Here is a 72089-nt window from a genome sequence, read left to right as displayed (position 1 = left end):
ATATCCGCAGTCATTATTGTACTTACTTAAAGAAAAATGAAGAATAACAGCATTTTTACTGCTCTATTTTATTCAATATAATTCAATTTTTGAGTCTTATTTTAAATATACGTACTTCAAAACTCGTCGTCTTACAGCAAGCAACAAAATTTTAAAGAAGCTTAACCGATTCTATATTTAAAAAAATACGTTAAGCCGAGCGTGAAACTGTAAAACCGCTTAATGCGCTCGAGCTGTGAGTCGCATGAAAAGTTGTCAATCCTGCATAAAGGTGTCACCCCAGTGTGATATGAACAGGTAGTTTTATTCGACAAACAAAGTTTCAACAATGAAATGATATGTTTTTTTTTATTTAGACGACCTCCGTGATCGAATAGTGGGTACACCTTTTTTTTATATATATTATCCGGATGTGACTCCATTCCACCTGATGGTAAGTGGAAATAGAGTCCAAACGCGAAGACACACACAGCAAGAATGAGCTGCACTAGTTTTCAATGGTTTTCATGGGTACGCTACTCCGAAGTCCTTGGTTCGATTCCCGGTCGAGTCGATATATAAAAAGATCATTAGTTTTCTATGTTGTGTTGGTTCTGGGTGTTTCTGGTACCGCTGTTATTTCTGATTTTCCATAACATAAGTGCCTTAGATACCAATGTAAGTATATTGGGATCGGAGTAATGTATGTGATGTTGTCTTTTTATTATTAGTATTTATCTGCCAATTTATTTTAATGTTAGTTATTAACTTTGTCTGTGTAATTTGCGATTAGTTTTAATGAAACAACACTTTATGACATATAATGGAGATATTATGAGTTCAGTGAAAAGATTGATATTTATTACATTTTAAAGTGACGAGGTTCCAATTGGTGGATCTTTTGTTCGTAATAAATCTAAATATCCCAAGATTTCGTTTGTCAAAATTTTATCCAAAATTATGAACAACATGTGATTATTTTTTATAGCTAATGCTTGTCACGTAGTAGTGTGACATAAACCTTACTTTTAGTGTGTTTAAAAAAAGGAGGTCTACATAACTTTAGTTTTGTTTGAAAGTATCACAAGAAAGAAAGTTAGAATAAAGTGAGATTCCTTGTCTTCTTAATTTTTTTACGAAAACTATACAAAAAAAATCTACTTTAAAAACAATTACGAATAGATTAAAGGTTAATGGGCTCACCTTAAGTTTTTGGGCCTTTAAATCATGACAGCAAAAGCCATGAGGCTCTATTTAGGCTTATACCATTTCTTTCTCGTTCTCCCTTGTGTGTTATTATACATTCAATACTTTGGTGGTATGTAATATATCAATATTTAATTCATAACATATATTACAATATGATAATGAAATTTATGCAATGTATCGCTCACGTTTATTTTGTATTAAATATAATTAAACAATTTAATTCATCACATTATTTTTAATGTGTAAAATATGTATTGAAAAATTTGTAGACCGATTTTATTGTATCATATTTATATTAAGACAAAATATATTAGCTACAATACCATCGAATATAGAGAGCATAAACTTATAAGCTACTATTTCTTCAGTCGTAACTACACAAGGAACAAAATAACGTAGCACCCAAGGTTGGTGGCGCATTGGTCTTAGGAATGGCTTTTACTTCTTACAGCCCCAATGTGGGCGGTGGTGGTGGTGGTATTTAATTTCTTCCGAAATTCGAGACATCATGCCGATGTTTTCCCCACTGTGAGTTCATTTAGATTCACCATCATTTAAAATCCTAAAGGCTCTTGACCGATCCGACATTACTCGGTCAAGATAATACGGACGGTACAAAAGGGTCCGAAAGCATATGAATTTATAATAAATTGGATGCTAAGCCTCTCTCAGGGGGTTTCAGTGGCAGATTTTATTCGCTAATACATAACCTGTACGAGGGATTTACAGAGATAAACAACAAACTAGATGAGACCGCGTAACTATCACAATTTTTTTTAAAAACAAAGTTACCCAACCGTTTGTCTGTATGTTCGCAATTAACTCCAAAACTACTGAATGGATTTTCATGAGATTTTCATTTATAGACAGAGGTATTCATAGCGAAGGTTTATATATATAATTTATTAAGGTTTTTTTATGAAATAGTAGGCGGACGAGCATGTGGGCCACCTGATGGTAAGTGGTCACCATCACCCATAGACAATGACGCTGTAAGAAATATTACAAATCCTTACATCGTCAATGTACCACGAACCTTGGGAACTAAGATGTCATGTCCCTTGTGCCTGTAGTTACACTGGCTCACTCACCCTTCAAACCGGAACACAACAATACTGAGTACTGTTATTTGGCGGTAGAATAACTGATGAGTGGGTGGACCCAGACGGGCTTGCACAAAGCCCTAGCACCAAGTAAAGTAGGTGTTCGTATGAGTTTAAATAGAATTACAAATATTAAACATGTCGGAATAAAGCAACATGAAAGTATATAAATAAAAAAATAAACTTCTGTCCACCCGTGTAAACGCAGTGTGGGCGGTCTTTTTTCTATAAAGTTTTATAGAATAACTGATAACAAAAATTTATGATCAGAATTTTCTTAATGACTCTCCATTCAACTCAAATTGTCTTAGTGTTCTTGAAATTTTATTTAAGTGTCATTCGACTATTTCCATTGGTGATTTTAGTTTTGAAATCGTTAACAGAACAGATACATTCAGTATTTATTTATTTATTTATTTGAACAGTATATTATAATTGAAGATTTGTTCCAACAACTAAATTATTTTATCGTTATATAAATTAATTAGAAAAAATTTTGTAGGCATCTATGAAAGGTTCTCGGTGTACAAAAAACAATGGTCTCACATAAAACGGATTCATTAGGTAAAATATGAGCTGAGATGGCCCAGTGGTTAGAACGCGTGCATCTTAACCAATGATTTCGGGTTCAAACCCAGGCAAGCACCGCTATATATATGTGCTTAATTTGTGTTTATAATTCATCTTGTGCTCGGCGGTAAAGGAAAACATCATGAGGAAACCTGCATGTGTCTAATTTGCATTCCACCAACCCGCATTGGAACAGTGTGGTGGAATATGTTCCAAACCCGCTCCTTAATAGGAGAGGAGGCCTTAGCCCAACTGTGGGTAATATACGGGCTGTTACTTTACTTTACTAGGTAAAGTATATTTAATTGTGTGCATTTAAGTCGAATGTATTGACAAAAATCATAATGTATATCACGTTATGATTTTGGTACAGTCTCGCGTAACCGTACATGCTTACGTACTCTTTTCTTTCAGAATTTGAAGTGACTACAAGCGGCTTATAAATAAGCTCTCAACTTATATATTATATATACTAGTGGGTAGCAAGCAAGCTTTTATTCAACAAATTTTTATAAGTTTCCATACCTATGATATTATATTGTTTTGATTTAATTTAATTGTAAACTAAAAACGTCTGTTTGCACGTTTTACTTTTGTTTTTTTTATTTTTTATTTTGTATACAGCCAGCGTCGCTCTCTGAGCATCCAGTAAATTGTTTCTCTTTAAAATGTTTCAGATTGCAACATTACAGGTTGCGTACTGTATACTCAGTTATGTTATCATCTAAAGTTCGAATCTAAACTATTCACTGTGGCTTAAACGTAAAAGTTTATAAAATAAGAAAGATTATTATATGTAAAGCCATATCTATTAATATTTATATCTTTGAATTTTATGTATCCCATCGTTAACGAGAAAACAATGCAGGTAGGGCCCCGTAAAGTTGCAGCACCACTTACGAGTGGCTCGTAAAAACTCGACCACAGAGATAATGGATTTCATCGCTCAATGGACGATTCCTTGCCACGATGGGACACGATCTCAATCGGCTTTTGAAATTAATAATTCTTTATTTAATTTATTATACTCGTATTTTAATTTAGTTTTACAAAAATCGTTAATTAAATATTGTCAATTGTAATCATCATCATCATCATTTCAGCCGAAGAACGTCCACTGCTGGAAATAAGCCTCCCCCCAAGGATCGCCACAACGCCCGGTCTTGTGCAGACCCCAAATAGTGGCTTCCCGCGAGCTTCACCAGGTGGTCACCTTGTGTGGGGGCCTACCTACGCTGCGTCTTCCGGTCCGTGGTCGCCACTCGAGAACTCTTCGGCTCCATCGGCTGTCGGTTCTTCGAGCAGCGTGCCCCGCCCACTGCCACTTGAGTGTGGCAATTCTTCGGGCTGTGTCGGTGACCTTAGTTCTTCTGCGGATCTCCTCATTTCTAATTCGTTCTCACAGAGAAATTCCGAGCATAGCCCTGCCCTTTTGGTGACACTAAGCCTATTAGGCCCATTGTGAAGGACCACGTAGCAGGGAAATTTTGCAATAATTATTTATTACTGTTGATTTTGAATCGGAAACAATATTTAACTCACAGTATATAAATTTAAATAATCATTTTTTGAAATGAAATAAGAAGCTACATTATAAAGACCCGCCATTTTAAATTTAATAAATGTTAATTCAAATCAAATCAAAATAAACTTTATTCAAGTGGGCTTTTACAAGCACTTTTGAATCATCATTTTACAATTAAGTGAAGCTACCACCGGTTCGGAAAGTAGATTCTACCGAGAAGAACCTGCAAGAAACACAATAGTTATTCTTTTTTAGCATTTAAAGTTGATTAAATATATACATTTTTTATATAAAAAATGCTATAAAAAAAAAACTTGATATTGTTAGTCTTAATCATATGAGAGTTTTCGCTACTGAAACTCGTTCAAAGTTTAAACTCGTGTAAAATTAATTTCACGTTGCCCCAGGGACCAGATAAGTGGTTTTAACGCTTAATGATAGGCGACGACATTCGCAGGATTAAATTTCGGCTGCCATAATAGTGTTTGTCAGGTTTCGACGAGAGTTAGAACGATTACCCCACCTTAACGGCTTTGAATCAATGTTTATATCATTAATCTGAGATCTTTCGCTTAGCCCTTAATGTTATAATAGTTGTTTTTAGTATTTAGCAACAGATGAGATAGTCTATCTACCGTTAAACTGTGTATATGTTGAAAGTTTCGACGATTTTAGGTCTCTTATACGCCAACGTAGAACACGCATTAATATAATTATATATTCAATAGCTAATATATTGCAGTCACGTTATTATTTTCATAAGTAAATATAATTTAATTAGAATTATTAGCAAAAATGTCGTAAATATGAATTAAAAATAGTGTATAGATCTTGACCGCGTGGAATGGTGGCAAGATCGACGCTATCAGGATTTTTCCGTTACATCGCAATTCCGTCCTTTAGGCTAAAACCAAACCAACCCTCCTATACAATAACTTCAAGTTCCAAATGTTTCAACGGCAATTAAATTAAATTAATTAATAATATTATTGTTATTTAATGAAATCAAAAAGGTTTGATATAAATCTCTTTGGAGAAACATACGAACATATTTAAAAAAGAAACAAGTACAAATACAAAATACGGCATCTAAGATACTAGCTTTATTGTTGTTCAATGTATTTTTATTTTTCATCCTGAAAAATACACAGAGGCAGCCGCCTCTCAGGGGCTGCCGCTGGTGAGTCGCGGTTGAATGCCCTGGGCGATCCCGTTGCCTCACATTCGGCGGCATGGGGGAAACCCGACGATTTTTTTAGCGCGTAGGACAGGGTATTAGATCCTGGCGAGGGGCTCATGGCCGCGATTGAGTCCCACATATCCGGTAACTTCCGACTGGACGGCATGCGTAAACACTTTTCCTCCTAGTAAAACAAAAAAAGGGCGCACCAGCTGTTAGCTTGACTTGAACCCTAGCCCGGGAATCTGCATTTCCTGTTTCGGACATGTATCGAGCTGGTCTATTTACGAGCCATATTTATGATTAAACAATATGAATGATTTTACACATATATTTAATGTACAATATCCAAACGTCTATTTAAGAAAAGCGGATACTAGAATTATAAATAAATCGAGTTTCATAGACTGTCAGTTAAAGATCGCGCATCACGAATTCAATACGCGTCTCTTCTATCTGATCAGGCAATAATACAAGCTTGTAGTTGAACCATCCGCACAAAGGGAGTCAAATTGAAAATATATATGCAATTTCCTTTAGAACATTTGTCTAACTTAAATGGTATGGTTTCGCTGTGTCTCGTAATGGCTGGCTTTTGTCTTGAGAATTGCAGCTAAACGTTTTAAGTATTTTTGAAAAGTCAACGTTAAAATTTTGTTCTCTTTGTAACATCTAAGCTTGGAATTGAATTTCGATATGTACGTAAAGAGTTATGGGCTGAAATTTAATAAAATGTATTGTCTTTTATTGAGACTCCTTGGACTGGGTTTGTCATAAGTTTTATAAGTTCTGTCGAGATTTGATCTTACTGTTAAAAAATAATCTTGTTAAAACTTATTTAAAAACACTATCTCAAAATAATAATAATATTTTTGGAAGTGAAAACAAACGTACAAACTTCATACATATTCAATTTTGCTACTAATATGTTACTATGTCAGTAAATTAATATTATTTATAAATACATTTATTAGGAATTGGTATGATTTCATTTAAATTGATGATGCAATTTTGCATGGTGGTAGTTCTTATGTAAGTCGGTCTGGTTATCATTCATTCATCAAATACTGAACCATCAAACAGTAATACTTTCTTGTATTCCAAGTTCAAAATGCGAATGACAGTCAGTGTAACTACAGGCATATCTTAACATCCAAGATACATTTGCGATATAAGGAATAATTATTATTTCTTACCACAACAAAGTCCACCTACTTTAACATATAAAAAAAAACCTATGAAGGTGTCGTTGCTTGGCTATAACCTTTCCTTTTTCTAGTGAATACATATTTCAAGAACTAGATAACTATAAACACAAAACAAGTACGTTAAAATGCAGTGGTGGTTGCCCGGGCTTGCACACGTAATCCTCTGTTTACATTCAGATTTTTACCTACAAGGTCGCCTCAGCAAGTCGTTAAATATGTATCGTGTCCTAAAAACACACCATCTGGTTCCCAGGTTACGTGGGAACATAACAAGTGTACAAAAGATACAGTGAAATACGAATTATTCAACCGTAATAAATAAAAGTGTAATAATTTAAAAATATGAGTCTGTGTTTCGCCTAACTTGCTATAAATTGTCATAACTCTAAGTATTTAAAAATATTTTGTTGAAAATCGTTCTTTATAGAACAGAAGATGTTTTGGGGCTCTGTGCAAAACGAAATTAGTTTCACCCACTCATTATGTATGGGCCTTATAAAAAATGATATCTTTTAAAAAAAATGATAAATAATGACTGTCTATAAGAACATTTTCGATAAAATCTTCATTCCGAATAGTCCGCTTTAGATTAAATTTTATACGGTAAATGAAAATTAAAAAATGATGAGCTGATGTTGAATAAATATTTTGATAGCGATTGGACTCTGCAGCTCAAGAACTTAAATGTTTAAAAACTATAGTCGTCTGCGATCGAGAAAAACATTGTAAAACTTGAAAGAAACTTCGTGTCTGATTTGACTAAAGTTGTCCCATCCACCAGCCCGCATGATATCTTAGGTGAATGACCTCCAAAATCTTCACCCCAATTGGAGAGGAGGCTTTATTTTAGCATTGGGACAACCATATCCTTTTTCTTTTTTTACATAACTTTACAGGCCACCTCGTATTAATCGTTACTATTCTAACGCCTCAGGCCATAGCGTGATGTTATATTACAATTAATAACCTTTGAAATAAATGAGCTATCTAAAGTAAAAATCTATACTAGAATCGGACTGATAAAGCCTGTTAAAGGAATCAAACAAACTTTTCAATTTAATATTCTTTAGTTTACTTTATTAATTTAAAAACATTTTTAACATAGTTTCTTATTTTTTTATAAATAATTATAAGTTTAAATTCATACTTAACATTTAGGGACATTTAAGTACTTAAGTAGGCAGCGGTGATTCTGAAACAATAGGAGTTACTCCATTTAAACTCGCAACATACTTAACGTCATTATTGTTGATTGAATTTTGATCCTTATTACAATTATCTAAAGTTTTATTTAGGATGGAGGTTGAAAAATTTACGCTCTTTTAATGTTCAGCGAGGGAATGTTTTGTCTAAAGCCACCGTTCGTCCCAAGAACGCTTTTCAGTTTGTCTGTCCCCATTTGTGTGTTTGTCGTGCGCTAGACCACCTTCAACTGTTTACACAGCTTCTTAGCGCGCAGCTGTTTTGAATGAAATTACTTAGTCCTGTAACTGGTTTAACGAGTTCCTCATTTTTCCATGCTGTTTTCGACTTTAGTATATAAAGTTATTTGGATTAATTTGCGAATATGACTTTCTGTCTGTGATATTCTGAAAAGTGGTAACGCAAACATTCCTCATCAACAACCAAAAGATTGATCTTTAAACGATATCTATGCTGTAGGTATATTTCTTTTAACTATTTATATCTATATTTCCTCTAATCTCAATAATTAATATGGATATTCATTGTATTTTCACACTGATCGATATAGACCAGAAAAATCTTCGTATATTCTTAAGGAACATTATGTGCAAATTGCTATGTAAATATTCCAAAAAAAAAATTGCTGTTTACGATTCAAGGGAATATAACTAATTATTTTATGGTATTTTTTTTTTTGGTAAACGAAATACAACTATTCGCCTAACAAATGAGCCACCTGATAAGAGACACGTTTCCTTTCTGTAATAAATATTAAATTTACGTTTCCATTCATCATCAATGATCTACACTTGATATGTAAGATCTTATCTCTATAGACGGAGTTAATAATTATCCATCGGACAATCCATTTGTGACCAGCTGATGAAATTTAGACCCACCTGCCCAATAAAATACAGGAACATTAGACTAACCTAATAAAGATTAATATAATATAGTTAGAATAGCACGTGCAGGTTATCAAAGAAGTTACAATCCACACTAATATTATAATGCGAAAGTAACTCTGTCTATCTGTCTGTCTTTCATGCCAAAACTACTAGACCAATTTGAAATAAATTTGGTATGCAAATAGTCTAGAGTCTGAGAAAAGACATAGGCTATCGATGTAATATTTTCAGTTAATTTGTAAATATAGTAATATTTTCTAGCGAGCAAAGCCGCGGGCTAACAGCTAGTAAATAATAGAAAAGTATAATACTGCTATATTGCCATATATATGCCACGTATTAACAAGGGTTCAGAGAGCGGCGGTGGAAAGAGGGTATGATGTACTAAGACGAGACTTTATGCCGTTTGCCGTCATAACACATCAAAAGTCACAAATGAATTTAATACTTAGTAAAATTACAGTATTAAGTATTTAGATTTATCACGTAATATATTAGAAACAGCCTGTAATTTTCCTACTACTGGCTTAAGGCCTCCTCTCCATTTTAGGAGAAGATTAGGAGTACATTTCAGCACGATGTTCCAATGCGGGTCATTGGGTTCACATGCGACAGGATATCGTTGAAATTAGACACATGAAGGTTATCGTACCATGCTTCTCTTCAAGACAGAGCTCGAGAGGAATTATAAATAGTGCAGTTAAGCTCATGAAAATTCAGTGGGGTTTAACAGGATTTGAACGCGCAATCATCGAATAAAAAGTTCGTTCTAACCACTGGGCCATCTCGGCTCTTGATAAATTATATATTAAACATGAATTCAGGAAGTAATAACCTCCGCGGCAGAGAAGGATGGTTATTTGAATCTGTACAAGCATCTCTAAGTATTTGAGACTGAGAATCTAATTAGTGTACATAATTCATTTCATGTTTTGTAACAGATATGTATTTCGAGGAAACCTGACGACATGCAGCTGGAGCCAGCGTGTCTGCTTAAATACACTCATATTTAAATTATATATAACTTCAACTTTGAACTATTATTTTCTAAATAAAATCTTTTTTTTTATGTGATAGGTGGCAAACGAGCAGGAGGCTCACCTGATGGAAAATGACTACCACCGCCCATGGACATCTGCAACACCAGGGGGTTAGCAGGTGCGTTGCCGGCCTTTGAGGAAGGAGTACGCTCTTTTCTTGAAGGTACCCATGTCGTATCGGTTCGGAAAAACCGCCGGCGAAAGCTTGTTCCATAAACAGGTTGTGCGAGGCAGAAAATGTCTTAGAAATCGCGCTGTTATGGATTTTCGGACATCGAGGTGGTACGGGTGAAACTTCGAATTTCGACGAGATGTCCAAAGGTGAAATTCAGCAGAAGCTTTACATTCACTTATTGGTTGTCATATTAAGTACTACTAATGGTTGAAAAGAAAATCCTCTGACCTGAGAACAACCGGTGAAAGAAACTCAGCGGGTCTTTTACTTGTCTTAATTAAATAATTGAATTGTTCCGTTACTGTAATAGCCAGAACCGTTTTAAATTGATAATATCTGATGTCTTTGATAGTGGTCTCGGTAATTACTTAATTACTATCGTCCACTAGTGTGTGCATTAACATAAACTGCAGAAAGTTCGGAAAAAAAGGCATTTATCAAGGAAAGTACTACGAACTGAATAATTCCGAATTGATAGTTTACTTGGTGGTAGGGCTTTGTGCAAGCCCGCCTGGGTAGGTACCACCCACTCATCAAATATTCTACCGCTAAACAACAGTACGCAGTATTGTTGTGTTCCGGTTTGAAGGGTGAGTGAGCCAGTATAAACATCTTAGTTCCCAAGGTTTGTGGAGCATTGACGATGTAAGGAATAGTTAATATTTCTTACAGCGTCATTGTCTATGGGTAATGGTTACCACTTACCATGAGATGGCCCATATGCTCGTCCGCAACCCTATACCATAAAAAAAATATTGATTGAAATCCTCAATGTTATTTTATTAGTTAGATGCCGGCTTTAAGTCTAAAACTAAATAAAAATTAAAATTAAAATGGAACACTCAACAAGTTTTGGGAAGACATACACATGATGCTGTAGCGTGGGCATTACATTGCCAATATTTACAACGTTACGATATATAACGTAAGAGAATAATAGACTATTATTCACTATGAACATGAATAACATAATTGTACTCAATTAACAAACGTTCCTTATTTAAATATTTTCAATTCAAATATAAAATCTCGAACACAAATTCTTACATAGTAACAATATGTTTCATCCTATCATAAAACGTAACGGTTACAATTCCCATAACCGTCCCCATTTTAGTCTGTAACACGAGAACAACCGACTTTACGTATCGTCTCACGTTTAAAATCGCAATAAAAGAAAACAGCTTGGGAGCAAAACGTAAACGCGAGTTCCCGTGTCTGCCTCGCTTCGGCCTAGCCCGTTAGAATTCGTCTAAACATTTACCTTTTAACCAGACCATAGGAATCTAAGCTCTATTATAAAATGTATAAAGTCTTTTATTAAAAAAATTCATACAAGTGCAAATGTATGAATATTGAATGAAGTTATTCGTACCTACAGTGAATTTCGTATGCCGTTTGTATTGCAGCGAGTCCTGACGTCCTATTGTGCTTAGTGCACACAGGAGGTAAAAGATTGCATTCTTTTTTACTTAAACTAGCCAAACAGGAGTTTGAAATGTAGTACTGGAAAAGTATCTTTAAATTTTAAACTAAATTTATTTGAAGACATGGAGTTGACTCAACGTACGTATTTCGAGTAACTTGTATATTTCTGGTATAAATTTAGTTTTGCGACGAACGACCCGCTCTAAACTCGCGAATGCAATTTATTGAAAAAAAAAATTACATGACGTAACATTAATTTACATATACCTTATAACACAGGAATAATATTTCTATCTATAACAACATTTTTAGAATAGGATGAAAATTTTTGAGATTAGCCCCCACAATTTGCTTTAATCTCTATAACATTAGTATAGATGTACCCACAGTTTGTTTCTCATATATTTCATCACCGTCAAATATTTATTGGTAATAAAATGTTGTAAGGCACTTGCTCAACCCGTCAACAATCTCCATCTCAAAACTCAGAAATCCGTGGCAAAAAATAGACCGACCACAAACAGCTCCGGAAATTCTGAGTCAAACCCAGCCCGGGGATTGGGGTTTCCTCTCGAGAAAGTCTTACAGACAGCTTGAAGTCTTGAAGTTGAAAGTGTGTATACTCCCGAACCAAAAACGCAGTCAGCCTATAGCATATGTTTAAATAATGACGATAATTTTTGAACGAAATTCTTTATGCGAACTTTCCCTCTTATTTCTTTTTCTAATGTGTAATATTTTATACAATATTATTATGATTTTTTAATACACATGGCATTTTTATTAATCATATTGTTATTGTCATTAAATGTTTTTTAATAATTTACTTTATTATCTCTGTAATTTGATACATAATATAAAGTGAAAGTAACTTTCCAGCTAGGTGTCCTATCATATCGCATCGTATCTTGATTTGATTTGTTATTATAATAATTTAAAATAACTTAATTTGAAAAGGATAACAGTAATTTCAAATCATCTCCGTACGTCAGAGAAAATTATAACTTAAGTTTAATCGGCTCTTTATCTCTAAATTTGTACACAAAGCAAACAAGGGTTTAATCAAGAGATAATATTCAAGAAAACAAAGACAATTCCACAGAACAATATTATGGGAATACGAACGGACAAAAACCGTAACGAGAAACTCATTTTGTGCTTCGGGAAAGGAGCAACGTGAAGCCGCAACGTAACTTTGTAACTATGACGGCGCGTTTGATATGGGGCAAGCACTTGAAAGTGTTAAAGTTACTTGCCTACATCCACATGTCTTGAAAAGCCCATATGCAAGCGTGTTTATAAATATTGCGAATAACATAATGTGACAAATGCCAAAACATTTTTCAAAATCATTTGTCATATTTGTATGTATAATGTGTATACGCGAAGTGCATTTTATAACATACAAATAATATTATAGTTATTTATTAGGGGATACTTACCATGTATTTTTATATGTTGATCGAAAGATCTCCCCCAACATATAAAAAACAAGTATTGTTTTTCAACAATATTTGATATTGATTAAATGTACAAATAAAAGTAACCATGTTAATTTAAAAAAAAAAGAAACAAAAAGATAAATGCAATACATATATTATTAAAAACAGCTAAAACCCAAATATAATAAAGTAAAATACAGTATATTATACTTTAGAATAATTATATTATACTTTAAAATAGACGAAATAGGTATACAAGGGAATGCACAAAAAAGATTAAAAGGTCGTCCCTTACATTTCGACAAAAAATTTAAAAAAAAACAGGGCTTAATGTATTTAAAGCACGTGTACTCATTTAAGATTAACGTAACCCTTTTGGTTCTGAAATGTTTTATAAAAACGTCACAAAGGTTCATCTCAAAATGACAGTCATTATTTGCTATATTTGGTTCGAATAAAATACTTTTAAATAAGATTTATTGACTATTACGATGAGATGGCCCAGCGGTTATAACGCGTGCATCTTAACCGATGATTTCGGGTTCAAACCCAGACAAGCACTATTATATATTATGTATATGTGCTTAATTTGTGTTATAATAATTCATCTCACGCTCAGCGGTGAAGGAAAACATCGTGCGGAGAAAGCATGTGTCTAATTTCGTCGAAATTCTGCATGTGCTTTCCACCAACCCGCATTGGAACAGCGTTGCGGAATATGTTCCAAACCCTCTCTTTAGTGGAAGAGAATTTATCCAGCAGTGAGAAATTTAAAGGCTGTTACTTGTTACTTGACTATTATTTGTGATATAAAAATATTTATTTGACCCAGGCAAGTGCAATGTAAATCAAGCATGGCAATGCAAGTATTGCTTCTACATATAATTTCCTTTACTTTGGTAATATTGCGTACTGAGAGTATTTCTTGTTCTCGTTTTAAATATGTATTTACAATAACTTTTATTCTGAAATAACTTGTTTAAAAATCCCTACAGCTGACTTCGAGCAAAAGGTTTGACTGCAGGAACTGACTCCGCATTTTGGACGTATGTATTATAATTCGATAAAATGTGACCCGATTTTTGAATCAATTGTTTATTTTGATTTTGTATTACAATAATACTAAGTTTTGTACTTGGGTATGTTATATAAGGAACAGGATTATTTTGTAGTAAAAGGGTAAAATATTGTTTTATACAACACACCATCTGTCATATCACACATTCTATTTCGTGCTAGGGCTATGTGCAAGCCCGTCTGGGTAGGTACCACCCACTCATCAGTTATTCTACCACCAAACAACAGTACTCAGTATTGTTGTGTTCCGGTTTGAAGGGTGAGTGAGCCAGTGTAACTACAGGCACAAGGGACATAGCATCTTAGTTTCGAAGGTTGGTGGCGCATTGATGATTTAAGGAATAGTTTATATTTCTTACAGCGTCATACTCTATGGGTAATGGTGACTTACCATCAGGTGGCCCATATGCTCGTCCGCCAACTTATAAAAAAAAGAAAATATCGTGCTAAATTATTAATAACGTAATAAAATCAAACTATTCATGTCATTGTTCTTATATTATACAAGTAGTCACTCGAGGCTTGTCTCGCTTTTAAGGGTGTTGTCATGTTTTAGGATAAAAGTAGTCTATGTCCTCTCTTGTTCTTCAAGTTTGCTTCATATCAAATTTTACCAAATTCGTTTCAGGGCTTTGGAATTGAAAGAGCGACAGACAAACAGAGTTACTTTCAGATTTATAATATTAATGTAGTCCAATTAGGCCCTTCCTGACTTTACAAGGTTAAACTAAGATTTATATCCTGCACTATCTTTTAAACCAACAATAACAACAACAGCCTGTTGATTCGCACTGCTGGGCTTAAGGCCTCCTCTCCCTTTGAGGAGAAGGTTTGGAACATATTCCACCACGCTGTTCCAATGCGGGTTGGTGGAATACACATGTGGCAGAATTATAAGACTAATATTTTGTTGGTTTTATTTATTTATTTATTTGTCAACAGCAAAAAGAAGTATAATAAAAATACACAATAAATCAAAGCGATCATGAGTAAATGTCAAATTTTTTGGGTGCTGTAGTTCTAAGATTTGGAAATTAAAATAATTGGTTTAAAAGACGAGTCAAGATGGCCCAGTGGGAATTTATAGGCTGTTCTTGTTGTTGTACATAACTACCGATATATTTTTTTTTATATTTAAATGTTTTATTATTTATTCCAAGAATGGGTACAAAATCTTTTAACCAAGTTATTGTATAACAACAACAACAAGTTATTGTATACACGGCGGTATATCCAAAAGCCTCTTTTTGATTTAATTGAAATTATTAAAAATAATACTATCATTTACATAGCTTTATATTACTAAAAAGCTTTCGTAGCGGAATTCTTTGATACTACGAGTATTTGATTTTCAATTTTCATACGAAAACCAACGGCATATTTTTTTAAGACTAACTTAATTGAATTATTCCTGTTATTAGAAATAAAGTATTGGAAATATGAAAACGCAAATATATAACGAAAGTATTTTACTTTGTATCTCGAATCTCAAACTAGACTTTGGAATCCAATATTTTTATGTCAACAATTCGCTGCGTGAAAAAACACCACGGTGAATTTGTTTTCAATATCAAAACGTGGATGTGTTGCTTTGTTTGATGGTAAAAGAAATCCCCAATTGTTTGCCCGCGATAGCATACATCGTATCGTTGCTAAATATTTGCGTTAATGGTTCAGTTGAGTGTGTTCCACCAGACTTCGATGTTTTGTAGAAAAACAATTGTTTTTACGAAATTTTCAAAAATAGAATTCATTTTTCGGTTGGCGGTTTATATTTGTTTTATATGTTTCACATGTTTTATTTTTTTATGTAAATGTAGTTTTGTTTTTGTTCGTTGAAGGAAATTTTGAATTTATATAAATAAGAATAATTAGTAAGTAAGATATTAAATAAAACTAAGGTTTTAAATATGAAAAACTTAGGTACATTTCCTTAACAAAATTTAGTTATTTATTTGGCAATTTTTCTTATGATTTTATTTTGGGAATACAATGTTTGTTTTGAAATATATTTTAACAAAAATAAATATTTTTTATATTTTTTGTTTGTATATATATGAAAATTCAGGTAAAAAAATTAAAATAAACAAATCCTCAAGGTTTTAATGTTCAATCTTAACTTCCAAATGCAAAGTTAAAAAAAAAATCTGATTTTCTACCGTTACCAAAAATATAAGTAAAGCGTAAGCAAAAATGTAGAATAAAATATAAGTAACATTATATGATGATAATCGTGTTTTTTGCCGACTTTGACCCTCGGAGTCCGTAGGTCTGTAACTGCGCAAGAGATAGTTTTAAATAATACACCACGACACAGATCAAGAATACCGACGGTACAGTATACGTGTTTCCACTGAAAAGTAACTCCGATCGAATACTGAGAATTTTCGTACTGAAAAAGTCAATATTTCGTCGAAAGACTACCCATTACCCAATAGACAATTGTATATTTGTGCTATGCTCAGAGAAATAGCATGCACATACAAATCAAAGTTAGTTAAGCACATAGTAAACAAGTCTCACCCACAACTGATAACACACTCTACGTAGATTGTAGGTACAGATATAAATTCTTCAAATATACTAACACACAAATTGCCTACGATATCTACGAACGTAGTTATTCTTCCACCAAATGATAGTACTCAGTATTGTTGTATTCCGGTTTGAAAGGTGAGTGAGCTAGTGTAACTACAGGCACAAGAGACATAGCATCTTAGTTCCCAAGGTTGGTGGCACATTGACGATGTAAAAAATAGTTAATATTTCTAACAGCGTCTTTGTCTATAGGTGATGGTGACCACTTACCATCAGGTGGCACATATGCTCATCCGCCAACCTATACAATAAAAAAAAATGCTCGTGAAAATTGTTGAAATATCGAGCTCCACCAAACAAAAATAAAAAACACGGTAAATATCCCGTAATTAATAGCTATGTTAGCTTAAAATCTTCTATAAACTCAATAATTGTACAGTTTTATATTAGAACTAAATATTGAAATTCCGTTTTCATAACTCACAATATCCAACTCATATATTATATTATGTATGATATTTCATAAGCGAGCATTATATAGGAAATATGCGTCTATATTTACACAACAATATAAAGACGCAGGAAAGCTGTTTTATTTATATCTTGTATGAAAAGCAAATTGAAGTTTGCATTCCATCCGCAACGCGATTGCTTCTTGGGATTGTGGAATCGCGGAAATAATGGCCCGATGTAGTTTCGTTTCGTTATGTCTTATTCTATTTTATTTTCAACATCCGTTTTTGTGATACAACATGAGGAAATTCAATGCGTCTTCTATCATGAAAATGTGATAAGTTTTATGCAGTTGCTCGTAAATGTTTGTGTCGGTAGATAGGTCTTTAATGGATTTTTGAATTTTTTTTTTCGGAAAATGAGTTTGATCCTTGGTAACAATAATGATTAGTAGGAATTGGTTAATATTAATTTGCATGGAAATAAAGTTTTCTCTTTAAGATTTTTTAACTGACATAATATAAACATGAAATATTAATTATTTATACCATACCATACTTTCCTTATTATATGATAAATACGACTTTTAGGAAAAAAACAACTATCTCTTTATAAAAACATTTACAAGTAAATAAAAATACTGGATACTGGTAAATAAGATGTTTTTAATTATAATATATTTATAAGCATATAGAAGGGTTTAAAAATGTGCTACAATGTTTTATATAAGTGATCACAACGGTCCATTAGCAATAGCGCTATAAGAAATCATTCCTTACATTGCCAAGAATTTTAGTTTGAACAATTTATAAAATGATTATTTTATCAATATGAAGCGCTTTAAAAACACTTCTTAGATAATAAATGTGTTTTTTTTGTTGTAGATTTTTTGACGATCAATAAATATGAATAAGTATAGTCGTAATAAATAGTAGAGCCGAGATCGCCCAGTGATTAGAGCGCGTACATTTTAACCAATGATTGCGGGTTCGAACTTCGAACACCATTGTCATGTGCTTAATATGTGTTTCTAATTCGTCTCGAGCTCGGTGAAGCTCGGAAAACATCGTGAGGAAAACGGGATGTGTATTATTTCAACAAAATTCTGCCACATATGACTCAACCAACCCGGATTAGAGCAGCGTGGTGGAACATGCTCCTAACCTTCTTCTCAAAGGAAAAGGAGCCATTAGCCCAACTGTGGGAAATTTACAGGCTACTCCTATTGTTATAAGTATAATCCCTCTATGATTACTACATACATTAACATAGACTTTTAAATAAATAAAACAATAATCTCAAATCAACTGTGATCTATAGTCATCAAGAAATATGTCGACCCTCTGAGCCTGCTCAAAGTTTATAAAATTTAAGAGATTAAACATTTACACAAATATACATCAAATCGTATTTTACTTCTAAGTTTCTTCGGCGTAAGTTGCTAAGAAGTGCGAAATAGCTCGAAAGGTGACCATTGTAATGGCGGGAATGACTGTACTTTTTTCATTACCTACGCACCGCTAATGCGGCCATGAAACACACTCGTTTCATGTTAATTATTAATTATTCCCAGTATTTAATTAACATTAATAAGCTCCTGATTTCGACTTTTGACCTTTGCTAATTTGTGTTTGAAATTATTTCGTGCTCATCGATGAAGAAAAACATTGTGCGGAAACTTTGATGCATCAACATTCGGATAGAATAAGCTGAATTCATTATATTATTAAATTATATTCCCATTAATTATTATTATTATTATACTAAATTTAAATAGACAGAGCAGAGCCTGTGCTTTTGTTCGGTGGAGACTGCGTACTATTAAGTGGTCCATTTATAATATAAGCTTCAAATTTCAAGGTCACATCAAAGGGCCGATGTCAATAAAACTACGTCATTTGACGCCAAAAGTTTCGAAAAGAAGAAATAGAATCGAAAGAAAAGAAAGAATCTATACTAAACATACTTCTAGTAGGTTTAGTATAGATGTAAAATAAATTTATTGTTAGACCCTACTTTGTATGTGGAAAATAATCGCTTTTATAGGCTTACCTAATCGTTTTCTTTTCTGTATATTTGTATATCTATTGGTTTTTTAAAATATAATATTATGATTTTCATATTTTGTATTAAAATTACTGACCGAAAAAGAAACTTGATAATAAAATTTCTACTATGTTACAAAAAATAACCAAAAATGTTTTATTAAGCACAATCTGTTTTTCGCTATTCTTGAGAAACATAATTATAATTTTTTGATAATTGATTATTATTAGTCCGCTAAGATGCACGTGTTCTACGCACAAGCCTTTCAAATTACTTACAACTGTTTTAATAAGCGTAATCTGACAGGTTTAATTTACACAATAAAGCTTAAAGAGCTGTACAAATATAACATTTAACGGTTATTACAAATGTTGCTTGAAACTATCGCTTTTATGGAATATTAAACAGTTGCGAATCGTTTCGTAAAGCCGCTGTTTTCGCAGCCGTATCGTAAGTGCTAAACTGTCACCCTAGTTTTATTGTTCAGCACCGCAGCGACTTAACAGCCTTGTTATTGTAACGAGTTACGTTCTCTTTTCGCTTTTTGTTACGAGTTACTCGCAATTTGTGGCTCTTGTTTCGAATCGTTGGCCCCAGGTTAGCTCCGTATTGGCCCCAGTAATTTTGGAGATATTAACGAAGTTTTGCACGTTATTCGCACGGATTTTGACGTTTATATTGTTCGAACGCTTCTTTGGTGTGAGTTTTTTTTCCTTTTGGATTGTTCAAAGTTTTGATATTTACGAGTATTATTGCAGTTTTTTGGTTTCCTATATAATTTTACTAATGACTTTCTAGTTGACTGCACACTTTGGGAATGAGATGATGGTCTCCAGGGTTTTTCAAACAACAAATATATGTTTGTTATAGTATACTGTAACATGACATTAAAAAAAATTGATCCCGATGAGTTTCTTTCGCCACTTCTTCTTAGGTCTGAGGTGTTAAATTCCGAACCGTTGGTAGATTTTTGACTATCAATAATTAAGTTCACTTCTATTTTGAATAAAGGTTTTTGACTTTGACTTTGTATATAAAAAAGACATCTTAATAGTAATTACTATTAAGAAGTTGCGTTCTTAAGATTGAGGTGTATTTCTTAATATTTTAAATGTAATAAAAAAAATGTTAATTAATAAGGAAATTTTCAAATAAAAAAAAGACATATGTTATGTATATGCACGCAAAAATTTCAGATGTTTTTTTCATGACAGACTTCTTTAAGGATCTATCTTATTTGATACGTAATTTTCGAAAAACTATTTTAAAAATACCCCGATTAAAATATACAACATTAAATACTAGTCCCGACTCGAAGTTAAAAATAAAATAAATACCTGTATAAATACAGAAACCAAAACTCGCATCAACTAAGAAAACATCACATTTATTCGTTGCAAAATAAAAACAGTTTCTAGGACAGTCGAGTGCATTTCTAATGGTCGTGTGATTTCGTCGAAAGCAAAAATTATTCAAAGAGCCTCGACGCCGTTTAAACACGGATGGTTACATTTGTAATGAATTTAAATATTTACACTTTTTACTATAGTTTTAAATTCTTTAAGTTTTGATTCATTATGGTCGCGAATGCTGATTCACGAGAACATTCACTACTCTACATTTTGTTGTTAGAAATTCTCATAATCCTATATAAGAAAAAAGAATATACGAAAGAAGAATAAAAAAGAATAACCGTTTGATTATTATTGAACAATTTGTCTGATGCTTGGAGCCCAATTCGGGTTTCTTTAAATCTCTGATAAAAATGAAATTGTCTGTTATTTATATAATATGAAAGTAACTCTGTCTAACCGCTGAACCGAATTGGATAAAATTTGGTACGAAGCGAACTCCAAGAAAGGAGGTTCCTTTTTTGCCTAACACATCAAAACCAACACCCCAAACAGCAAGCGAAGCAGTGGGCGACTACTAGTATTATGTATGTTTCTATCTATTGATGCACTTTGGGGGTTTCCTATGTCGTGTCGGTAAATGGTATGATTACCTCGAATACTGTCGTGCCTACTCACCCCAATCAATATCAATTTATCATTGTATAAGTGAAAAAAATATGTTCTTTATTTAAATAGACTTGAACGAGCACTGTTGAATTGTCACTTAACATAGCTGCGTGTAAAGTAGAGCAGCCACCGGTTCGGAATGAAGATAACATTAAAAAAAAAATTATTATTAATAATTTTAATCCTTTTTAGTTGTGACGTTTATTACTAGTTGGTTGTCGTGGCCACAGATCTATAAAAGCAATAGACACGCTACAAGAACGAAACGTAACATTGTATTCCATGCAACAAACGGCTTGCTGTGTAAAGGACTTTGATTTAGGCAATCGTTAGCTCCACTTCGCGCTTCACTTATGACGAAAGTCCTTGTGCTGGTTTAAGGCTATGGCCAGACAAACCTGTGTGATTTTCAGATCCTTTTGTAACATAGGATTATATCGTAGATTTGAAGATGATTCCTAAATCGCTTATACTAAAAATTTTATATGAATTATCTTTTCTAACTGACGCATTATGATGTCTTATTACATAGTGTTCAGTGATAGGATTCGTAAATTTCTGATAGATTTCCGTACAAGTATGTTTATATATAACAATTTGGTTTCAATCGAATTTATCTAAACATATAATAAAATTGGAGTGTCTGTTTGTAATATTAAAAAAGCCCTTTTTTACTCAATGCATATGTATGTTTACACGTTACATATACCAAAATAATATTTTTTTATAATTTTTGTCTGTCTGTCTGTCTTTTTGTTCCGGCTAATTTCTGGAACCGCTGGACCAATTTTTACGGGACTTTCACTGGCACATAACTGATATAATAAGGAGTAACTTAGGCTACAGTAATATTTCTTTTTTTTCAATTCCATCGCGTACAAGGTTGCGGGCACAGCTAGTTTATAAATAAATGTAATAAATATCACACAAAACGTCACCGCTTATTACTTTTGTTCAATGTTGAATCAGTGATTAGTTCCAGTATGACGGAGCCTTATAAATTTTCATTAGCTCGAGACATAATGAACATAGACCTAACACATAATAATCAACTACTGTGTTATGTGACAGAGCATTACAAATATACGTAATGAACAACCTAGATGGTAATAAACATTGTACAATTATTGCTATCATTTCCGTTACAAATAATACCTCAGATTGTTATCGCGTAGAATTATCGGCTGTGGCGAATGACGATTTCCGCTAGAACGTTATGTATGGGGAGGGTATCGGTGCATATTGGTAAGCGGAACGGATATTAGTGGTTACATTCGGTAAGAATATACTCGATTTAGATAAAGGGAAATTTAAAAATGGAACATCATCAAGTTTTGATACAGTAGGTATTTAGATTTTGAATTGACCAATCAAAGTCGAATATGGCTTTTCAAAAACGTTTAAGGTATTCCCTTATACATTCATTAATGCACAATTTTGACAAATTAAGCAAACACTTAATTTTATTTTATATAAAATAGTTATTTCTTGCAAATGTATTGCCCATAATTTTATCGTACATGTATTATACCGCCTTTTGAAAATAGCAAATTAAATTATAACATATAAATGAATCATATCTAGCGCTGAAATCCGCTGATTACGTGTAATATAACCACTGGTCACCATTTCATTGTCGTAGCTGCGGAAACTTAATATCCTACCAGAGATCGAGGGCCCATTGTGTCAGTCTCATCATAGGAATATTACAGTTTACTTGCGCACTAACAGATTAAACGCATACAAAGGATACGGGAACTCTTCATCAATCTTACTCCTTGACAAATTACAACAAAGTGTAGTTTATTAGTAATACATTGTGTTTTATATTAGTTTTAACGAGTTATTGAACAGTAAAAAGACCCTTGTGTAAGCGATTATTTCCTTATGCAAGTTTTATTGCCGTCCTGAAGTAAATAAAAGAGATACTACAAGGTAGGGCTTTGAGCCCGACCAACAACAATAGTTTTTTGTTGTGTTCAGGTCTGAATAGTGAATATTGTAACTTTAGGAGCAAATGACACAATATCGTATTTTTCTAGGTTTAAGACGCATATTAACTTATTAATAGAGATGGTAAATAATTGTAGTTATGACGATTTATCATTCTATAAGTGTTGACACTGTGGTATTATTTTGACACGTGATTCCAATAAATTAGATTATTCTTGTAGCCAATTTCGAATTCTGATATTTCACGCTCATGTTCTGAGTTAAAAGTTTCTTCTAGCAGAATAGCTCTACAGGTAAAAAGGATAATATTAAAATCTAGATTGTGTTGTTACCAACACCACAATTGTGTGAAATTTATCAGCTCAAACAATATGATTGGTACTTAGCAAAAATTATATTACAAGATTGGACTCATACATACAGGGATCTTACATCAGTTGAATTCAAGACTGTAATCGCTTTTCATGAGTTGTGTCCTCGTTGAATGCTCAAAGTAAAATGCTTGCCGTTATCCCACCGGACTCAACTATGACAAAGCAGACTCTGTGATTGGCCGACGCCTTTGATTGGTTATCACAAATTTAGTCAAATTAACAACTAAAAATTGATGAGGTAAAAATCTACCTAAATACTAAAACGTTTTTATAAAAATTTGCAACTTTTTACATATTATGCCAATTACATAGTAATTTTAACGAACGCCTATATCAAAGCCTCACACACACATCACAATTACACATGAAAAACAGTGAAAAGAAAGCTTATGAGATAAATATCAATTTCAATTTCAAGAATGACAAAAGAAAAAGAATTTACCACAATGACTAGTTCCATATCTAAGAAAAGGTTTTAATCGTTCAACATAATGGCGGGCTATAATTTTTTAAGGCCCAATACTGTCACCGATTCCTTACAAACCGTTTGGTCGTATAGGCCTATCAGAGGCGAGGTTGCCCGTAATAATGGCTTTCCCAGAAGCTCTTGGACATATTTCACGTATAAAGGGATATCTGACTTCAGCGAAGCGCCGAGTTACATACTTTGCAAGTTATAAGCTTCGAGCGGATTTTGATAATAATGTATGTCCACGAATCATTTTGATGAAAACTGGCTATGCTAACGAGTTTTTGCCCGTTTGAATTTAACGAAGTGTTATTATTGTAGCCTAAGTTACTTCTTATAAGATAGCTATTGAGCTAAGATGACCCAGTGATTAGAACGCGTGTATCCCAACCGATGATTGCGGGTTTAAACGCAGGCCGGCACCGCTGATTCAGGTGCTTAATTTGTGTTTATAATTCATCTCGTGCTCGGCGTTGAAGGATAGATCGTGAGGAAACCTGCATGTATCTAATTTCATCGAAATTTTGCCACATATGCATTCCACAAACCCGCATTGGAACAGCGTGTGGGAATATGTTTCAAACTCTCTCCTTAATGGAAGAGGAGGTCTTATCCCAGCAGTGGGAAGTTTACAGGCTGATACTTTACTTTACTATACTTTTAGATTAGCTATCTGCCAGTTAAAGTCCCGTCGAAATCCGTCCAGACATTCCAGATATTAGCCGGAACAAACAGATGAAAATTGTAAAAAATATTATTTTGATATGTTTAATGTGTAAACATACGTGTATGTCCTATTGCGTTGCAGTTTGTAACAAAGGCCCTTCAAGATCACGTTAATTTGTTCTTTGTCCCCAAAATGACCCCTGAAACGGTGAAGAAGAGAAGAAAAAGCAATTCAATTATTTATCTTCCTGCTTATCTTATGCAGTTTAATTATTTATCTATAGATAATTAAAGTTTTTTATAATAAGGAAAATCTTAAGCAACTGAAAATTCAAACTATATGACTTAAAAGAATTTGAAACCTGTGCAGCTTCTAACTTGTGCCTCAAAAGTGTACTGAATAAACGAAGTCTACGGCACAAAGCTCCTGGTACAGCTGATAATGGCGACCATCGACCGCTTCCTACTTCCATACCATTATTCAATTAAACACTACACACGGTCATTTCTGATTCACAGAAAAACAAATCAATTGGACCAATTCATGTTTAGAGCTGCAATTATTAGTAATAACCGTCAATATTGAATATCGAAGTAATAGAAGCTCTACCCCTCGGCTTCACCCAAACCAAATTTATTAGTGTTTTAAGATGTTATAGGTGATAAAAATGCGTTCAGTTAATGTTTTTTGATTATCAGGCAAGGAACGTCAATTCAATAGTACTACTAGTTTTCCCGTTCTCAGAATTTACATAACGAGCTTCACACACACAACACAACATTTTACTTTGTTGGTATTGTACTCCTGACTGATTCCAACTACGGCGGTCAGTACCAATGCCAAAGCTGTCTTATTAAGCGACTTCAAAAAAAGGAGTGTTCTCAATTCAACCGGTACATTTTTTTATGTTTGTTCGCCGATTACTTCGCCATTTATGAACCAATTTTGATGATTTTTTTTTTGTTAGAAAGAAGATACTCCTGGTATGATACCATATCAGAGTCTGATGATGTGTTCCTGGAGAAATCGAGGAGACCCTCAAATTTTATAGGCACACATATACTGTTTTACATATTTTCTAAAGTGATATTGGCATTTGCTTCTGACAATCATAATATTATACTGCTGAGCTGATGATGGAAGGTTTAAGTCCTCAATTACTAGAAGTTAGGAAATAATTCTTTCAACATTAATATATGAATTTATACTCCTCTTCGTAGCTTTTATGAAGAGAAGTACAGGTTCACTAAACATTTCTTGTGTTATGTTATTGTTTGGTATATCATGCTGTGTGTATCATGAAGTGGTCCCATGTAAGTTTTACTGAAATAGGTTCAGCGCTTTTTGAAAAAATTAACTAATAACCATTTGTTACATAAGGACATTTAATTTCCATTTTGAGTATATAACACTAAATTGAGTAAAAATTTTTTTTTTTTGTAAATAAATTCGACTTCAAATTGATCACTAAAAAAGTAATAAAATAATTTGATTTAAACACGTATTATTGAAGTCGGACGATTTTGGGTGAAAAACAAATTGTAGAAATATTTACATGCGATACAACCTTGGGAATTAAAATGCTATGTCTCTTGTGCCTGTAGTTACACTGGCTCACTCACCCTTCAAACCGAAACATAACAATAATGCGTACTGTTGCTAAGTAGTAGAATATCTGAGGAATGGGTGGTACCTACCCAGGCGGGTTTGCACAAATCCCACCAAGTAAATAATTACAAATAGAAAAGGTAAAGCAAAAGTAGAATGCGTATTTAATGATAGCAGTATATATCCTCTAAATGTATTATTGTGATGACATAAAGAAAAACAACGCCAGCGATTAATCAAAATTATAACAAATATAATTTTACATCTTTGCACTATGAGCTCAGCGGTTCTCTACGTTTTCTTTATGCAACCACAAGTAAAAATAGTGTTTCCCTTGTATCTCTAATAATTTTCATTAATATTCTAACGTAGTTTCTGCTCGCATACCCGCAAGATATCTTCTTGGAGCGCTGTAAAGTTGAATAAATACTTTTCCAAGGGAAATCTAAACCATTTTCATAATTTATGAAGTGCTGTTTTTATAAGTTGACTTTCACTTTCAACTCATTGTGTGAATAATTTTATAATTTATTTTATTTGTATTTTAATGTTTTCATTGTAGATCCTAAGGTTGACCCGTATACCCTTCATAATGAGCTAGCCTAAATGAATACCCTAAAAGATTAATTAGTACCCTGTTTTTTTTTATTAAAGTCTGTCAGAGAGACAAGTAATACAAAATTTTAACTTTATATAAATTATACTATATACTAAAAACTTTAAAAAATATCTTATTTGAATTTTTACCACGAATAACATTTAATATGAAATTTCATCTCTATTTAACTTGAGTTTTGACCCACACATGCAAAATATGAAATTAAATTAAACTTAAAATGTGTACTGTGTACACGATAAATAACAATGATTAATTTAAGAAAACAATCACACGTTTGAATGTGTGCGTGTTCAAAATATTATGAAGTGTAAGTAAAATCAAAAGACGATCGGAGTTTTTAAAATATTTACGATCTATGGAATACGAGCCCAAGGTACGCTCTTTCAAGAGTATCTTCTCTGACGTGCACAGGGCATAAATCACTCCCCAGTCACCGCTGATACGACACGTCGACATACACTTGTGTAATTATATAATATACTCTGCGGACGGCAATTTTATTAAAACTTTTATAAAATGCTTGTTTTAGCGTCTTCACTCCCGTACTTTTTATTTGTTTAAATAATATCTAGGTATGGGCCAATTGGCGGTAAATATTTAGTATAGCACAAAGGCATTTGGTTCTATAAGTATTACATCACCAATGTGCCACCAACCTTGGGAACCAATATGTTATATCCTTGTATGTATTTGAACTGATTCTCATTCTTTAAAGCAGAACCAAGAATATTAGGTGTTGCTGTTTGATTCAATATATCATATATGTATTGTATGTACGCAGACGGTATTGTACAGAGCCCTGCCATTAAGTTAGACAGGTATATCTTATATACATATATATTAATAAAGTAATGTTAGCTGACTACTGTCTCAATGATATGAAGGCCCTACTATCAAGTTTGGCGGGCTGTCTTATATATATGTATATGTATATGTGTATAGTAATAAAGTAAGCTGATTTCTGTTCCTGTGATTATGAGACGATAGCTGCACATAGAAAATTGGTTATAGTCTTATTTGATGAGACCTAGCCAAAGAAGTGCAGAAAAATAAAAAAAAGTATTCCTGAACGAAATTGAAAACAAATACTAGCCGCCTAGTGATCCGTACTATAGCTATATAAGAGAAAAAAGAGTTGTCATAGGGTTCGAAATTCCTAAAAATCTTTTGAATAAACGCAAAGTTTCGCGGAATACCCAACAGTTTCCAATGATTACAACAAACAGAGTTTTGATAATAGTTAAAAGGCTCAGATATACTTTTCTAATTCATGACCAAGTTATTTGTCTTTTGTATTGGGTAGATCGACTTTTCAAAGCTACTTGGTTACTTTAAATTAATATAACTTTTAATTAATAAATAATTAAAGGTATTTTTCCTCTAAGTTTAATTTCAATAAAATGAGTTAACGATCTTAAGATTAGTGGGTTCTTCTCGGTGCAATCTATACGTTAGTTACTTTATAATAAATCGAATCCTTTGTCATGCCCATTCAAACATACTTATAAGAACCATCGGTAAGTACATTTTGGCTTAAATTTTTACTTAAATATCATATTAATACTACCAAGAAGAATTATCACCCAAAAGGAATTATGTTTCGGAGAACGTATTTCACATAACATCACAGAGATTCAATTTTATAATTTTACTAGTCCCAAAAATTTGGCTTGTAAGAATTTTATATATTTAAAATAGCCGGTATGTACAGGGTTCCAATTTCATTACGTTTTTCAGTTATTCCAAACCGTTGTTTGACGATGTAACAGTTACGTAGATGAGTGATGTACTCTATATTTATTTTGTGCCAAATGTTTTCTACACCTATTAGCATTATTTACAGTCGTATTTATATTTATTCTAACTTTTATTCTAAATAACTAATTTATATTTTATTATTATGATTTATCAGATAAGTAAGCCAGTTAAATTAAAGGCATTCGTAGTTTTAAAGTTGGGTAGCTGGTAACAGTGCTGCTTGGCATTAAAGGTTTTATGATTTTATATATATTTATTTCTTCTATATATTTATTGTATGTACATATCTTATGTAATATAAAAAAATGTATTAGTTCGTATTTATTTTATGGTCATTTAATTTAGTTTTAATTTGTACAATATGGTTATTTACTATTTTTAAACCGTCTGGCATATATATCATCAATAAATAGCACTATGAAATATGGGACGCGATTTGCAAATATATTTTGTTTGATACTTCCCCAGATATGTTATTATAATATATATTTCATACATCTGTAGGTACAACAAATGTATGAGCGATTAAAAAAGGTAAACACATACGATTTTAATAACAGCAAATGATCAAAGATCTAGCTAGTATTTCAATATCAAAATATGTTCCTGATACATTTACTAACACGGTTAATGTACTATTGATAGTCCATTAACATGAATAAATCTCTTTCAATTGTTAAACATAACAACGAAGCTTTGTTTAATTTCATAAGATACGAGATGTCATCAAGACACCTAAAACATTTACAGCACTTTATTTTATTGGGCGGCGATTGCAAAGCTGGGCGCACACAGGCCATTATCGCTATTGAAACGGCGGTGCGCTCAACACTACATAATTAATTGTTCGAGTCTTGACCCTCTGTTTATAATGCTTCTTTGTTACAGACAAACCGTTTGATTATAATACTGCGTTAGTGACTCCTTTTCTATGAATAGTCGTTGAGTAATAATGAAACACAGTGACAAGTTATTATCCTTTAGTTTTTTAAATCTGCAATATAACTTTTGGAAGTGCAGAAAATGATATTTGTAAATGTGCAAAATAAAAAAGAATTATTAATTGTATAGAAAAATGTTATACAACAATAACAGCCTGTAAATTTCCCACTGCTGGGCTAAGGCCTCCTCTCCCTTGAGGAGAAGGTTCGGAACATATTCCACCACGCTATTCCAATGGACCATCTCGGCTTCCACACAATGTACATATTAATACATATATAAAAACAGTCGAAAATATATTACACTCTTGCAAAAAAAGAAACACGCGATCTCTAATCACGGTAGAAGAAGATTAGGAGCTTTGGTACATCTTGAGAGAGGTCTATTTCCATCATGGATACGACAATATCTTACCACCAAAAAATATATTAAATAAATTTTATTTATTTTAAATTAATTCGTCTCAGACAAATCATTAGAATCGGTATTGAAGTAATCCGTAAGTTATTCAAAACAGAAAATGACTAAAATTAATACTCGACCATCCGTTCTTGGAATTCCGGCGGTCAATTAATAATATTCCTTAGTAATAATCGCGATGTAGGTCAGACGATATATTTCGAGTATTTAAAACGGAATGTCTTGGCTGTAACCATTATTAATAAGTACCAAAATATTTAGATCATGCTCTAAATGTTTTATACACTCCAAAAATATAGGCTACTTTAACTAAATTTATTTACATTTATAAAATAACAAATCCTGACTGTCTTATTGATCATCACTGATCGCGAGTAGGATTTCTACCCCTAGAGATTTTGTTCAAACAAATAAAACATTTTGATTTTTGAAGTTACCCATCTAATGCAACTTTTACCTTTTTAAAATGAGATTGGATTTTTATATGATCTAAAACTACAACAAAGTTGTGCACTAAGCCGCCAGTCAAGTTGTGATGACACATGATCTTATTTTAAAATGTCTATTTTTTGTTAATATGATTATTACCTTGAAACTAAAAACTATTTCTAATGAAGATATTAATTTAAATAATTGTACTAACTAACATGACCTTGTATTTTTTTAAAGTTTAAAAAGAGTAACTACTGAGTTTCTTGTCGGTTCTTCTCGGTGGAATCTACTTTCCGAACCAGTGGTAACTTTACTTAATTTAAAATGACGATTCATAAGTGCTTGTAAAAGCCTACTTGAATAAAGTTTATATTGATTTTGAAGCCGAAAAAGCTGAACCTATCGCATTACATAGTAAACTTACACGCCTTATTTTTTTAATAATATAAAATTTTGTACGCAAGCAGTAGTTTACACTTCTTTACGTATAATAAACACATTATTATGTAGAGCCCTTAACAAGACAAATCTATTCATGACAACGTAATGGGAGAAACTTCGTATATATCTTTGGTTCACTATGTCTGTGGAGTTCTGAGAGCTCTTGTGATATCATATAAGGAAGCAATATAATAATATATTACTTGTTATTTTATCTGTGGAATACGGGACTGTGATACGATACATTTTAAAGTTAATATTAAGCGCAATGTTATTAGTTTATTGGCCTAGTGGCAAGATATAAAGTAAAGTTGTAGACCTCAAGGTCCTAGGTTCTTTTTTTATGTGATAGGTGGCAAACAAGCAGGAGGCTCAACTGGACATAGGAATAGGAATGGGAAAATTTTCCCACTCCTAATTGATTTTCAATTCGACGATGTTTTATAGCGTTTAGAATATTGAATGACAAAAAAATAAACCCAACACATATTGTGTTTATAAGTGTAGTTACGTGGAAATAAACTCTTTTCAGTGTTACTCTTAGTGTGTGATAAAAGTAGAATTTCAAGGTCGAACTATGTAATGTTTGATTGAAACGCATCTGGTGCAAAGTTTCACTCTATCACGTGCACTAAGTTACGCGCGGTCTATATTTCCGAAGTGAAACTTCTTTAGACACGATCAGAGTAGAATTGAAAGGTCGAATTGAAGTGCAATGTATTGAAAGTACGTTTACTAGTTTTAATGGTGCGTCTCTTCTAGAAAGTTTCAAGTCTATCATGTGCACTGGGTTTTTCTTTTTTAGTTTTGTTTTTTATTTAACTAAAATAATTTTGTATTTTTAAATGTTGAAAAAGTGTAACTACTTCGACTTTTTCTTCTTCGATATCTTCTCGGTAGAATTTACATTCCAATCCGGTAGTAACTTTATCTAACATCAGATGGGCCACCTAATTATACCCTGGAAAAGATATCTTCATGATAGGAGAAATCGTTATGTTCAGCCAAACCTCCCCTCTCTTTCTCTTTCTTTTTTAATATAATTTTAAATTTTATTTTTTTATTTTTCTGGTTACTGTTTTAGTTCCACACGGGATTTGATAAAATATTTGCCTTTAATGTAATTCTTTACAAGGTTTCAATTAATGTATTATATCCGCTATTTAATAAATAATTTAACAGTATCGCTTGGTCTTTGTAAAAATAGTCCCATAATTCCTTTGCACCAATTATTTTAAGTTGATAGTGTCACGGCCGAAACTTTTACGTAAATGCCAAACACAAATGTGCAAAGTTCCAACACGTGTTGTGGACGATGCATGAACACATAGAATACGGACAAAAATTAGCTTTATGTTAAAAATGTAAATCTAATTTATTATTTCTTAATCCAACGCCACAGCTCCGGCTTGCAAGTGTGTGTGTTACCTGCTTTTGATGATTAGAAAGGGTCTTTTCTTGAATGTTTTCAGATCATATCGGTTCGCGAGAAAACAAAAAAATATCGTATTTTTCTGAAAAAAATATTGCTATTGCTTCACAGTAGTATTCCGTATACAGCTTGCCATTTTTTTATAATTTTAGTCAAACCTATTAAAAATTTAAAGCCATATCTACAAATACACTAAGTAATGTTTTAAAAATCATTAATATTATCTTGGCTAAATAGTATGTAAAATACTATCTAAATGCATTTGAAATTTTGTATTCTCGTAACGAACGTTCTATAAAACCGAACTGAAACAGCGTGGTCTAATAAGTCCCAATCCTTTACCCAAGAACTGAGGACATCTAACATCAAAATTACCCAAATGTTAGTACTAACTGTTAGTTCAGTATAGTACGCTAGTAATATAACATGAAGTGTACTGCTAATCTGACATAATACTGAACATTATATTAATAACCCAAAACACGAGTGAAATGTCACCGTTAGTGATATATTGACTCCACTCTCGTAAAGACTCGCACACTGTTCACACTATAATATAAGAGGTTACATATATTGTAAAAACTAGTGGTCGCCCGTACCTTCCCTGGCGCTTTAGCGTGGTGGTTGTTATGTGTTAGGTAAAAAAGTAGCCTTTATCCTTTTTTGGAGTTCATGTTTGCTTCATATTAAATTTCAACAAATTCGGTTCAGAGGTTTGGTTGTGAAAGAGAGACAAACAGACAGAAGCAAATAAAAAGCACTTTGTGGAACCAATTTCTGCCGGCTGCTTTTCCGAACCGATACGACATGGGAACATTCAAGAAAAGAGCGTACTTCTTCCTTAAAGGCCGGCAACGCACCTGCAAGCCCCCTGGTGCTACAGATGTCCATTGGCGGTGGTAGTCACTTTCCATCAGGCGAGCCTCCTTTTACATTTACAATATTTATATGGATGTTTCAAGTAATATCAAAAATTTAATCTTCTAAAACCATTGTTAAAAGTTTTTCTTTATTCCTTAATAATATGACCGATTTCAACGTTTCAAGCACTTATATATTAAAAGAGATTATGGCAAAATCAAGTTCTTCGTTATCATCATGGCTTCAGCCTTTTCTCAATTATAACTTCCGGATAGCCTTAAGTATTATATTTTGATGATATTGTTCTAAAATGTATATTGATTACAAAGTTGTTTTCGAAGTAACTTGTTTGGTTCTAAGTAAAAATTTGAAATGTAACTTTGATTCGACTTCTTTGTTTTATAAAGTGCTTTGATGAGATTCATAAAAACAAGCACTTAATGAATATGTTTGAAGACATGTTCTGTGCCTTAAATATTCGGATATTAAAACTTTTCACGATATTGAGAATTTATTCAACACATCACATTACATCTTTACTAAAGGAATGTGAGCGATAGTTTTTCGTACAATTCTTTAATATTTTCAAAGATATTATTAGTTTTTTATAAAACGCTTAAATATGGAAAGTTACCGTAGCAATTTATGTTAACAAATATAATCTTATAAGCATGTATAGTTTCGCCTACTTTAAGCCCAATTTTACGTTAACGTCACTCCATCCACTCAGATATTAGTTAGCTTGATTTGATTCAGTTTATTAGACAGGTTTAATTAATTGATCGAGTCCGATCAAATCGTAATTTATGGATCAACATTTGACCGTTTTGGTAATAAATGTCTAAAGGATAAACTTAAAAATTGAGTTACCCTTCATGGTAAAAATTTAAATGAAAAATTTGGTATGCTTTTTAAACATTATAAAGATCGTATTTTATTTAAATAAAGGCTGTTGATAACTAAAGAAATCCTTGATGATAAAGACGTGATAAAGTTTAATGATCTTTCTGAACAGGTCTATAGTCAGATAATCAGATTGTAACCAAATGATAAACGAATCAAGGTTCATTATATCAAACGCTATCTAACAAGTAACAAAGTTTGTAAATATAAGTTTTGTTGTACGGAGCGCAACTAACTTTAAATTATTTAAGAGGTTATTGTATGAACTGGGCGTTTTTTGTTTTAAAGATATCGTATTAAATTATGATAATAGAATTTCAACTTTAAAATAGCATAAATAAAAATTCATTTTCACAAAGAAAAGTTTCAAGATCAAAGTGATTATTAAAACTCAGAATTATACTACTTTGTAATACTCAGCTTGTCATTTTTATCGTAACCAGCTCGATTTTGCTTGACATTGTTTAATACACATTAGTTTAAATGGCAAAAGATAAAAATATAATACTTCACAATCCAATTGAAAAACAATTCAATCAAGTATCGAGATATCATTACTTCCTATTCTTATTAATATTTTCAAGTAAAATACCAATATTCTGGCATGTTTTGAATTTGCTCTTCCTGTCACCGCCTATGGACTATATATGCAATGACATTGGAAGGAATTTATCAAAGAATTCGTGTCCATGCGACCAGCCAGTATGGGACAGAAGCGTGTTTGCCGAAACAATGCAAACTAAATTTGGATTATATTGCGAAAGCATTTGGCTAATTAGCTTTTCGCAAAGCATGATGTATGTTGGATTGTTAGTCGGTGCTCTGGTCTTTGGATTCTTGTCAGATAGGTTAGTTATATTATTACGTACGAAATAGCTGCTAAAAGCGCTATTTGAATAATGTCTGCCTATTCGTTAATTTCATGCAGCACTTTAAAGTAGCTTAATTAAATATACTGTTGTGCAAAAATGACATTTAAACAGCAACTGAGTACAAATATTCCATACGTTTTAGATTTAAATATATGTCTTTAATTTTGTTCTTGCAGATATGGTCGACTTTCCATGTTTACAATGAGTTGTCTTATCTTAGCTGTATCTGGTTGCTTAGTAAGCGCTATGCCTACGGCTACTGCTTACATATTCATGCGAAATATTGAAGGTATCGGTACAGGCGGCGCTTTGATTACAGCCTATGTGCTTTGTATCGAATACAGTGGCTTGAAACATAGAGAAATAGTTACCGCACTCTTCCACATACCGATTAACATCAGTCATATGACTTTACCTGCAGTATCATATTTGTTGCGTCACTGCGATGATTATCAACTGGCATTATCCATTCCTGTTTTCCTCTATGTGACCTTGAGATGGTTAACGATGGAATCACCGAAATGGTTGATGGATAGCGGTCGTATTGATGAAGCTGTTAGAGTTATGGAAAAAATTGCTAATTTGTAAGTATTTAAATATATGTATCTATGTGTGATATTGAGCTAACAGATTTTTACTAATCATATTTTTGTAAAAAAAAGCAATATTTTCTGATTTAATATAGTTTGTAATATTTAGTTTTTATTACGTGTAATATTTTTTTAGCAATGGAATATCTAGTGAAAATATCAGAGAACAAATAGAAGAATATCACGCACATCACTCGACAAAAACTCGGAGACAGATTAAGTTTTGGCAAATATTCAAACACAAAAAAATAACGATGAACGTATTTTATATGTCAGTGATATATTTCCTCTGCGGTATGGGTTATTATGGTGTGTCTCAATATATTGGAAAAATGAGTGGAGACATTCACATCAATGTTGCAATATCTGGTGCTTTATTGCTACCAGGCACGATAGCTGCAGTATTTTTACTTAAACTTTTAAACAGGAGAACGTTTTTGATGACAACCATTGTTCTTTCCGGTACTTTCATGCTTCTCAATATTTGTGTTCCCATTCACTTAAACTGGATTCGAGTTGTAATCAGTTGTATTTGTAATTGTTTCTTTTTCATGTCATTTATCATTGCCTTCCTTTTTACGGTTGAACTATTTCCTACGTCAGTTAGAAATTCGGTGCTAGGTTTTCTATCAGTATTGTCAAGAGTTGGTCAAATAACTGCACCTCTTATAAACTCTTTACCGGAAAATGCATCGGGTGCTGTATTTGGAGTACTCGGTTTGATTGGGGTCATTTTTTGTTATTTACTACCTGAAACTAAGGATACTGAACTTCCCTCGTCTTTGGATGATTCTAAATCATTGACTCGCAGAGGAACAAGTCTTGAGCTTAATGTTGCGATACCTTGATTTGGATATTGAATAGATCAATTTATACATAATTGTTTTTATAAGTTAATGAAATTTGAGAAAATAAGTATGTATTAAAATACTGACACTATAACTAAAAATAAATTTGAGATGCACAGAAGTATTCAATTTATACCCTTCTAAAAATGAAATTAATAGGCAAACAACTGTTTCCAGACATCATTTTCATATATATGCTCATGATATATGCATATTAAAAAATATATTTTATTAGTGCAAACTACTTCCTAATAAAAATCATTTTATTTCATAATAGATTTCAAATAAAACTTAACTTTTATGCCAGTCATACTCTAAGTTAGGACTTTTATTTATTACGAATCGTCTGTAGAATATATATAAAATGTATTAGATATAAATATGGAATACGTATCGAATTATTAATTATCTACAAACATATTGAAAGTTCCTAGTATCAGTATTGGTATAAGTTCGCTTGTTCTACATTATCAGAGAAGAATAAAATACGAACATTTTTCTCGAATAGCTCAACTTAAGAGAAATGCCACAAAATATGCTCTCCTGTGACATTGTTATTTTCAATAAGCTCTTGTAATGAAAAAAGTTTTTATTACCACAATACCGGCTTTGGTTCGGGAAAGTTGGAGCAATAAGTGGCAAATAAGAAAATGCTTTGTTCAAAATTTAAGTCGTGTAATGGACATAAAACCTCGTTATTGGGTTGTTAAATTACAATAAATTATTGATTTTGTTTTTTTTTTCGTACCTTTTGTGTCGACAATCTATGTCGTGGACCGTTTTCACACTGTCCGATACGATAAAATTTGGATTCAAAAACGAATCAGTAATGAATGAAAGTATTATATGATACCTTAATTTTTTTAACAAAATCGATAATTGAGATAATTTTATGGCTTTGTACTTATGTAATATATTGCCATTGAATCTTTAATACCTTTTGTACTTAATATGTTAGACAAACAGCGAATCATTTCCTCATAACTACTAAATAATCCCGTTACTATGAAGTCGTTTCACCCACGTAATAAACTTAAACAGCTAACTGTTTAATTATGAGATTGTTTAGTTCATTATAATCCAAGCGTAACCACAAACAAAGCACGGCTCCTACTTAAACGATAAATGAGAAAGGTTACTCGAAATCCTCTACAAAATAATATACGCGTCTAATCTAGCGAGAGTACAAAGGATCTCAGACTAAAGTTCTTAAAATTAAGTCTTCAGAGCATCTAAATCAATTTCCATGGCCATTATAAACAAGGTTGAAGCGAATCCTCCGTAATCCTCGACGGTGGGCGGTCTCGGCCCAAGGGTTGAGAGGTAAATTTAGTGTACTTCACCCAACTTGTGATAATAGATGGAGCTACAACCACACCCAGCGTTACAGATGCAAGTCGAGACATGGGTATTTGGTAATCTTCCCGGCTTAAATTTTGTTGTAATTCTTTAGGGATTCGCGGAATGACCTTAATTTGAAAGTTAGGATGAGCTTCATTTCAGGACGACGAGATATATCTATTCTCATTTAGATGGTGGAACTTGTAATCTTAGTAATATTATAAAGTCCTGAATGATTTATCAAACACATTTTAAATACCTCTGTTGTGAAATTAAAAATATAAATGTCAAAGAACGCTTTTGTGCGCAATACAATTAGTGGGTTCATATTTGATAACACACCTTGGGAATGCAATAATCACCTTTAAAAACAAATTGACAAAATAGGACCCGCTGAGTTTCGTTCGCCGATTCTTCTCAGGTCAGGGTATTTTATTTTCGAAATCAGTGGTATGGTTTAATTTCACAATAAATAAATTTCATTTGATTTTAATCTATAGCATAATTTTACAATATATTTCTTACAAATATTTTTTTCGTTAATATAATAAAACAGATATTGTTTAGTTACTAATCTTGGAACAAATACTATACCTATTATATTATTATAGAATAATAATAATGATGTATGCCTTGTAAAATTATTCTTGATTTTTCTTTAAACTCGAAGTACAATTAAAATTTACGAAACGAGTCTTAAATTGTTCCCGATGACATTGAAGGCTGTTTCGACATCAGGGATTTAGTATTCCAGGCGCTGTTCAGGATTATGTATCTGAGTTGTAATTGTCTGTAGGACCTTACTTATTTAAACATCAGAAAACGTGAGGGGATTATTGAACATTTTAAGTGTACGGTTAATTAACTGAACCGTTAAAATACTGATGTTCGTTTTAATTCAACTACTATATATTCAAACGCTCAAAGACTCATAAAGAGTTAATAGTCATAATAAGATCAAATCCTACAGATTATAGATTAATAAATGTCAGAACAATAGAGTCCAAACATTAAGGAAATTATCATTGATTAAGCAACATTACCGAAACGTCAACTTCCGACCTTTCACAGAGGACGTGAGATATATCAGAGGATCCCTGAGAAGCCGACACATGTGTATAGTGCTATACAATTCCATGTAACCACAAGACAGTAGGCGGTCGCACTGACGTATTACTATTGTGGGAACGAACGCCTCGACGCGTCAGACTGGAGACTAATCTAGGTCACCTGAGAGAATAGGTAATTTTAGTATTTAGTGCTTAGATTCAAATTCAACAACGATTTAGCGAGAAATTCGGTGCTATAAAATTTTAAACGAACTGCTATCCGAAGAATTGCGCTTGGACTCCCCGCATATGTAATACGTTTTTGGCTAGAGGATTTCAATTGATAAAAACAATATAAAAAGGCATAATATAGGTGATAAAATGTTATGAATCTGTATTCATCACTCATATTCTATTCTTACAAAAGAAAAAAACCCTTGAAAAACGTTGAGCTTGACGGCGTCTTCAGTCTAATGGCTTCAGCTTATGAGGCCGCACATCCCAAATTTTTTTAGGTCCCGACCCTGCACCAGCTGGACATTTTTATTTAACTTATAATCAAATAATAATAGTATATATGTAATGTTATGAAATTTGTCACATGCAGGTTTCCTTACGATGTTTTCCTTCACCACTGAGCACGAGATGAATTTTAAAGACAAATTAAGCACATGAATCAGCGGTGCTTGCCTGGGTTTGAACCTGCAATCATCGGTTAAGATGCACGCGTCCTAACCACTGGGCCATCTCGACTCTTATCTTACCCATGTTACGGCTACGGCACTCTTTCATTTGCGTGTCCGACACGCTCTTGGCCGGTTTTTCTTGTAGGACATAGATTTTTCTTATAGGCTGGAACACATTATCTAATAACACTTTTATCCTACAGTTAGTAATGAAACAAGGGTCTTGTAGTATTAACAGTTTTTGAGCGCAGAACCGCGAGAACGTGTCACGAAATTTGCCAGACATGATTTTTAATTAGATAGATATTAAACTTGTAAAAAAAATAGCTGTTTAGTAATTATTATTTTTGATGATTTAGTTGATACATACGATTGATACATATTGGAAGATATATGATATGATTATTTATCTTTTGGAAAATTAAGTTGTTGCCTTATGTGTGTCATACAATTACTAATGAGACAATAACTATTGACAAGAAAATAAAATACGAATACATCCGTTTTTAAATATCTTTATTATCAAATACATTTGACTTATATAGTTATCGTGAGATCACTACAGTACAAACCCTTTTTACTAACTAACTCTAGAGAATTTATTTTAATATAAATAACAAGGATTGGGTAATAAATAAACAATGTATACAACCGAAGCTATTCTGTATCAACTCACTTCGTATGAGACAATGATATACAATACTATTCTCATGCTTTTAAATTTTATAATTATGTATTAAAATCTATGTTACAAGTCATCTTCTGTTGTTTCACGATCACGAACGATGTTTTGCGGTGAGCTTCGAGTTTGAGAAGAGCTCTGGTTGAGGAGCAAGTTTATTTTGTTCGTTAGCCTTCTAAAGTTGCTTTGAATTACAACTAATTGATTGGAATAGTGGTCGTGTTCTCTTCATTCGTCGCGTGTTCGATTGCTGCTCAGAACAAATGTTTGTATAATCTATTGCGCGAGATTGTAAGCTGTCGAGAGATTATACTGATTCAACTTTATAAGCTTAGCTGAATAAGGCGGAAAATATCCATAGTAGGTACGTAATTATGAAGTTTAATTAGGTTAGTATCTATAACTTAACTTAAATTAATTTTGATAGATTATAATCTATTGAAAAATATGCAAAAAATAATGCGTTTAATTGTAAAGTATGTTACGGTTCATAGACTTTCAACCGTTTACAATCTCGCTTACAATTTTACGATGACATATATGTATGTACAGTCGGGGTAGGAAAAGTTTCGTCACCTTAAGACCTATTTTCGTGTACTCAGTATGAGCGATAATCTGCTTTACCGATTGAGAATGACCAATTGCGTCGCAATGATTCGATGTTTAGATTCAAAAGGTGCTAAGAGCTTAAGACTTGATAAAGGAATGAATTTGAAAACTGACGAAGGTTTTCTTACTCTGACTGTACATACGGATCATTGTCGTATTAGTGTTTATGTGTTGGATCCCTGACAATTTAAATGCTATGTGTTATTTATATAAACATTTGTCTACATGAAATAAAAAATAATAATAAAAATACTAATAACACTTAAAATCTAAGTATATCCGAAAATACATATATTTCATACTCGAATTAAATCAAAACAATACAAAGCAAAACAAATCAAACATAATAAATAATAATGTAATCTAGTAACTTTGTAATTTCTTGACTGCCTTCTCAGACGAATAGCTTGTTTGAAGTAACTTAGTGATTAACTGAAGTTTAACTTAATGTGTTTAAACAGCTAGTTAACCGTTGTAGTGAATGATTGCCGGCAACAGTTAATCCGGGAGAAATGAATTCGAAACAAAACGACAAATGTCATCATGGTGTAGGGAATACAACTTAATTAAAGCGTGGATTATATACGTTTCAACAGTTATATCAATCATTACATAGGAATAAAACGCTTACCGCTGTCTGTCCCTGTGTATGCTTAGATCTATAAAATTACGCAACGGATTTTGATGCGGTTTTTGTATATAATTCATGGACAATATAGTAAACAAACACTGATAATTTTAGTAGTTTCTATTGTAATGTCGTAAATAAAGAAATTATTTATTATATTTAGAGTCAGTATTACACCTGTGCGAAGCTAGTTTTTCACTAGTTTTATATATAATTATATCCTTTGATTTACAATACGTTAAAGTTTGGTTAAAAAAAAATCTTTACAGTAATTTAAAAACCAATGGTTCTTGAGGTATATTATTTGAAAAATATAGTACCTAATTGTAGTACTGTTATTGTTTATAGGTAATACACATAGCTTGAATATGCATAGTCGTAAGCTTCTAACCTATCTCAAGGATATTACCATCTTCATGCATCATCGATTGAAATCAAACCAATAATTCTATACACTTATAAATTTTTCATAACAAAATAATAATTACATTTTTATAGACCTCGACTTTCAGAATTATCCGAAATTAAACATAATAGTTAATCATTACAGATACCAACAACACTACTACCAATGGCAAAGAATAAAGCGTTCTTACGTCAATGTTACTTAATGGAAAAGCTTTGGTATTATTATAAGAACGTTTTCCAAGAAACTGGTGCGCGATTTCTACACGATCAGAATATATGAAAACATATGAAATATGTATGATTTTCACATTATGCATCGATATTGATATCCCCTTTACATATATCGAATGTATTTAAATTAGCTCACAGAACCTGCTCTAATTATCATACACAAGAAACATTTGGCCATTAATTTGGCATTTAAATACGAAGCCACTTCTAATAGATCACTAAATGAATAAACAAGGGAAAATAGGGCTTAAAATTTATGTAGAATTTCGCTAATTTTATTTCTAAATACTTTATAATTACACTAAGTTGTCCCATATTCAATCACATGGTGATGAGGCCACACTCACGAACCACTTGCTCCGTTGACACCGGATTAAGGAACACTATAACAGACATAATGAAAAACATCTTTACCAATTCCTATTTTTAAAGACGATTAAAAAAATCCTGAATATTTTATTAGTTTTTTCTTTTACTCTATTATACGTACCGAATACAAAAACATGAAAAGTATTATCCTTACACACTATTTTTTGTATAAGATGGAAATAAGCCGTATAAAATATAAATTACAATATTCAAGAAGAAAATTAAATACACACATATTATAGAAATACAAATACATACGATATAATATTATAAATTTCAGGAATAATATCATCTTACAATTTGAGTGCCGTAGCGAAACTAAGAATCTCGATGCTTTGGAAGTAAAGAATGTAAGAAAATAAATCAATAAAAGTAAAAATATGATACGCGATAGAAGTTCACGTTTGGTACGATTTAAAGAATCAGAAGGCGACGTAGCAAAAGAGTATCAAAAATAGCTACGCGATTAAATATAATATCAAACAAAGAGAAGAAAAAAAGATATTTAGTATTCAGTATTCACACGAGAAGTTGAAATCCTGTATCGATATAATTGTGAGGACATATTTACATTAAGCTGATCTGAATTGTCCAAAACCTCGTAAAAGATAAATGACATTTTCTTTATAAGTTCCTATCGAATCGATTGATGTGATATAATTCCTAAGATTTCCCCAATAGGTAGTAGACCTTGCCCAGGCACACAATCTCTGATGAAATTAAATCCATTCTGAGAACTGGAAAATATTCCATTCCGAGGACAATTGGATATACATTCGTATTTTTTTAATTCTACTAATATAGGATGCTACACTGTCATAACTTTCATTACTTATGAAAATATTATTAATTTGCCTTGTCCCCAGACCGGGTTTTCAGACAACGGATTCAGAAGACGATTATAGGCAAAATACTGACCTAATCAAAATCAAGTATAAATAGGATGACATTGAGACGAAGGAGTAGGATAGGGATTTTAGATATAAAATGTGAGAATTTCTCCACACAGATGGCAAAATTTATAAATGTGCTAGTATAAGAAATATTTTTGTTAGGGGTAGATGATTTCACAACTGATCTTACCACTGCCGATGATGTTATACGACGTTAAAGAACTAATGTGGTTCCTTCCTCCATCTTCTGTAACTGGTTAAAAAGAAAAAGAACGCTGCAGTAACACGTATTCTAATAAAACCAATTTATTTGTAGACATCATAGAGTCATCCAATATAAAAGAAAAAACACACAACATGCATTCATATTAACTAAATAGTCAACTGAACTTAGACATTGCTTAAGCCATAAGACTTTACCCAATTTCAAATCATAAGACTGATTACAGTCAGATTTGTCAATAGTTAGGTAAGTATCATGGATATACAAAGAATCACAACACATTCTATTACAACGCATTGTATTTGCCCAACAAATTGCAACGACCCGTTTGAGTCCATCGAAAATTTCCAAATTGGATCATTGGTCATATTTAGCTTTCGTATATTTTTATTTTGCTAATCCCAATTCTTTCTAATGTATTAAGGTAAACAATTAAATTGAGCGTAAGAAATATTGATTTGTCATCAATATTATCTTGGATAAAGAAAGGTGTTTTGTGTTCACTTAAGATCAGACCAACACTAGCAACATCACGAATCCGATTTTTTTATCAATATGAGTACATCAACATTCAAAATATTTGCAAGCTTTAAGTTTAGTGTTCAGACTCAGGCTCTAACAAGATTAAAGAAGAAGATCGCCTTTGAAAAACATTATCAACCATGAATCAAGATACGATCAGAAAAAAAACAATCTAAAATCAACGAGAGATAGCAAATTATTAAAAAGGAGTGATAATATTCAGTGACAAGTACACCAAACCACATTGGAGCATCATTGGATAATCTCCATAACATTATACGTAGCCCAGCAGTGGGATATTTACAGGTTATATTTACTACTACTATATCATAGTAAGTAGTACTATTGCCCATATATACCAGCCTAGCACACACACAAAAATATCTATACGAGTATAGCATCACTTCGGTACCAATGATTTCTTCAGATGTTGTAAGCCTTTAAGCCTGTCAATATCTATGTTCACTCGCCTTTGACATTAAAATATTAGGCGCTACCATATTTAATGAATGAATTGTACTATAAGCTACATTGAACTATAAAATAATTGCAAGAAATATATTTATATTGCCTAAGAAGAAATTTCTTTTGCAATAATACATTTCACTCAAACTTTTCATATTACAGGGTTACTTTTGGCCCATTAACTCTTAATGGGTGTCTTAAATCAAACCTGATTTTCACCTACTCCTTGGTGAAGACTCTTTGATAGTGTTTGGTAAAATAACAGATACTTGGTTTATGATATAGATAAGTTTGAAATTATATAAACTTATGTTAACTATTGAGTAGATTATTTTAAGAAAATTGCGAATAAAATACCAACCGAGAGAGTATTAATAGTGAAAATCTGAAGTAATTATATTAGACATTCCACACGTTGCCCAAAAATGATAGGTATTCACTCCACCCCTCAGGTAAATTTAAGGATAGATCAGATTTGCTTTATCACATGTATTGCATAGCTAACACAAATGAATGTCCAGATATTTATTAATAGTAGGGTCTAACGCGTGGGGTCTTGGCTTGAATAACTTACATTCCCCAATTATTTGCCAAACACCAGTGATTTTAATTAATAAGTTAATATGATACCAAAGTAAATTCAAGTTATGCTCCTCATTTATTTTCAGAACCATTTTCTACTACCAAAAAAAAACAAGATTCCCAAAAGAAACAAGAATTCCATTTTCAAACCATGCATATTTAATTTACTTACTTGTGTTACCTGTGAATAAATCTTGATCTGGAATGATACTAGCGGCAGCTATTGCAGCTTCGTCTAGAACTATGACCTGGAAAACAAATGATAACATTATACAATTATTATTTCTTGGTGGTAGGGCTTTACGCAAGCCCGTCTGGGTAGTTACCACCCTCTCATTAGTTATTCTACTGCCAAATAACAGTACTTAGTATTGTTGTGTTCCGGTCTGAAGGGTGAGTGAGCCAGTGTAACTACAGGCACAAGGGACATGACATCTTAGTTCCCAAGGTTGGTGACACATTGACGATGTAAGGAATAGTTAATATTTCTTACAGCGTCATTGTCTATGGGCGATGGTGACCACTTACCATCAGGTGGCCCATATGCTCGTCCGCCAAACTATACCATAAAAAAATAGCTTAGATATATCTATACACTAACATTTAATTTGATCATGTTTCATAACTGAAAAAGCACTCGCAGCCTTGAATAAAGAATACATAGATATTTTTATCAAAAACTTGAAAGCAAACATCGTATACAATTTCGAAACCAAACTAAGTTTCCAAATTGACCCAGTTCCAAAATCCTAATTGGACCACAGAGTAAATATTATTAGTAGAAGTTTTGCGAGACTAGTTTGTTATAGTTTTTACTATAGTACCAACTAACTCAAGACATCATATATTATTATTTTATTCTGTATTTAAATGACCCTTAATGAAGTACTTCTATGTAAAAATTGTACTTACTTTTGGGCATTCAATAATCTGTGCCTCCTCGAGTTCCTCAGTCTTCTCAGTCTCTACAAACTGATTCCTCAATGGTAACAGGTCGATGGCGTTGGCCGCCAGCGACCAAAGGTGACCAGCGCCTTGAGAGGCCCGAGCTCCTTTCCGAAAATGAGGATTGATCGACAAGTTGTGCCGAACAGAGTTTTTCCAGCGTTCATCATTCGCTTTGTAGTAAGGGAATCGGTCACTGAAATGTATGAATTAATCAATTATTCTTGACTTTATTTCAGACTACAAATAATAATCTTCAATATCATAAAGGAAAAGTACTGATGTAATGCAGATATTTATTAAAATGCATATGATATTCCTTTTCGGAAATTCCTCGACGAAATATCATATTAATCATAATTAATAAAGTTACATTGAAAAATCATATAGTTTCTGTGGGACATCGAATTCGACTACGTAGTAAGGTTAAATTTAAGCCAACATTGTTTGTCGAAATTAAATCAAAATATATTTCATATAAGGAGGCTCTCACAATCATTTTTCAATAATTTTACAGTATAACATTCAATGGAAAAAGACCTATCCAGACGCAATTTCGATAATACAAAACGTTTTTTTATTCTAATAACGAATATAAAACTGCGTTTATTATTTAAGGCTACGTTAGAACTGCATTTCAATCTGAAAAATTGAAACAAACAAAGTATCGCTGTATATAAACAACATATCTGATCCCATAACTCTAAAATCACGTCACCCCATATCATCAAACAGTTTCCGTGTTTGTATGTCAAGCTATCAGCGAGCTGTCGCCGCCTGGCACGGCAGTCGACCGAAACGGTGGTCGGGTCGGCGATGCCCGATCAAACGGCGAGGGGTCGATCATACCTTGATCACCGTGAAACTTTATTAACATTACATCCGGCGTCACGCGGGGGTGTTATGCACCTGTCTCGACTTATTCTATTTAATTTTTATTCACCGATACAGGTTATAAATAAACCTCAAATTTAGGTTTATAATTAAAACCTTCGTAAAATTTAATCGACTCAGAATTTATTTTTAGTTTTTAAATATGTTTGTAGCGTACATTTCATTCAGAAACAAAACTCATTTTTCAATCTTCAAAAACAGATAACGGTAAATATCTTAAAATCTTAAAAATAAAAATACTAGAGTATACGTTATTAATATTATTGCATTAAAATGCAAAAGAGAATATTATAATCGTAAATTACTAATGACGATTATGTACTTTAACAAACATTCAATAATTTTGATATTGTTAATAATAATAATTAGGTATCAAATAAACATTAAACCTTTAAAAAACGAATTCATGTGATTCTTATGATAACACATTTGAATAGGAGAATTATATTATAAATAAAAAAATGCAAAAACCAATATATTACTAGCAACAGATTTACTGTGATAAGTGTAGCATCGGTTGAATAGTAGTCGACCAGTGATAATCAATTTTAACACTCGACTGTTCAACATATCTATATTAAACATTTCGCGTTACACATCGATAAGCAACTAAATCCTGTAACGACGACGATACGATAAGGTTATTTCTATTATCGCTTTGATTACAATTGTAATTGTTATGAGGGGCTTGTAATCGCGTTATTACGGTTAACTTTGATGGGGAGCGTTCATGGGAAACGATGGGACAGGTTTATGGTTCGTTCGAGATGTGAACAAATATTTCTAATCTTCAATAAATGTAACTTTCCGTAACATTTAGATTTCAAATGGCAAACAAACTTATTGCTTTATATAGTGATAATTTATAGTTATAATTTACTATTTTTAATAATTCATTTATAATAAGATCTTTTCTCAAAGTTTTTTCAAGTATGTCATAATTGTAAAATATTAAATTACTAGCAACCCTCCCCGGCTTCGCACGGAATCAATGCTGATACTAAATATACTTTAGACTGTCAACTTTTACAGGATTTTTGCCAATAGACAACACGAACTCCTGTTTCCCTGTATTTGACATCTGTAATATGTTCGAAAATATTCATTCATTAAAGGGCCATATTGACCTATAAACAATTAAAAACATAAAGATTTACGGTTTTCTGATTTTTTTCCTATAATGTTCCATCAATATATTGCTTCTTAAAAAATACCATGCCAATAGTTCAACAGGAAATACATAGGTTTTGAAAAAAAAACGTTCTTTATCTTTATGACATCTTTGGATTATGTAGACTTAGAGATTTGATATTTTCACAATACTTGTGATCCATTGATCTCAATATTTGGTACTAATTTCAACTTTATGTCACAGTGTGAGGGCTTTGATGGACAAACAGACAACGTGATCTCAAATATCAAATTCAAACATAACTAAAAATGACAATGACAAATAATGATATATGTTTTATATTATAAGCATTTAAGCGCATAAACTTGAAATTAAACTGCAAGTCGAGTGAAAACAATAATGCTGCAATAAAAACAACAGAATTGAAAACAGTAGCAACAAATAACTTCAAAGACTATACTTTTCATTGGGAATCGCAAAATCCTTTCCTACAGTTAATAGGCAATTACTTTAAATGGAAAGACAACGGTATCCTCTCAGCTATTAGAATGAAAGTTGATATTTTTTACAATCAAGAATAAAAACTATATACATTAAAATAAATGAAATAGGAAACAATACTACTTAGGAAATGCATTTTGAACTTAAGAGGGATTAGATACAAATAATGCATCGTTTAAATTTGAAAAGCAAATAAATAAGGCTAACTCTCAAAAATAAACTACAGTGTTCTTCTGGAAGATATAACTTGATGACTCATGAGTGAAATGTCGAAAATCAATTTACGATGATAGGCTATTTATATTTGTCTTTTTTTTTAAATCTAAAGAGAAGGTTGAGGGTTCAAACCCAGGCAAGTACCACTAATTTTTAATGTGCTATTTATGTTCATAATTCATCACATGCTTGGCAGTAAAGGAGACATGATGAAACCAGTTTAAGATAAAATTGAATAAAATTTGCATTGGAGCAGGATAGAATAACTTTCAAACCTCACCATCAAAAATGGCGAGGTGATTTTCGCTTAGCAGTGGGGCATTTATAGGCTGTTATGCTATTTTTCAAATTTACAAAACCATACCAAAGAACACTTCAAACAATAAAATTCTAATGCCCTAATGCATTTACATGTAGATATAAAATATTTCAACTTTAACTATTAGGATAGTTGAAAAATAATGTTCTTTCGACAGCTAATTTTTTTCATATGAATATAAGACATATTCTAATATTCATATAAAAAAAATTAATGAATATATATTCTGGGATAAGTTCTGAATGCAGTTGTTCTGAGAGATCAACTTCACCGGCATTGAATGATACTGTTTGGGAGGATTTCCCGCGTCTTTGTCAACCGACACTGAGCTAGCTAACTATTTCAAATACCGCCTCATTCATTTACCTTTCATAGCAATCTGTATAAAATACTACATTTTAAAATAAGTTATATATACGTAAATTGTGTGGTTTCAATGTACTTAAGAAATTAAAAACAAAACCATTTGTTATAGTAACATTTTAAATTAAAGTACCATACTATACCTTTAACGAATTAAATTCAAATAGATAGTTTTACGTAATCTTCACATATAGAATTATGATAGATATTGATATATTTAGTACAACCACCTCAAATTACAACGTTACAAGACAATGTTCAAAGCGAAATAATATGCTATTAATTTTGGTAAAACAATAACAACAAGCTTGAGATAATTAATTTCAATTAAAACTGAACAGCGAATTTTTAAACGTTACTTGGCGAACAAAAAACAAGTGCACATAATGCTAATTGGCATTAAACATTGGCACCGTAAGAAATACTCGTATTAACTATTCCTTATATTACAAAGTTAAACTAAGTTTTGGAAGTGTAATTTTATGTCCCTAGTGCCTGTAGTTATATGGCTTACTCACGCTTCAAACCGGACCGCAACAGTTCTAAATATTACTGGTGAAAATATGATGACGTGTGGTTGATACCTACACAAACGAACAAAGCACAAGCAATCAAGTAAGTAAACTAATCTATACATATAATAAAATTGGAGAGTCTGTTTGTGATTTTAAAATAGCCCTTTTTTAATCAATGCATATATATGCATACGCGGTACATATAGCAAAATAACATTTTTTACAATTTTTTCTCTGCCTGTTTTTCCATTTGTTTGTTCCGGCTAAGAAAGGCTGGACCGATCTTGACGGGACTTTCACTGGCATATAACTGATATAATAGGGAGTAACTTAGGCTACAATACTATTTTTTGTTTAATTCAAACGCGTACAAGGTCGCAGGCCCAGCTAGTTATGAAACATAAATATATCAATTATTGTCCAAAAACTCTACCTAGGTTAAATAAATGGTTACCAAGAAAGCATTGTATACAATTTTAAATATAAAAGGAATAAAGGTTTGTAAACAAACAACATTAATGTAGATACATTGTATAACACAATTACTGAGCTTTGTGTAAACATAATGTGATGTGAGAAATGACTCGGTATTATCCATACGAGTTTATAAAAGCCTTAATACATTTAATCGATTAAGGACTTTGAACTACTGGATATTCATAGTTTGTAGGGCTTTATATTTCAGTAATCAAATTGCATTTATGAAAAAAAAACTTTATACCTGATTGTATAATCTTTATGAATAATGGAAGTCTCATTGTTTTCTGGTTAGTTACTATTTGGCTAAAAAGTAATTAACAATCTCGGAAAAACTTAATTAGTTTTTTACTTGATTTTTAAATCAAATGACATCACAAATTTAAAAGTAATATCATTTTTTGCTTCATTAAACTAGACCGTATTACACCGCAATGAGGCTTAAAATTAGAAGAAATTATGCCAACAACCCAATGCCCTAAGAACCTAGGAAACAAGTTTTTTATAATCCTTGTACCAGTAGGTAAACTGACTCACTTAATCTTCGAAAAAAACAACATAAGTGTTTCTGCTTGGCGGTAAAATATTTGTATGCGGTGCCTAACCAGGCGGGCTTGAAGGCCTTACCCCTAAATTCGTAAAATAGCGTATTCACTCCATAGATATTTGGGAATAAATAATTATTATTCTTTATAAATATTACGCTTATAAATTATCTCGAATTATTAATAATTTTAAAACTAGTATTACAAGAACCAACATTCTCGTGACCATCTTGAATATAGTAATCAAAATTATATTAATTTATTATGTCAATAAATATCATATAATACTCATTAATTTATAAAGTAGGTTTTAAAGGTCAACGGTGAATGGTTTAGTCTAGAGATTTCATAGAAACAGTTACGATGATCACCCCTTGGACTATAGTCATATCTACACCCAACAAGACCTTTACTGGAGGAGAAAATAACAAAATGTATGATAATGACGCAAAAATACTTTGAAAGACAAACAAATCTTTCTTCAAAAAAAATTACTTGTAGTTCACTTATCCAATTTATATTTTTTGTAACGCTTTATTGACTGTCGTTGAAAATGTATTTGAAATAAACTTCAAGAATTTTTTATACTTATTCTCGCTTTAGAATTACTAAAAAGGTTGCCTTTTTAGAACTAAAATACAAATAAATATTTTATTTAAATCCCTCCCTTTGTAAATATACAGCTTTAAAATCGTTTCGAATTTTCGAGTCTTTTCAACCGATTGCTATCCAATATTTACAAACTAAAATAAATAACAAAATCATATACATATTTAACATAGAAAAAAATTAACGTTTATCGAAAATAAAACCAATAATTTAATTTTCAAATCACTAATCACAAAACAATATATAAAACCTTATTCTTAAAACTTTCTTACAGAGCATCTTCGAAGATCTAATAAATTATTCACGCATAAAGCACGCTTAATTTCCTTCTTTCCCGAAAAAAGAAAAACCTTATACAAGCTCTAGAGGATACAGGGAACCGTTAAATGTATAACGCTTAAAATATATATGCAGTTGGCTAATTTTTATCCCAATAAGTTATTCTGTCGGTACATTTCCCCGGGGCGTGTTAAATGTGTCAACGTGAACGCAATGCAACGTATGAAAACGAGATATAATAAATCATTCGCACACAGTCAGAGCCAATATGAAATCGTGTACGGAAGATCTAGTATGTTGTTACGTGTACATGTTTTGGTGAACTAAATTTAATATACAAGTCAGTATATCAATAAGTCAAGGTGGTACTAATTAATGTAATTAATAATTGTGTTACTTGTCGACTTCGTGCGAATACCACTTCAGAAACAGTTGTTTTTTACTCAGAAGCTGTTTTCTTGCTTGAAAAAGAATAAACTTGTAACCCCTAGTTTCCGTTTTCATACGGTAAAGAGAACGTTTTTGGGCAATGGTATACGCATATATAACAAGATACCAGGAAATATAATGAATTTACCATTTTCAAAATTTAAAATGACTATTAACGCTAAATTACTAAATAAATCGTATTATTCATTAAAAGTGTACTTTTTGGAAAAAAAAGCCCTGGAGTTAGGCTCGGGTTCCATGATAGGACACTAATTACTGTAAATAACAGCATTATAAATTTGTTTATATGAAAAGAGCAACTATGCGCGTTTCTTGCCGTTTCTTCTCGCTAGAAGCTGCTTTCCGAAACGGTGGTAATATTTAATTATTGACGATTCAAAAACGCGTCATTGTAAAGTTTACTTGAATAAAATTGATTTGATTTGATTTGAAAGACTGGTTCTATAATTATTTTCATCGCATAAGAGACATTACAGCTTGGTTTCATTAGTTGGCCCTATAAAGAGTTGCAGAATATTCAATATATCAGACAATATTTAAAATCGAGTTGTTCCTAATTTGAATTAAGAAAAAAGTCATGACCCTTTTAAAATGTTAACTTGTCATTCTAAGGCCACCGTTCAAGATGGTAACGACGACATATAGATTCGTTTGTTTCAAAAACGAATCATTCATCACCAGTACGACACAACACGATCTCGGGCTCCGAACGTATTCGCAAGTCCCTGGCGACTGCACCCCTTAGTTTTACTATTACTTATTTACATATGTAATAATAATAACGAATATACTTATATACATAATAAATTATGTGACATACACAGTGGTCTTTACATGCGTTCTCACATTTTTAGTTTGTTTAAATTATATTAAGACTTACTCGTATCATAATATTATCAAGCTATGTTATCATTACTATTAACATTGAACAATACAGCGAAATCAGAGCTGTAAAGTAATATGCTGGCAAATATAATTTTAATTAACAATATAAAAGCAATTGTAAATATGTAATATTATTTTATAAATAATTAATTTCAAAAAATATTCTAGTAGGCTGCTCTTAGTTATTATTAAATGATAAATAATATTTAAATCTAAAATAATATAAAAAGCAAAATGGTATAAACCATTTTGCTTCTAGAAAGCGATTTTATTATTCCGTTGTATACTTTAAACAACATGAAACCAGATATAACTCGGAGCTACCTCAGAGAGTACGGTATGTCTCTAGTTTACGTTTACTGCATTGCAGAAAGCTGAACAAGCGCACGAACTGTTACAAGAAAATAATTTTAATTTCAAAACAGACTCACGAGATCCACTGGTATATTGCTGATACCGTCAATTCGCCATTTTCTCTCAATGCTCTTTCGATTAATTCTGGATATGTATACGGCGGTTTCTTCGCAGCCGGCGGACTGTCAGCTGCGACTTTCGGCTCTTCCTGCTCATCGTCAGGAACTTTCACGTTGACGAACTCGTCCAGTCTAAAATTGAGGAGCCATGCTAGGCTCGCGCAGTCGTTGTCTTCGTAAACGGTTTTAGAACCTTTCCTTCTACGCCATTTCGCTTTATCGCTAACCGTTTTGCTTGCCATGACTGACAGACTGAGCCGACTCGACTGGGGTTCACATTTGGAACACGCTGACGTACCAGGCACCGCTATCTCCGCCACAGATATTAAAATATACCACCTCTACGCTGGTTTTAATAAAAAAGTTCATGCATTCAAAGGAGGTTGTAATATTTTTTTTATTGAATTTATTTATTTTTTATATTGTAATTTGTAAAACATAAATTCAAAATATTTTTGATGGATGTATAATATAAATAAATAGTAGTAGTTTTTGTAAAATAAAACTTTATATGAAAAAATGTAATTTTAACTTTTGTTTGTAATTTAAGCTGTTCTAAAATCAGGTCATATTTGATTTTCAACATTCAATAGTCAAATGTGTTTTATTATTCGCGCGTTCTGCATAAAACAGCATTCCGACTATATTTATCGGTGAAAAATCCGCGAGATCCGCATCCGTGCTGCAAATTGGAAAAGTAATTGAATTTAACAGTATTCGCTAAAACCTCGGCCAAGGAAAGTTGTGACTATTCAGCAATGATCCTTTGACACCATTGTTAATGAACCGCTTTTTGTATTCCAGTGGATTATTTTAGTAACAATTTTATTTTATTTTCACAAAGTATAATGAAACTATAAGAGCCGGTACCGTGCATAAAATATTATTTTTGTTTTATTTTTAGTAAGCAGGTAAATGGACTACCTAATGGATTTTTATATTGAATTAAGTCAGACAAATTACCAATGAACCCTGTTTTATAAAAGAGTTAACTCTATCCATATATTTTAGTGTAGCAGTAGTAAATAATGGCTGCTTACGATAACTCATATGGATGCAGCGGACTCAGATGGGTCTGATGATATTCTGAAAGTACCTTTGATCATAATTAAGTCAATGATGTTTAATAGATTTTTTTTTACTTTTATATGTACTGGTAGGGCACAGATTATTTCGCCATTGTCACGTGTGAATGTAATATATTCAATTTTATGGGAAAAAAAGCTGCTTGTCATTTAAAACGTTTGCTGAGTTAAGTTATAGACAAACATTTGTAATATTGCCATTAATAAAACATATATTTGAAAAAATATTAATAACTGATATATTATATACACAATACAAAAAAAAATTGTTGACTTATGTTATTTGAGTAAGAGTAACTAAGTTTTAATAAACCAAGAAATTCAGTGCTTGGTTTGGTAAAATAACATTCTTAATTTTGAATTTATAATTTATATTTTTTATTTACATAACTATTAAGACTAAAAGCATAGACAATATTTCAATCTAATCGTATTTCTTTGTATCTCAACAAAATAAATTTAAAATGCAAGGCTTAACATAGTCATAGTTCGAAAAATGAAACGAACTTACACTTTTAAAATATGGAATCCAATCAGAATCGACTAATGAACGAGATTAGGTTTTTGCACCTTCCCTTCCAACAACACGGACGTGTTGATTTTTGACAGTTTTGATTGAGTTTGACAAGCTAACTTGATTAGTTCATAACGTTTCATGAATTTTTCAACTAACGACTAAAATATGTTTATCCAACGCTGGGATTCCATTGGTCCGTTTGGAATGTGAATAACAATAAATTATAAATTTAATCGCACATTTTAGATTTATCGACCAATAATTTCATGGAATACGCATTATCGTCTATTAAAATTGACTAGACTATTTATTAGTCTAGTCTAGTTTTTATAATTGTATATTTAATTTCCTTGTATAGGACTAATTTTGTATTAAGTATTAACTGTTTATGTGTACATTTTAATTAAAATATCGGCAAGTGTGTATCAAACATAGTGCATTGTTACTTATTCGGAACGGGCTTTTTAAATTCAAAGTTAATAATAGTTAATATTAGTTAGTTAACATTACTCTTATTTTTATTTTTGTCGAACATAGTTTTATTCAAATTCTTTTGAGAGTCGAGATGGTCCAGTGGTTAGAACGCGTGCATCTTAACCGATGATTGCGGGTTCAAACCCAGGCAAGCACCGCTGATTCATGTGCTTAATTTGTCTTTATAATTAATCTCGTGCTCAGCGGTGAAGGAAAACATCGTGAGGAAACCTGCATGTGACAAATTTCATAGAAATTCTGCCACAGGTGTATTCCACCAACCCGCATTGGAATAGCGTGGTGGAATATGTTCCACACCTTCTCCTCAAAAAGGGAGAGGACGCCTTTAGCCCAGCAGTGGCAATACATACAGGCTGTTGTTGTTGTTGTTTTGTTATAGTTTTATTCAAAATAAATTTAAATAATTTTGAAAAGGTCAACTACTTCGTTGGAATTCTAACCTTTGAGACTTTGATAAACTCAATTTATTATTAATGAAATAATTTTATTAAAATTTATCTTAAAATGAATATCATATAGTTGTATCTATGGACTACTAATTCTTATTAAAATAATATTAAAATTTAAGAGATATTTATTCTAATTTGTATACTAGTTGAAGATTTCTATAAGCGAAATAACACTTACCATCTCCCAACACCTATCATCATAAATATATATGTCTCATAAGCTTTGCAAACTTACTTCAGCCATTTTAACCAGGGCCGTATTTAGGGGAGGGCAACCGGGGCAACTGCCCTGGGGCCTCCACATGAGAGGGGGCCACAGTCTTCAGCAAGTTAACAAATACTGAGATATAGTCAAATTATAATAATGTTACTATTTAATATTTTATAAAATTTTAACAAAAAGAAAAACCGACTTCAAACAAAACACTATTTTAAAACAAATGAATATGCACGAAAAAGTAATAAAAATAATTGCGTATTCAACATATTTTTTAGAGTCTTCCTAAGTTAAATGAAATGAAAAATATTAGACTACTTAAAAGTCGATTAACGATTATATCATGTAGTTATAGTTATTGGTATATTTGGAGCCGGTGTCAGCCACGGTGCCCTTGCCCCAACAATCAAAAAAAGAAGCGATACGAGCCCCTTGATTGATCCAGTATATTATTGTGTAAAAGCTAATTTGTAAAAAACATATTTGTTAAAGTATTCTCGTATTGTTTTTTGATAGATATACTGTAGGGTTTTATTGGCTGACACCGACTCCAAATATAACAATAATTATAACTACATGATATAATCGTTAATCGACTTTTAAGTAGTCTAATATTTTTCATTTCATTTAACTTAGGAAGACTCTAAAAAATATGTTGAATACGCAATTATTTTTATTACTTTTTCGTGCATATTCATTTGTCAACCGACTTCCAAAAGGAGGAGGTTATCAATTCGTCTGTATTTTTTTTTTTTTTTTTTTTTTTTTTTTTTTTTTTTTTTTTTTTTTATGTTTGTTACCTCATAACTTCTCACTGGGTGGACCGATTTTGATAATTTTTTTTTTTGTTTGAAAGGTAGTGCTTCCCGTGGGGTCCCATTTTTTTAATTTTTTTTTCCGACGATGGTATCCATGTGAAAACGACATAAGTCTTAAATTTGCATTATGTATATGCGCGACAAATAGGTGAATAACTGAAAATCACGTTAACCAATTTTGATAATTCTTTTTTTATTATAAAATATATACCTCAAGGGTAATTTGGTGAAAGTTTGGTAAGGTTCTGAGCACAGGATCCATGACAAAGTAACGGAACGGTAGGGAACGGAACAATTCTGAGGAGCACGTTAGCGCTACTCGGTCGAATCTTTTATTTATAGGTTATTTGGATATTTGAGTCACCTTCCGTAATGTGGTTATGTTTATGTAATTATCATAGTCGAATATTATAATCAACTAGCTACCCACCCCGGCTTCGCACGGGTGCAATACTGATACTAAATATACTACAGAATTTGTTTATATACGACATCACATCGCAAACTTCTAAAATTATCAGTGTTTCTTTACTATATTGTTCATGTATTATATACACAAACCTTCCCCTTGAATCACACTATCTTTTAAAAAAAACCGCATCAAAATCCGTTGCGTAGATTTAAAGATATAGGGACAGAGAAAGCGACTTTGTTTTATACTATGTAGTGATGGAACTCCTATACGGCTCGCAGTTAGGGTGCGATATGGGGCAGAATTTCTTACTATCTTTAATCAAATTTTGTGTATGTGATGTGATGTCATATGATGTACGAAATATAGTTGGTCTTTTTCAAAGTTTTTTTGCTGAGTTCGATTACAGCTCTTTCGAGGGATCCTTGTAGTTTACGCCGCGTGACGTATTAAATCCGCATTTTCGAAAGTCTATTTTTGCTTTATTCGCAAGTTTCCTTTGAAATTGTCCTCGAAGTAGTTTCTGACTCATATAAACGGAACGCTTTATCTATCCATATTAAAAAAAATTAGTCAACATCAGCTTCACTTAAAATCAAAAAATAAATAAAATTTTAACAAAAAGAAAAACCGACTTCAAACAAAACACTATTTTAAAACAAATGAATATGCACGAAAAAGTAATAAAAATAATTGCGTATTCAACATATTTTTTAGAGTCTTCCTAAGTTAAATGAAATGAAAAATATTAGACTACTTAAAAGTCGATTAACGATTATATCATGTAGTTATAATTATTGTTATATTTGAAGTCGGTGTCAGCCAATAAAACCCTACAGTATATCTATCAAAAAAATAATACGAGAATACTTTAACAAATATGTTTTTTACAAATTACCTTTTACACAATAATATACTGGATCAATCAAGGGGCTCGTATCGCTTCTTTCTTTTGATTGTTGGGGCAAGGGCACCGTGGCTGACACCGGCTCCAAATATACCAATAACTATAACTACATGATATAATCGTTAATCGACTTTTAAGTAGTCTAATATTTTTCATTTCATTTAACTTAGGAAGACTCTAAAAAATATGTTGAATACGCAATTATTTTTATTACTTTTTCGTGCATATTCATTTGTTTTAAAATAGTGTTTTGTTTGAAGTCGGATTTTCTTTTTGTTAAAATTTTATTTATTTTAAAATAGTGTTTTGTTTGAAGTCGGTTTTTCTTTTTGTTAAAATTTTATTTATTTTTTGATTTTAAGTGAAGCTGATGTTGACTAACTAATTTTTTTTAATATGGATAGATTAAGCGTTCCGTTTATATGAGTCAGAAACTACTTCGAGGACAATTTCAAAGGAAACTTGCGAATAAAGCAAAAATAGACTTTCGAAAATGCGGATTTAATACGTCACGCGGCGTAAACTACAAGGATCCCTCGAAAGAGCTGTAATCGAACTCAGCAAAAAAACTTTGAAAAAGACCAACTATATTTCGTACATCATATGACATCACATCACATACACAAAATTTGATTAAAGATAGTAAGAAAATCTGCCCCATATCGCACCCTAACTGCGAGCCGTATAGGAGTTCCATCACTACATAGTATAAAACAAAGTCGCTTTCTCTGTCCCTATATCTTTAAATCTACGCAACGGATTTTGATGCGGTTTTTTTTAAAAGATAGTGTGATTCAAGGGGAAGGTTTGTGTATATAATACATGAACAATATAGTAAAGAAACACTGATAATTTTAGAAGTTTGCGATGTGATGTCGTATATAAACAAATTCTGTAGTATATTTAGTATCAGTATTGCACCCGTGCGAAGCCGGGGTGGGTAGCTAGTTGATTATAATATTCGACTATGATAATTACATAAACATAACCACATTACGGAAGGTGACTCAAATATCCAAATAACCTATAAATAAAAGATTCGACCGAGTATCGCTAACGTGCTCCTCAGAATTGTTCCGTTCCCTTCCGTTCCGTTACTTTGTCATGGATCCTGTGCTCAGAATCTTACCAAACTTTCACCAAATTACCCTTGAAGTATATATTTTATAATAAAAAAAGAATTATCAAAATTGGTTAACGTGATTTTCAGTTATTCACCTATTTGTCGCGTATATACATAATGCAAATTTAAGACTTATGTCGTTTTCACATGGATACCATAATCGGAAAAAAAAATAAAAAAAAATGGGACCCCACGGGAAGCACTACCTTTCAAACAAAAAAAAAATTATCAAAATCGGTCCACCCAGTGAAAAGTTATGAGGTAACAAACATAAAAAAAAAAAAAATAAAATAAAATAAAATAAAATACAGACGAATTGATAACCTCCTCCTTTTGGAAGTCGGTTGAAAAGTTACCGATACAAATACGAAACAATTCATAGCTTACTGATTGAAATAAAAAGACTAATTAATTCATAATAATATAATTATTAGGGTGTTCACGCTTCTATTTGTATAGGGCCCTCACTGCTTTGTGGCCCCGGGGCCTCCACACCTTTAAATCCGAATCTGATTTTAACTACATAAAATTTTTTCAATATTTTTATCAAAACTAAAACTAGAAACCAAATGATAAAATCAGCTTTTACAAGCATTTTCTAAGCAACTCTCCCCTGTACCAATAACTAATAGAAATCTTAAAAATGATTGAACAAATAAATAACATTTAAAGAAATCATCTTTAAGAAATTTCTTCACAATATTTTGTCCATAAAATAAATATTATTTTTTATTAATTCAACCGTAGCAACTGCGGTTATTGAACGTTATTCAAACAACAGAATTCAACCGACCAGGTACGTAAAGGCTGTGGAGGACAAACATCGCCTATCTCCTTGTTTTCCTAAATAATCGTTTTCTGGTCCCCTGGATATATTTGTACACCACTCATGGTTGCAGGTTGCTTTGTTTAGCTTTAACAATACACATGTTCAAGCATTTTAAGCTCTATATGTGTGGATAGAAAATTGCAATTGCCTTGCCAATTTTTTTCGTATATTTCTTTTATTAACGTTTTTTTTATATTCACTTCCTTTTTGAAATCTAACAAACTTACAAAATGTTTTGGGTGACTTTAAATTGAAATAGCGAGGAGTGTGGGTTCCAATTTGAGAAACTGAGAAAAAAATTTTTTTTGGTTTTATAATGATTGGTGATGAAAAATATATAGCGAGGAACCTGCATCTATCGAATAAAAATCAACATATTGTGTATAGTCATTAATTCTCTTAACTGAAAGCCACAAAAAGAGAATCCTTAATCCGGCACTTGTACATGTAGAGGCTGTATCAAGTTTAAGTCAAAAATCTTTATCCAATATAGAAATGTTACTTTTGCTTATTGATAATCAAAAAGCTACCATTAATTTGGAGAATAATTTATTTCTTTTCATTATTGTTTTCATACTATAGCCATAAATATATTTTCGTTATTTGAAACAGCCTGGAGGAGATCATTTCATTCCCAAGCTGTTCAATTAACTAAGAAGTCATTAGTGTTGTAATATTAAAGACAATTTATTCGATACAAGATTTTACAGGTAATAAAAAAGCGTGGAATTTAAATATTTGTATTAATTAACATAACTTTGTATTTTTTAAATGTTAAAAAAAAGAGTAAGTAAATTTAAATGGGACCATCCTTGAGGTATTACCTATACGGAGAAAAAAGATTTGTTCAAATCGGTTCATAATTGGCGGAGTTATCGCGTAACAAACATAGAAAAAAAACATTCGGGTCGAATTGAGAACCACCTCCTTTTTTGAAGTCGGTTGAAAAGCGAGCGTCGGCGCGGGAAACAACTAGTAGTCTAAAAAAACAAGATCGATAACGTATGACCACGGTTTTCATTGGAATGTAATTTGTGTCATAATTTATTGAACTAATTTAATATAGAAATATGAAAACATTGGCAATAATAAATACAAACCGTTATTACTAAGACACAAACTATACCTCTTAAGGTACAGACCTAGTTATAGAGTTAGTAAGCCATTAGAATTACAGCTCACTGGCTCACTCATCCTCTCAATTGAAACAAAGCAATACAAAATATAACTATCTACATGGAGAATGATAAGTGAGGAGTTGTCTAAATACATTATGCTGCTAATTTGTTAGTTCACAGTGATATAATGTACATAGATAACGGCGAAACACAATATGATGTACAATAAAACTACTGCTTTACTCAATGAAACATCAATTCCCGCCAGTAAACATTATTGGACATCATAACCGATCCAATAACACCAATCACTCGAATCGTCATTATGTCATTCGATTTAATAAATCGATTCTAAATGTCGTAATAAAACATTATCGTAATGGTTTCATTCATGGCGTCGATGATTCCGTTGTTCGCCGCAAATTGTAAATAATTGCGACCGAATGTACGAATAAAATTCTGATTTTCAATTTAATTGAAACTTTTAGAAATCGATTTCATTGGACCGATTCAATGCGATGCTCGTAATGGAATTAAAATTGGATTCCGTCGCGAATGTTTTGTTTTGTTCAGGTGCAGACGCGTTCTGAATTCTTACAATGCCCTCTTTATAGACGAAATTACTTATTGATTGGTGAACTATGATATATTGCGTACAAGAATGGTGAGGTCGTCTCGTTAAAGCGATCGCTAGTGGTTGACTTACCGAGCGACCATAATATTTTATTGACTTCACGTAATTGAAAAAAAAAATCGTCTTTCAAATAGACTTCAAGAAGTACTTTTGAGTCGAAATGTTTCAAACGAATACTGAAAAACATCGTCAATAAATCTAAAATTTGTTCTTCTTTAAAGACTATTAGAATAAAAATTATGTACATACTGCTAGTTAATTTCACAACCAAATGCTAGATCAATTCATCGTTCAATTTATACATTTTTGTCACATATAGTACAAGTATACGGATACAGAATGTATTATTTACGAAGTATTTTATATTTTTTTAATTATAAATAGTCTAGCTAACCTCATCTTTTCTCAATTGATGAGTGTTGTATAAATTGCTTGACGTTGCGTCAATTAATGTAAATAAATCTTATTAGTGTCATATACACATATACATTTGGTAGCAGCCATTTGGTTTTCGAGTATTTTTTTAGTGGGGTGAATGTCAGTCGTCTCCTCGTGGCGCATCCTGGGCAACGGGGCCGGCTTGAGCTTGCTCGTCGGCCACGGCTAAGATTGGAGGGAGGGATGCCGCGGGGCTGCTCCTGGTACGTTTCTGGGGTGGATCATATGAGTGGCCTCGTTAGCTAGGCGGGAGTGGGAGGGCTCACTAGTCGAGCCTCCCAGGTGTTTTACACCGGCGATCAGCGGCGGAGCCTACCATCTTTTCCGCCGCAGGGCGAGAGCTTCATTGACGCCCAGCCTCTAGTGGAGGACTCCGGGGAGTTCGTCACTTCCCACGTCGCTTTCCACGTTAGTCATTCAGCCGCCTCATGGCGGCTGCCGCTAGTGGGGTCGCAGTTGCATGCCCTGGGCGATCCCGTTGCCGCACCACTCGGCGGCATGGTGGAAACTCGAGGATGGTTTTAGTGGTTACAGGGCCTTCAGCCCTGGCACGGGTCCTCCGGTCGGGGGGGACGCGTAAATGCCTTTCCTCCTCGTAAAACAAAAAAAAAATCGTCTGTCATTGCAAAAAAAAGACGAAGCCTTCGGAAAAAATCCAAGAAAACTAACCAAATATTCCTCTTACTCACCTATTTATGGCGAACACAAAGCAAACATTCGAAATGGAATCACGAATACTAGTTTAACCTTTGAATATATCCAGAATAGTGTCTTCACATTTGCTCGCAGTGCCATCTTCATCTGCACTTACATTAGTGCATATAATTGAATCTCGACGGATCGCTGAGAATCGCTCACGCTAGACTCAGACCCCGCAAATGGAGACCGAACATTATATCAGGGACGGTTTATTGAATTAAAGCACTCACGATTATGCAGCCCTTTCGGATGCTCTGAGAGATCTAATTGAACATAAAATGATACTAATGCATTTCATTGTTTGCTAAGTGGTTCGTTATGTTCGTACAAAGAGTTTGCTAATATGGATTTGTCTTAAATATTTGTAACGTATTCGGTTATTTCAGTCATCATTCAGTGAAAAAAACAAATGAGTTCAAATCTTGCAAAAAATTTCAAAGTTTTTCACGTTTAAGTAAACGTTGTGATTGGCAAAGAGAAAGATGTTACGAAAATCTTAAAATATCGTCAGAAATTCTGATATAATACATATATATCCATCAACTAAAGTGAACGTTCGTTGTGAAAGGTACAATTCACAGCAGGAATAAATGTCCCTATTTGTTCAACAGTAGCATATTAACAGACTGTTATGTTTTAGCTTGGTTGTTTTGGTAAAGGAGTTTCTACTAAATGATTTTAAATGCAAAACAAACTGATTATTAAAAAATGAAACAAGATACATGGAACTGCACAAAAAATCATTATCATTATCATTCATCAATCATTTCGTATGCCTTTAAAAGTCTTAGATACTTTTAACGGAATACAAAACACCATTTTAGTTCCCTTGTAAAATCTACTTCGTAAACGTCAGTTAATTTAATCTGAGACTTGCATATTTTGTTGTATCTAACTTCATCAAATAGGATATTTTTTATGTTATTAGTAGGCGTACTGACAATGAGCCAGTATCTTTCATCTTCTGAACTAAGATGTCATATTCCTTGTAGTAGTCTTTCTTAATATTTTTGTTTTTGGCGAAATAATTCTGTGCCCTGTCAACATAACTCAAAGTCATTAAACTAAGAATTGAATTGGATGTTGCTGTTTAGCGTTAGAATATACGATGACCTAATGATCTGACGCGTTTGTACAAAATTCTACCACCAATTAAGACAAAGAGAAGACTAAGACTATTATTTTCATCACTTCACCCGAAATATAAATAGCGAATAAAGTATATCAAAGAAAATTTTATTATACTGTGTACATTTATTTATTTCAACACAACATTTAGTTATACCAAGTATAACTTGTGGATTTCTTGGGTATGAAAATACTATATTGCCCTCCCATTTAAATACACGCCGATGATAAAATAGGGATTAATGTGAGTTGGGAAATAATACATATTTGAAACTTAAATTCACTGAATCTTTACTACTGGCCGTATTGCATGTGGTTAATTTAGTTATGAATCGTCATCGAAGCGAGCAAAACTTGGTTTGAGAATAACTCAGAGCTATCTGTTTCTAATGGACGTCTGCTATCTACCGCCACTTGTCCGTAAACGCCTCATCGCTCCGTACTCGTGATGTCTTTTATAGACTTTTCATAAGGAAAAGAATCTCTTTATAGCTGTAAAATGCAGTTCGTAGTTATATTCCAAGATTTTAATTTTAATTAGACATAAAAAACAATAAACTATTTATTTTTTCATGTAGTGGAAACCTTTAGGGAGTAAACAGATCCCTAAGGGGGATTGGATTATGTGGGATTCTAACCCACTAAAATCACTGCGATGTCCGTTTTAAGCAGGGATCGGATAGCCTGCGAGATCGTGTTGATATAAGGCACCCGTGACCCCTTCCATGCTTAGTTCCGCTCATTGCTTAGTGGAGCCCTCTTTAAAGGACGAACTTGTAAGCTACCTTCCATGGTGAATTATTATCATAGTGCATTACTATGAATGTTTGATTTTAATAGTAACAAGTTTTTGTAGTATTTAAAAACGATGAGGACTAAAGACGGCAAAAAATACAAATTCAATTATAAATGATAATTTTATTCCATTAACTCGTGACGTCTAAGCTGAGATGGCCCAGTGGTTAGAACGCGTGCATCTTAACCGATGATTGCGGGTTCAAACCCAGGCAAGCACCACTATATATATGTGCTTAATTGTGTTTATAATTCATCTCATGCTCGGCGGTGAAGGAAAACATCGTGAGGAAACCTGCATGTGTCTAATTTCATCGAAATTCTGCCACATGTGCATTACACCAACCCGCATTGGAACAGCGTGGTGGAATACGTTCCAAACCCTCTCCTTAATGGAAGAGGAGGCCTTATCTCAGCAGTGGGAAATTTACAGGCTGTTACTTTACTTTACTTTTTACTTACTTTAACTCGTGACGTCACCAACAGTGGTGGCCGATATCAGCAGGGTAACTATTATGGCATTTATTATTTATGATTAAGTAATAGAGATGCACATTGCATTTCAATAAGCTATTTCATGACTACAATTATGTCGTTTCAAAATATTACACATATTTCTTTTCAAAGACATCATATTATACGGCCCGTAATATTAATGAGTTGAGATGGAGTGAGAAAAATACAAATGGAGATAAAATAAGAAAAAATACTAATAAATATGTCCGTACCTTGACGGATAAATAAAGGCGTATAGAAAATCTCGTTTTCATTACTTGTCTCTTAGATACAGATTGATTTAAATGTATCTAATAATTTACAAGCTTCTGTGCAAAGCACTACTCTAAGAACAGCTACCCGTCACTCTCGTTAGACCAACTTAACGCGAGCTTAGTATACATTGCACGGATTTGGCACGTGTAAATGGGGCTGCGACGTAGCAAGAGCTATATGCATATCATTTATATAAATAAACAAAACTAAGGCATCAGTCTCTGAAGTTACCAAAACCAATATAATCGTCATTTTTATTTGTATCTCTGTTTAATCGGGATAATCTTCAAAGCCTCTGAAATTGCTAGGGATTATTTTAAGGTATCGTGTATTAGCTTCATTAAAAATCGTTTAAATCTACCTCAAATTAAAGCAGTGTAAAGTTTGATTTATTTATGTAAAGTTTGCTGTAAAGAAGGACTTTTTATACCAACATTTTGAAATTTCGAAAAGTTCTGAATATTGAGTTATAGTGTTTTTATACTGTTTTAGGCTAGACTATATAATGACCTTGATTAATATTGGTATCACTTTCTGTTTTAGTGATTATCCCCAATTAATAAATTATTAAAAGTGTAGTAACTGAAATGGCCTAGTGGTTTGAACGCGTGCACTTTAAACCAATAATTGCGGCTCTGGGTTCAAACCCAGGCAAGCACCACAGAATATTTATATGCTTAATTTGTGTTTGTGATTCATCTTACACTCGACGGTGAAGGAAACGTGAAATCGTGTGTCTAATTTTAATTAAATTCTGCCACATGTGCTATTTATATCCCCGACACGCTTTGGAGCAGCGTGGTGGAATTAGCTCCATAAGTTTTCCCTAAAGGCAGATGAGGCCTCCAGCATTAGCTCTTATTTTCCAACAGCAATCAATTATCATATTGATTGACCCAAGTCTGATGGAAAAACGTTTAATTTTGTCAAATTAAATATTATATAAAATCATTAATATATGAAGAGACTCTCTCGATATACGATAATAAAATGCAACATACAATAGAGTTGGTTTTCTTTGATTTTCATACAGGATATAAAATGATTTATTTTAATCTAATAAATATATCTATGATATTTAGGTATTAAAAGAGTTAAAGGGTAATTTCAAATTGAATCTGCATTTCATAATTGTTTTTAAATAACTATTCAAAGGAACTTGTATGAATCTCTTTATTTCTGTACTAAGTGTAAGAAGGAATTTATTGTGTATACGTGAAACTCTCAATACCATTTAGACCTCTTAGGCCATCAGGCATCGCTCTACTCTCTCATGGGTATGTATTGGGTATACTATATACTTCATCACTATAATATATATTAGTATAATAAAGACAAAATATTATTTTAAATAAAGTTGTATGTTTTCATTTATCGATTTTATTTTGATGTTTCGCTCCTTCTGTCTGTCCCCTTATCATATATAACAATATGCAAATGGCAACAGCACAAATATGTATATGCATATATGTATTATATGTAGCATGTATTCAATTTATTCCAAGGCTTCTAACATATTAGTAACACCTTACAATTGAATATTTGTGGTGAAGCCTCCGGGTTATTGATTGTTGGAGTGACAAGGGTCCAACTTCTCTCTAACATCATTTATTGTAGAATCATGTTACTCTAGTGTATATTTGACAACAAATGACTACGTAGATGGGCTTCTTTGAAGAAAATCATCCTATTGTAAATATATTGACTGAGATAACAACTTAATACAATATCAGGTATTTGAATATATTTATTAGTTTTTATTATTAATTATATCGTGGTTTTATTTGCATTAAATTTATTAACATCAAAACCGTAACAATATACAAATAAGGACTAACACCTGTATGTATTTTTTTTTTGGTGATATTACCAACTGTAACGCATAATTATTATTAAATGTTCATTAAAATATTTGATGACCGATTGGCTAAATATACTGTATATATACATACATTATGTATACTTTATCGTGTCCTTATTTGATTACTAGTTGATCCTACAAATTTACCCGCAATAAATTTATAAAACACAAATTTGCAACACCTTATGATTCTTGAAAAATACCAATTCTACTTGCCAAATTTCAACGTTATAGGTCTGTAACAATAAAGAATTATGTATTAAGGGATTACGTTTCTAAATTGCTGTATTTATTAACTTTTATAAATTAAGAAAAAAGAAACTCTACTTCTATTAAATACAAACAAGACAGTACAATCTACGTGTAACACGCTCGTAATGAATATTTACAGCCCTATAAAGGGTAAAATGAATCTTTGTATACAGACTAAAAAACTCTTTTAAAACTGCACAGCAACATTCGTTTTAAATCCACTCTATTCTGTTAAAGCGTCAAAGTGTAATAGCAGAAGGTTACGCGGAGAATGCTTTTAAAATAATTACTCGGCTCAGACGAGCAGATTTAAAAAATAAATCATGATAACATTTAATTTATCTCTATTTTCACGTAAATAAATGACAAATGTTTTTCAGTTTTACTAAATATTAAAATAAATAAGGAATATTTAAATAAAATACATGATTATTGAGTAACGTAAATCGAAGACCAAAATTGAAAGAAATCACAGACCTACAAAGAATCGGCGGAGGAAAGTAATAGTTTATATATCGACAATTACTGTTAATCAACTGATTGTTTCTTTCCCAAGATATGCTATCATCTGTAAACTCTCTAATTTTATAATAACGTGTACACTTTCTTTTGCTTTACTATCTATACAAATAGGTAGGTATATTGATAATTTCCTGCAGGTCAACAAAAGACCCAATCGAAATTTATCCAAAAAAATATAGATCGTTAAAATAAAATATATTTTTTAATTCCCAAATTGCGTATAATCGTGATATTTCGATATTAAATACATAAAATTCGATGACATGAAGTTCAACGGGCGACCATATTTGACGTTTACAGGTGCGTTCAGTAAATGTGTTCCAAATAACGGTACGGTAAACTCAACGGAAGCTTATCTATACTAAATTATTTTACTTGGTGGTAGGGCTTTGTGCAAGCCCGTCTGGGTAGGTACCACCCACTCATCAGTTATTCTACCGCCAAATAACGGTACTCAGTATATTAGTATTCGGGTTTGAAGGGTGAGTGAGCCAGTGTAACTACAGGCACAAGGGACATAACATCTTAGTTCCCAAGGTTGGCACATTGACGTTGTTAGGAATAGTTAATATTTCTTACACCTTCATTGTCTATGGGTGATGGTGACCACTTACTATCAGGTGGCCCATATGCTCGTCCGCCAAACTATACCATAAAAAATAAATAAAAATAAATGATAAACCATATTTGCGAACAAAGCCGGATCTTTACCTAGCTTATAAATATTCTATGTATTCTGGGATCTGCATGTGTGTTGGATAGTACTGATAAGTTTATTTAATCATCAAAAAATAATAATAAAATCATCACGCTTATAATTTATTGTGTACTCAGATGTAAAGAAAAACCCTCACATATAATCGGTGTGCCGGAAGAAAATTTTACCAGATGTATATTCTATTCACAATAGAATAAAACCTTGAAAGCCTTAACTTAAAACAATCGATGACCTTGGTCACCTTTATAACAAGAAGATAGAGTAACTAAAACTTAATTAAAAGAACAATTAATAGAAATTCGCAAGAAAATTTAATAAAAGAACTCTATGCCAGATTTAGTAATTTTATTGTTGTTTAATTGTAGTATTTCTTAGCGAAAACTATTGTATTATTTATATAGCAAGATAAAAAAGTATTTAAATTTAATTTTGTACTATAATTTAACTTCTTGATAAATATGTATATTAAAATTTTCACCTCATTTACTGAACTCTTAACTATCAATAAACAACCTACTGCTTTTATAAAAAAACTGCTAAAATAAAATGCATTATTGATCTAATGATTATGATGATTGTATATGTATGATGTACGAGTATGATGATTGATCTAATGTCCAGATATGAGAGCGTCGAAGAAGACCGGAGAGAATGCGTCTTTGCTATGCTCGCCTTATCCTCCCGTCATTGAGTTTCGTCGGGGCTAGGGGTCTCCGTACCCTGAGATCCCCCTAGGAATTGAAGGCCCGCGGAGGTGGGCCTACTATCAGAATGTCACGGTGGTATACGCAAGCGATCTCATGACGTCAACGAAAGGAGGGAGTGGGTACCGCTGGTTTATTTGTAGGTATTACCGCGCCTTTAGCGCCGGCGAGCTCTACGTATCTTCCCACATCATGGAGTCATGCGTTTTTACAGCGGAATAATAGATCCGATACCGTAGACTTCGAATATTTGTGCAAAATTCCCAGTTCGGGTCAATAATGAGTTATTGGGTGCAGCAATAGCCTAGAGTCTGGAAGTTGGAAGTGTACATTCCTGTGCCTTGGAAAGCACGTACAACCTTTAGTATAGCGCTTGATCTCAACCCGATTGTGTAAGATTTAAATGACAGAAGTGCACCTGTGTTTAAGCACACTTGTACACTATATTTTGTCGTGTCTCATTGGCTGGTCTCCCATGAGATCAGCTGACGAAGCCGTCAACGTCCAGCACGACAAATCATTTATTAAACAATAGACACAATGGAATAAATGATCAACGTCTGGGAACAAATATATGATAAAAAATATAATTGTCATTAATTAAAACAATATTACATTCAGTTTAAATAATGTTGTTAAAATAGAAAAGGATAAAGAAATAGAAAGAGGGTGGGTGGTTGTCTAGAACAGTGCTTTTTTATAATTATAAATCAATTAGATAAACTAAAAGGACAACACGTCTGTGGATATATAAAATTAATGAAAATATCGATGCACGCAGCAAAATATCGTTACGTCGTAAGTCGGTTTTCAACGGACGTTTTATGCGAATTGAGTCTTTATAGAATAGCGTTTCTGTACTTAAAGCGTGGACAATGAAGTCTTTTACAGTTTTCAATAAAATAATATTGTCCAATAACGTTCGATAAAAACGATATTATATACATATATCGTTTACATGTACGACAACGTTTCTAGTAAATGGACCTTAGATTCTTCGTCCAAAGCCAATTTATACCGTGATATGTTCATTTCAACTATTTTCTGGATATAAAATAAATAAAACCTTTATGGTTGTGAAAACTCAAGAAATCGAATCTATTTGGTATCCTAAAGTATGTCTACATTATCAGCTTGTAAAAATCTCACTGCTGGGCTAAGGCCTCCTCTCCCTTTGAGGAGGTTTGGAGCATATTCCATCAAGCTGCTCTAAGGCGGGTTAATGAAGACACATGCGGCAGAATTTTATTAAAACTAGACACATGCAGGTTTCCTTACACAGCCTTGCACGAGATGCATTATAAACTCGAATTGAGCACATGTAAATTAATTGGTACTGGTATAGGTTTGAACCCGCAATTATCGGTTAAGTTGCACGCGTTCTGACCACTGGACCATCTCGGCTCTTTACTCGGACCCAAGTGATTGAATCACGGTCACAGAAAAAGCAAATAAAATTATGATGAAAATATATTTAGCATTTTTATTTTGAAGCGTGACTTTAAAGGAGTGAAAAAATTTAAGCGAGTCATGGTATGGAAATAAATAATCAGCAGAATATGCAAAAATAGTGAGATTACACCTTAAAATTTTCAAAAACATTAATTATCTGTAGTAATACATTTATTTTAATGTATAATGTTCTATCATATTAGGTAAGTATCAGAGGTGTAATTACATTATAGGTCAGATCTATCCTGTAAATCTATGTTATTCTGTCCACTTTCAGCCAGGACGACAGAAATTCTCAGTATAACTAAGAATTTCTAGTCAGGAAACCCAAGAACTATTTTCAACCGACTTCAAAAAGGAGGAGGTTATCAATTCGTCTGTATTTTTTTATTGAACGGCCTCGAAGCTTCAACATATACACTTCGATTATAGGATACATGAACTGTATTTTCAACCGACTTCCAAAAGGAGGAGGTTATCAATTCGTCTGAATTTTTTTTTTTTTTTTTTTTTTTATGTTTGTTACCTCATAACTTTTCACTGGGTGGACCGATTTTGATAATTTTTTTTTGTTTGAA

At 32.4% G+C, this 72089-nt stretch overlaps 2 protein-coding genes across 2 annotated transcripts; one reads left to right on the top strand and one right to left on the bottom strand.

Annotated features, from left to right (window-relative positions):
* Positions 1-34449: 34449 nt before the first annotated feature.
* LOC124544208 (organic cation transporter protein-like) lies at positions 34450-36276 on the top strand. The gene is made up of 3 exons (XM_047122671.1): positions 34450-34814; positions 35015-35422; positions 35565-36276. The coding sequence occupies exons 1-3, from the start codon at positions 34450-34452 to the stop codon at positions 36274-36276; spliced, it is 1485 nt and encodes a 494-aa protein (XP_046978627.1).
* A 3587-nt stretch (positions 36277-39863) lies between these two features.
* On the bottom strand, positions 39864-53819 carry LOC124544331 (hepatocyte nuclear factor 3-beta-like). The gene is made up of 4 exons (XM_047122832.1): positions 53526-53819; positions 45877-46105; positions 45137-45212; positions 39864-42293 (listed from the first exon to the last, which is right to left on the bottom strand). The coding sequence occupies exons 1-4, from the start codon at positions 53807-53809 to the stop codon at positions 42232-42234; spliced, it is 651 nt and encodes a 216-aa protein (XP_046978788.1). The 5' UTR covers positions 53810-53819; the 3' UTR covers positions 39864-42231.
* Between the last annotated feature and the right edge of the window lie 18270 nt (positions 53820-72089).

Source organism: Vanessa cardui, chromosome 4 (genome assembly GCF_905220365.1).
Source record: "Vanessa cardui chromosome 4, ilVanCard2.1, whole genome shotgun sequence".
NCBI classification, from domain to species: Eukaryota; Metazoa; Arthropoda; class Insecta; order Lepidoptera; family Nymphalidae; genus Vanessa; species Vanessa cardui.
This window is presented reverse-complemented; position numbering and strand designations above follow the sequence as displayed.

What these genes read in the sequence shown, in the direction of transcription:
- LOC124544208 (XM_047122671.1), top strand. Translation starts at nt 34,450, where the DNA reads ATGGCAAAAGATAAAAATATAATACTTCACAATCCAATTGAAAAACAA. An exon ending in TTTGGATTCTTGTCAGATAG is followed by an intron (nt 34,815 to 35,014) that starts GTTAGTTATATT and finishes TTGTTCTTGCAG; the next exon opens with ATATGGTCGACTTTCCATGT. An exon ending in ATGGAAAAAATTGCTAATTT is followed by an intron (nt 35,423 to 35,564) that starts GTAAGTATTTAA and finishes ATATTTTTTTAG; the next exon opens with CAATGGAATATCTAGTGAAA.
- LOC124544331 (XM_047122832.1), bottom strand. Translation starts at nt 53,809, where the DNA reads ATGGCAAGCAAAACGGTTAGCGATAAAGCGAAATGGCGTAGAAGGAAA. An exon ending in GCAATATACCAGTGGATCTC is followed by an intron (nt 46,106 to 53,525) that starts GTGAGTCTGTTT and finishes CATACATTTCAG; the next exon opens with TGACCGATTCCCTTACTACA. An exon ending in TTTATTCACAGGTAACACAA is followed by an intron (nt 42,294 to 45,136) that starts GTAAGTAAATTA and finishes TGTCTGTTATAG; the next exon opens with TGTTCCTTAATCCGGTGTCA.